This window comes from Lynx rufus, unplaced genomic scaffold (genome assembly GCF_022079265.1).
Source record: "Lynx rufus isolate CCGP_SWC_20201006 ecotype Redwood Valley unplaced genomic scaffold, mLynRuf1.p SCAF_7, whole genome shotgun sequence".
Lineage (NCBI taxonomy): Eukaryota > Metazoa > Chordata > Mammalia > Carnivora > Felidae > Lynx > Lynx rufus.
Window position 1 is genome coordinate 99,757,259 of NW_025814889.1, and position 72,089 is coordinate 99,829,347.

The following is a 72,089-nucleotide window of genomic DNA, read 5'->3' on the forward strand; positions in this document are numbered from 1 at the left end:
GGGGGAATAGGTTTATTGTCTATCATCCAGTCTTAGCCTCCCTGTTCTTTTGTAAACCAAGGAGGGCACTTCTTAGCCAAGAGCCATTTTGCCTTTAGAAAAACAAAACCACATCAACTATTTCTAAAATTAAATGCCAAAAATCAATGTAAAAGGTGATCCCAACTCTAAGTCCTAGATTTTCTTGTTTAGGAAAAAAATTTACTAAATGCTTATTACATACGTATCTATATGTAGATAGACACCGAGCACTCCAAGCACAAACACGTTATTAGTGCTCACCACAATCTTCACAAATCAAAACAATGAAGCTGGCTGAACAGTGATAGATGAACCTCAAAGCCTGTATTTAACCATTCTACTACCCAACTTAAAACTATTTTATTCCTACATTTATTTAAAAATGAGTCACTAGGGGCGCCTGGGTGGCGCAGTCGGTTAAGCGTCCGACTTCAGCCAGGTCACGATCTTGCGGTCGGTGAGTTCGAGCCCCGCGTCAGGCTCTGGGCTGATGGCTCGGAGCCTGGAGCCTGTTTCCGATTCTGTGTCTCCCTCTCTCTCTGCACCTCCCCCGTTCATGCTCTGTCTCTCTCTGTCCCAAAAATAAATAAACGTTGAAAAAAAAAATTTTTTTAAAAATGAGTCACTAGATTAGGGGCTTATAAGGCTTTACTCTAAAGTTAGATCTTTTCCATTTTTATCCATAGTTTCTTATTCCTACAAAGCAACCTCACCTACAATTCTCATTCCTAGGTCCACCTATTTGATGATGGTAGTTACAAATATGGGCTGGAGAAAGGGTAGGAAAAAATACTGTGTTGGAATACCTTACAAGTATTCAGTGTGCATTCAGTTTTTAAATCTGTTTTCACTGGCCAAAACAAATTTTACTGCACAGTAACATTTCCTGATTTTGATTACTTGTACTGTGATTCTGCAAGAATGTCTTCATACTGAGAAGATAACAGCATTTGGAGGATGTAAAGGACAGGATGTCTACAAACTCTGTCAAATAGTTTAGGAAAAAATGTGTATACATGTGCGTAAGAATATGGAGCTATGCAGCAAAATCAATAAATGGTGATGTAAGAATACACAAGAATTCTTTCAACTATATTTTCAGAGAGTTGCACGACCTATCATGTCTTAGTTTAAACACTACCTTAATGGAAAGGTCATCCTCACTTGGAAGTACTCAACAAGTGGTTTTTAGTGTTTTTAAATCGCTTAAAAGGACTTCTATGGCCCAGTCTTCCATGGCTTGGACCCTTCTATCTCCATCCATTCTTTCAACACCTTGAATGTGCCCTATATTATCCTATTTCAGGACCTTCAGTGTATTTCCTCCAGTACCTTCCCCTGAACTGCTCTGCTCAAAGGCTCCTTGTCTCACTACACAAATGAAATCCCAGCTAAAAGCTGTCACGTTAAGTTTTGAGTCTTCTGGTAGAAACTCTACCACTCCATGAAAAATGTGTAAGAGCCACAATTGCTTAACTTCATTATGAATACCAATACCATTAAACTCTTGATATGAGGTCTGTCAACTTCTGGCACTTCCATTTTTGGTCATTTATCTCCATTTCCTTCTTCTTGGCTTAAGTTTAAAATACACGAAGAACTAAAAACTACTTTTAACAAACATCTTCTCCTGAATTTCAAAATAATAAAACAAGCAGTTAAGAAATCTACAAAAGCTACAAATTCTCAATTTCCAAAATGAAAATTAAGCAACTGGATTAATGACTTATTTCCTGCTGGCAATTTATTATTTCTAAATTGTTATGCTCCATTTCTCATCTATTTTACACTTAGTCAATACCTTAATTTTTTAACGGAAAAACCTAAAAGTACAGAATGTCAAATGGAAGAAACACAAGATACAAAGTGTATTGTATTTTTTTAAATATAATTAATACATCAATTAAAAATTTCTCATGGATAAACACTCATCCTTAAAGTAATTTCACACTCCAAAGATGTTTCCATTTCTCACAAGTCACATAAGTGATCCCTAAATTAGCCCAAGAACTTGGCTTTTCCCAAGTTATATTCTGATACCTGGATTTTTAAACCAGTATACAAAATCACCACTATACATCTATAAGTTAGTTAATTTCACCATTATCATTTACATTTACTTTTCAGCTATGAGACTTAGTGCTTTAAGTAGTAAATTACCTAAATTATGAACACATATTTTCAAAACAAAATCCAGTTCACAATTACGAAGTGTGTGTGTGTGTGTGTGTATATATACATACACACACACACACACACACACACATACAGTGCAGAAGATTAAAACAACTAAAGTAGCTTATGATTTCTCTTTCCTAAGGTTCCTATTAAGAACATATGCTTCTTCTAACCTATCCACTTACTCTATACATTTAAAATTAACATTTGGCTTGACTTAGTCAAAAATATAGACTAAAATTTTTATAAGACTAACCCATAAAAATGGACTCAAATTCTAAACCAAGCCCTGAAATCAAGCATTCAAAGGATATCTGAATATTAGTTTAATATTTCTGCATTGTATAAGGTTTTTAAACAATAATTCAAAGTTTTATTTTTATTTTTAATAATGGAAATGGCCTACAACTCAGATAAACCCACCAATTCATACTGTCTGACAAGCAGCAGCAATAAGAACAGTTAATTCAATTATCATAGGGGCCTTATCATATACCAATCAGTATCATTAACCTATTCACAGAATAATGAAAATGTTTCTATCAAAGCTAGTATCTCCCCCCTTTCAGGTTATTAAATGAGCTAAAAAGGAAATAGAGGTAGAATCCCATTTTTCTTAAGTATTACTCTGTAAGCCAGTTCCACACTATTAAGAAATACTAATAACTGCTTCAGTGAACTAGAGAAAAGAATTCTGAAAAATTACATAAATTTAACTTTCAGACATCCGTGTTAAACTAAAAAACTAAGTGATTTATGAAACTGTTTACTTACCATATTTTGAATGACCATAAAATGACAAAAAATTTTTTCTAAGTATTATATATATATAAGATTTTGCCATTTCTAGACAGGAAAAATAGAACTTCTTGGTAATCAGTGCCTGAGCCAGGGGAAACTATAAACTGAAACTGTAAGGACAAAATTCAAAGTGTCTCAAAAATGTCTGTAGTTAACTAAGGGTAAAAATCTTTCTAGTCGTCCAATAACAAACTCCATTTAGCAAGGCTTGGGAGGTTGCTCTTGAAATAAACAAATTCACAGGTCATCCTGGCCTAAGCACAGAATAGCATACTCTAAACATCTCTACTCTCTGCTCTTCCAAAAAAAGTATATATAAATATATTCATATTTTTAAAAACCACCCAAAATATCACCAGTACATTTTATAAAATTAAATGCAAATTTTATTAAGGATTTCAAATTACATATTTCAAATTTCTAGAATGGAATAGAACCATTTTGGAACTGGAGAGATGGCATAGATGAACACTGATACCCCTTGCAATGCCAACTTTAATGAGAAAACAATTCCTCTGCAAACCACATCCCCTTTATATAACAAGATGAAATCATATCTGCCCCTTCACTTTGGCAATAGCTATTACCTAAAGGAGTGAAAGAAAAAAAAAAAATAGTGGTTTTGCTACTTAAGTTCATTAAAAATGGGATTCTATCTTTAGATTAAAATTGGCTGAGTTCAGAAAAGGCTGTGATCAGATGAGCTATGGGTACAAAAAAAAATTCAGCAAGGAATGTCTAATTAAAGCAACCAAAAGCATTTTGAAAATAAAGAGGAAAAACACAGGATGTTTTCATGGCATTTTTTTCTCCTACAAACTATTGCAACTGGTTAAGGATTTCCAGTAGTTAATTAAATTCTCAGGAGAGGAATGAATAGTATTATACAAATAACAAAATGTATTCACATTCCAAGATCTTAATACTAGATTTTCAAAAAGGAAGCTCTGTCACCTCTAAAAACAAACTCAATATAGTTTTATTAAGAGCAGGAACTCTAGGCCATCCTCTAGTCATAATCCATTTAATCCACCCTCACTGTCAAAGCTTTTAGGCTTGTCACAAAAAATTAACAGTAATTAGCCTGAGGTATTTTAAATGTGGCTCTGTAAGTCTCAAATTTAATGGCATTTTCCTCCCTAAAAATGGTCTTCTTTCTACTTCAGTCCCATGATCTCTGTAGTATTTCACTACAATATGGTCATAAACTAAAATACCTAAAAGCAATCGTTGGACCTTTTGAAAGAGTTGTTCATCCATCCACTTATATTAAGACAGGAGCCACACAAAGATCTATAAGAGTGTTTGTTGCCTGACCAGATCCAGAATAGAGGTACTTAAACCTTTGTTTTCCAGTTGAATTATCAAACCCTGGTATGAATAAAACGTGAATATTATACTTGTGGTACAAATAGGTTCATATTTTTGAGCTTTTAATGAGATTGAGAAACATTTCATAAAACTTAACTTAATATGCCTTAACATATCTGTGAGGTAGTTAGGTAAACAGTACTACCCATTTTAATACACAGTAAACAGAAGCATGGGTAAATGACATACTCATACTTTAAGCAGTAAGAATTGGAATTAACTATAGAGGCGTGGGGCCTTCTCTCTAGTTCTAACCAAATGAAATAAAATTTTAATCTTTTAATCTTTTTTTTAAAAAAAAACATTACATCATTTAAGATTTTCTCTTTCTTTTCTATCCTCTCATATTAGCAGATGTAGTACCTCTCCCAAAGTTGACACTCTCTTCTTCCATAATATGGTAAGCTGGGTACAATGCTTATTAATTCAAGCTAGGCCTCTGTTTCTACCTGAATTAGTACAAAATTAAGACATTATCTTGTGAGAACTAAAATTATATGACATTTTTATTTTAGGCTGCAAAAACAAAAACAAGCAAACAAACAAATAACAACAAAAAAACTTGAAATAGGCTTGTCAAATGATGTAAATTCATCCTTTCCAGGGAAGCGGAAGGTAGACCCTACCATAAAGAAAAGATGCTGAGTTAATGGAGGTTAAATTTAAAAGTACAGTTAAAATAATGAGGCTTAACTTTTGAAAATAGGTTTTATTCACCTCCCTATAGTAACCAATAACCACACTATGAGTTAGGTTTCTTTACTGTGGTTTCCTTACTAGGTATCTCTAGCTATGTCACCTAGAATACAAAATCCATTAATAATCTAAGTTATCAGTTGTGGTCTTACTGGAAATTCTTAACCATATTTGTCTTGACAAGTTCTGTTTTTTGTTTTTTAAATGATGAATTGTCTTAGTCTAAGTCACTGCATTTCTGCAACAAAGTAATGAAAGGCACAGCTAGTGCAAGCAAACTTAAACCCAATTCAATTACCAGCTGAAAAAATATTTTGGTTCTTCAGGGAAAAAAAATAAGCGAATCAAAAAAACTGTTCTTTTAACAGGGCTGTTCACTTTCATAGCTATAATCTAAATTCTTTGTTACATGATAAAAATTACTCCAGAAGAACCAAACCATGTAGTGATGAATGAACATGCATGAAAGAATTTATGCAATCGATAGAGCTGGCAGAAAAACTACAGTTAAAATGCTAAGTAGAACAAATTGGTCTTTAAAATTATCAGTTCCTTTCCTTTAAAAAAAAGTACTGAGTCTACCAAGAAAATACAAAAACATAAGGCTGTAAGAAAATAATAGTTGTGTTTAGGCTATTACAGTGCAGGTTATCCTCAAGGCCACATACATCCTGCTTCACTGCTGCTTGCACTCTGCTGGGTTTTGATCCTTCTGTTAAAGGAAAACAACAAGTCAATCTATCTTTTTCTACCTGCTTCAGTTAATTTTCAACAGTAATTAAACTATCTTAATTATATTATCTCACTGTGCTACCAAAATTTGTGCCAAATTAAAGAAATAGTATATAGCAATGATGGAAAGTTATTTATTCAAATATCAGCAAGTCACACAAATGCTAAAATAAAGCCCAAATTTTACATTGTAGAATGAATTCCATAAAATAAAACACACTAAGCCATAACCTTAAAAAATAAAATAACCAAGCAATTTGTTAGTCACATTATCAGTATTTTCCTTCTTATGATCAATTATTGTTAAATCCTAATTCCATTAATATTAACTTTCAAGAGTAATTCATACCTGTTAGAATATTTAAGATTATTTTTAACTACCCCGTCTCTTACCTGCTCACTAAAATATCTTCTGGATATTTTACAGAATTTAGCAAATGAATGAATACATTTAACAGAAACCTTAAGTTTCAAATGAATCCTGATAAGGTACTTTGTATTTTGGGGGAGACAATGGGCTTTACTAGCCCTGATATGACAAATTCTCAATAACAGATTGGGACTCTCAGAAAAAAGGTGGTTGGGAGAATCTAACACAGTATTGCTTCCCTATTCCCAAGCACTTTTGCATTCAGGTTACTTAAAAACTGACCTTTGTTTATAACCTATCCTTTGGAGGAAAAACAACCTAAGAACACTAATAAGTAATTTTAAATGCTTTAAAATTGTGAAGAAGAAAAAAAAAAAAAAGCCCAACATAAAGTGCATTAGAAGTAGAATCTTAGGGTTTATTTAGCCTGAAACTATGAAAAATACAAAGTCAGAACCAAAAATAAAAGTTTCTTAAGAAAGGTACACTGGCATATCATGTACTATTGAAATACCAGTGAAGATTAAAAAAAAAAATGTTATGTATGTATGTATGTATATATATATCTCCAGTCAATAAGACTTACAAAATAAACTTTATATTAAGAAACATCAACTCTCATGTAACTTGCCTTAAATTTAATAGAAAGCAGCACTAATTTTGCTCACCTTTGAGTCATAGTCTGGATCATTTTCCTCATCTCCTTCTTCTTCCCCTTCCTATATTAAAGTTCAAAATGCATCCATGAAGTAGGTACACAGTAGGAAGAAATGGCTCATAATGTATGGAGAAATTTTAATACAAGTTACTCTATAGGTCAAAAGATTTTCATGATTACAGAGTTTGGTGACAATGCAATTTAATTTGAAAGCTTCTAATATGAAAAATTTCCCAACACAACTTGAGACATCCAGAGAGCTTTTATTGAAAAGATTTACTGCAGCCAACGTTGAAAAAGTTTACTGCAGCTTTTGACTTCTTCAAAGAGCTGATAACCCTGCAGCAGAACAGAATTATTTGAAATAAAAAAAATGTTCTGAGTTTTGCAATTTATTTATTGAAACCTTATACATACATTGTTTGGCTGTAGAATTCTAAAACCGTATTTTTTTCCAAAAAGTTTTTATCCCGTATCACAGAATAATGATTATAGCAAAGGAATACATAAGTCACTCAATTCGCTTCTCAATGTGTTAAACAGAATTATTTGCTCATTTGGTAAACATTACCTCATCCGCTTCTTCACCTTCTTCATCATACTAAAAAGGGAAAAAAGGATGAAGTGTGAATGTAGCTAACAAACATTTGAGAGTAGCATTACTTACAGCCATCACTGTCTCCACTAAGATCTAAAAAGAGGAAAATACTTTCCCTAAGGTGACTAATTACAAATTACATAGCTGTAGGAATCAGTTCAGTGCCATTATCTAAATCTGACGATCTAAAAAATTAAAGAACACAGTACAATCGTGGGTGTGGTCAGACAACTATTACTATAAATATTACCTGCCTGTACTTATGTGAACACATTGCACAAAAAGGACCTAAAGCCTACTGGAATGATTGTCATTTAGCAATAAAGATATCCAAAATATTTGAGGGGAGCCTAATTTTACCTTAATTGTTGTTTAATACTCCTTTGGATAAAAATTCTATGTTTCCTAATATTTTTATGTTAAGTAATAAAAAACATCTTAGGCATGTTTTTTGTTTGGTCAAAGACAAGGGCATTATAGACCTCCAACAATGACTAAACACAATAAAGTTTTACTAATTCGGAGAAGTCTAAGATCCTAGGAGGACATATTTAAAGCAATTCAGGAAAGTTATCTAGAGGACATCAGTAATTAGCCTTTGAATTATTCTGTCTTTTAAAAAATCACAACTATTCATTAAACCTCTCATCAATTGTGACAATCACACCCTCACCAAATTATTTCACTGCAGGATTCAGATTCACTCACATCATCATCATCGTCTTCAATAGCTTCTCCAGTAAAGTATAACACTGATCTTGGGATTATACGCTCACGTAAAAAGTGACCAATTTCAAAGTCTGCAGCAAGGATAGCTTCAGCATCATCATCCTTTAAAAACAAAACAAAAAACAAGCACAAAATTTAATAACTGCTATTTAATTAGGCACATGCAAGACTCTTGAGTTTAAATCCTACGAAGCAACACTCAACTTCACTTTTCGTCATTTTAAAATTAGCTTCTGTGTGTGATTCAGTAGTCATCTACATATACCTTAGGTCTACAGATTTTTTTTTTTTCAACGTTTTTTTTTTTTTGGGACACAGAGAGACAGAGCATGAACGGGGGAGGGGCAGAGAGAGAGGGAGACACAGAATCGGAAACAGGCTCCAGGCTCTGAGCCATCAGCCCAGAGCCTGACGCGGGGCTCGAACTCACAGACCGCGAGATCGTGACCTGGCTGAAGTCGGACGCCCAACCGACTGCGCCACCCAGGCGCCCCAGGTCTACAGATTTTTAATAAAAAAAAAGGTAAGCAATGCAGTGTACATACTCAGAGAAATTTGGGAAGTAAAAATTAGAATTGGTTATTGTTTAGTTTTTTTCTGGCTTAAAATTAAAATATAAAAGCAACTTTGTTATGGGACTGTAATTTTCCTTTTAAAATATTAATTACTGAAAACACCCAAAGGAATAATACTAAGATACTAAGAATCTAAGGATTTATAACATTAGGTGTATGACACATAATGAAACAACATGGAGAATCACTACACACTTCCTAAAAGTAGTACCCTAACAGGTATATAATGCCAAATGAGAAAGAATCCTACTTAATAAATACAAAGTCAATCCAGGATTTCTATTTAATGACAAAGCACAACACAAAACTGGTACTGACATTCTTCAAAATTAAAATAATTCCATTCAAGTTCTACGATACCAAACAATGAGTAAACATTCCATGAATGTTAATTTTGATTCATCAACATAATCCACTATAATGAACATCCAAAAACACACAAAAGGGCCAGTGGACTTTGAAGTAAAGACTTCTAATCACAGGTGGTAGTCTATCTGTAACTACTCAAGATTGTTTTGTTACCATCAATATTTGGAAATAGAAATTAAAAAAAAAAAATCACTTGAACACAAACTCCAACCCATTTGCTGACATGAAAATAGCATGAAACTATCTCAATGCTCACAGGTAGGTCTTTCAACCTAAAATTCGGGTGCTGCTTTATAGCCCCCTTTTTTGTCCTATAAAAGGTATTTTGAGCCAAGCCACTTACTACTCTTTTCAGGCAGAAATACTTGCTTTTTACACATCTGGTCCAAACCTTGGCTAAAACCATTCTAATTCGAAAGTATTCAAAATAAAACACACTTTCTAATTCCTTATGTATAAAACTATTTAAACTGAGTTAATTTAAGTTCAAAGATCTGGCCAACAGAAGAGCAAATTCACAACATACTTAGCCTACCCTGCCTGTATAGACCTCTCAGAGGTTGTTCCTCTTTCTAGGCCATACACAGGCACAATCACAGCTCTTGGCATATGGTCACATAATACATGGTCACAGTAAGAAACCATATTTCCACTGGAATAACACAGAAAGAGTTCTGACCAGAATGGTTAGGAGTTTAGTAAAACAGTACAAATGGTTTAATACCTTCTAGTTTCAATAAGAAAACTACAATCTTAACAACTTGAATCCCCTACACAATATTTGCAAGTCTCAAAAGAAAAGAAAGCCTTTAGCCTTTCCATTTTTCAGTGGAAGCACTATAAGCATTTTGAATGAAATAATTTCAGATGCATAATGGTCTTTTCCATGCACTGCAAGCCTCAGAACAAAATTCAAGCAGCAACTATCCAACTCCCCACGTTTGAGAACCAATTCTCTAATTTCATATGTAATTAACAATTCAATAAATAAATAACAATTTAACTTACCAGGTCTCCACTCTCGGGAACTGCAAAATTGAGAAAAGAAATTCAAGTGAGTAAGAAATTAAAGAAAGCTTGTAATAAAACCACCATCAATACCCAAACTAAAACACTGTTTACCTTCAGGAGGGGCAAAAAAATTAAAGAAAGAGTCGTTGGAAACTGTTTTGGTCACAGTACGAACTGTCCCACGTCCCTTGTGTTTCTGCTTCTTCTTAATGGTTTTCAAAGTGACATTCTTTCCTTTTTTCCAATCTATCTGGCACCTTGCAAAACAAAGGAGAAAAAAAAAATCTATCACAATTAACATATTACATTTAATTGATAGAAGAGCTATGATTTATCTAATTAAATATTATATTTAATTACAAATTTTAGAGGGGAAAAATTGGCTCAAATGTTTTTAGTAGCATATAAAGAGAAAATTTTATTTCAACAAATTTTTTCAATAAGATATTGACAATTAGCACAAATTCACAGTACAATAAATTTAAACATGCACTCCTTTGGACAACTATCTGCAATACCGAAAGCCAAGGAGAATTCTAGGAAAATAGGTAAGCTCTTCCCAGAAAACATTTTACTGAAATGTTTAGTGATAAACTATGTATGTCTCTATGTATCACACACACACTAGGAAATACCAAGCATCACAAATTCTAAGTAAAATAAAGAGATAAATTCTGTGAAAGTAGTAAAATTAAACTCACCCTGTACAACCCATAATTTCTGGTCCATCAAAAGAAAAGGGATCAGAGTCATCTGGTTCTGACCTCATCCTGTATGTCTTTGTCAACACTTCATTTGTGAAATATTCATTGGGTTCAAAGTGAAATTCTAAGACAAAACTCTTAAAAAAAAATAAAAAAATAAAAACTAATGAAATTCCTACATCGTAAATATCAGTGCTTTAGTAAATAAAACTTAATCTGTTGATTTGTATAAACATATAAACTTCTAGGTGATAATACTTTTCCCACTCTGGGAAAGGGTCAGATAAACCCCAAATTCTGTTTAAAAAGCAAAACAAGGTACAAAATAAAACTGGATAAAACCTAGTTCAGCTTATAACTTCTATTTAGTAACATGTTTACAAAACAGGTTAAAACAGCTGAATAAACTGACCAAATACTCCCTCCTTCCATCCCCACGAAGAGGACTTTAAATCTTACTCTAACCTGAATTTGACAGATGAAAAAGCCCAACTGTACCACACACAATAAAATAATCTATAGCCTGTAGTAGCTCTGCCCATACTTCACATAATCCTGTTGGTTTTGGGGGAAGTGAGGGCCCCCTTCTGTTTTATGTAATTCTCAGACACATGCCATTTATCTTCATTCATTTATTATTTGAGACAGACACAGAGAGAGAGAGAAACCGTGCACATGAGACCAAGTGGAAAAGAGAAGCAGAGGGCGGGGGAGGGAGAGAGAGAAAGAGAGAAAGAGAGACAGAAGAGAAGGAGAATGGGGTAGAGGGGGAGATAGAAATAATCCCAAACAGGATCCATGCTCAGCTCAGAGCCCAACGTGGTGCTCAATCCTACAACCCTGGGATCATGACCTGAGCCAAAATCAAGAGTCAGATGCTCAACTAACTGAACCACCCAGATGTCCCCAGACACATGCCTTTTAATGTGAAGTATTTTTTTAAATTCTGTTACCTTGCTATTATTTTTTACCTACTTTTAATCTAGTATCAAAGATTTACGAGATTTCAACAATAGTTTTGTGATCAGAGGGAGGAAAAGAAATAAACGCTGCATTTCAATTATCAACATCCAAACATTTATTTCCTACCAACAATTAAGAGTACCAAGTATAAGTTTTAACTTCTTTCTCACCCCCATCTCTAAGCTTTGAGTACCACCTCTTTTCAGAAACTTCCGTATATCTACCTATAAACATCTAATGTTACAAGACTGAAACTATTTCAAAGTTCTTTTACCATGGGCTGGCCAGCATCTGAGAACTTCACTTTAATATCTTTTAAGTGCTTCAGAATAGGTTCATCATGTTCCTGCAAATTAGGAAAATATTAAAATGAATATCTAACATGGCATTTTAGGATTAGTGTTGTTACTGGACAAAAACACTTAGCTAACTAAGACATTTATAGGGAGGTTTTACATAACAGTTGTGAACCATTAAGACCTACTCTCCAGATTATGGCTTATACTAAAGCTAGTTTACTTACAAGCTCTACTTATTTCTACTGCCATTGGTAGAAAAAAAGTGACTCGACAGAAAACTACATCATCATCATCATCATCATCGTCATCATCATCATCATCAGACTGAATGGGCTAAAGAATACAAAACCAAGTCTTAGGCATGTTTGCTTTAAAAACGCTTCCTTTTCCAGCAGCTTCTTTTTCCTTTCATTCTGCTGGGTCCTTTTCTACTTCGCCAAAGTAGAAATGAAGTAGTCATTGTTCCAAGATTTCTTTTTCTTGACATTAACTTCCAACAATCACACTACATGGCAACAAATACTATACCACGCAGGTGGTAGTGGCTCAAGAAATGCTTCTGATTAAGACAGGAAAAGTTTCCCAGAGAAGGAGACATTTAGGTTGGTTTCCCAGAAAAAGTGACAACTGTAAGAGTTAAAGATCTCTATGCTATTCTTTTAAAATGCAAGTGTTCCTTGGAATATTTGTTTCAGGCTGAGAAAGTCATTTTGGGTAAGACAAATGGAATTTTAAGTCTCCTCCTTCCTATCTCCAATACCAAGCACCTAAACACAGAAGGCACAAGACTGTAACAAAACATTGCTCAATGATAAACAATTGTCAAAGGGACCATTTCATTATCTAATTTTTGAAAATGAATTAAAATTTATTTGATTACATTCATCAAAGACACATTTCCCTTCTACAGATAACACAGGTTTCAGAAGACCACAACCATTCCATAAAGGTCAATAACGGAGAGACTAGTGTCATCACAGCCATTTACACTTCAAAAGTAAACTGGTGTTATCATAAATAAAATTACCTGAACCATATCACTGAGCAAGTCAACATTCTTAAAAACAGTCAACCAGAATTCAGGAATTCCCTTGGGGTCTTCTTTTTCTTCATCTTTTTTCTCATCTTCAACCTTGGCTTTTTCTTTCAGCTCCTCCTTGATAAATGACAGCATACATTACTGAATACCTAGATCAGACCTCTGATAAAATATTACCCATCCCCTTAACTTACATCCAGTGGTGAAGTACAGAAACCAAAATATCTTCAATCACCAATTGTAACTTTCAATCAAATTATAAGTTCTGGTCCAATTGTATAAACACTGCTGTTTATTTACCATACCAAACCTTACTTCTATAAATATTGCTAATTACCATACTCCTCCAAAAAAGAGAACCACTAGGAGAGAACCTTATTATAAACCATAGGGAAATAGTTTTAGAGAAAAAAATTTTAAAGCTTCAGGGGATAAATAAATAAATAAATACCTTACCCAATGCCTCACCCCTTGGTGTTCTTGACCAAAACACTATATATGCTTTATCAACCAACATTAAAACAGCAATGTTGGAGAAACAGGGTCATGTAACAGAACACTGCATTTGTGTCACAACCCTGCCATTTATTAGCTGTAGGCAGGTCACTTAGAAGCTTCCATTTCAGGGGTGCCTGGGAGGTTCCTCTTGATTTCAGCTCAGGTCATGATCTCGCGGTCATCGGATAAGCCCTGTGTGGAGCCTGCTTGGGAATTCTCTCTCTCTCCCCCCACCTTCCCCTCCCCACACATGCGTGCACACGCTCTCTCTCAAAATAAACATATAAACTTAAAAAAAAAAAAAAAAAAGCCTCCATTTCATCACTTGAAAAGAACAATCCTTTGCATGTCATCATGAAGTTCAAAGGAAAATTTTATATGGATCTATAAAACTTAAATACTATAAAAACGTAAGGGAAAAATGAATTTTGTATCCAGATGAATTTGGGTACAGATGGTGCCAGGTCTAACAGTGGCTCATCTGCACTCACTATCCATCTTACAATAAAATATTTTCAAGGGATAAAAACACAAAGTTGGTACCAACCGAAATTTCATCCTCCTCATCTGGTTTCCATTCACATTCCTCTTCTGTAGGTTCATAAATTGCATTAATGATCTCAAATCGCTAAAATGATTTAAAAAGAAAAGCTTACATAAAAACACTGATATCCAAGGCAGAAACTAGCTGTTTCTTGTTAAAGACGCTTATAGTTTTAATGAATGCATACCACAACCTGAATTGCTATAACTGATTTCCCAAATACCTCTTAATAACCATCTGGCTGAGAGGCCTAAAGACTTAACCACCTGCAAGTTTGTTTACATTTCCAGAGCTTTATTATAATGTCATATTTCAGATAAATAATAGAAAGCATTACCTTATCAAATAGAGGCTGATAGAGAACAGCATACTTTCTTTCAAGATCATGAACTTCCTCATAGAATTTGGCTTCTATCTGTGCACATTTAACTTGAAGGTTTTTGAGAGCATTCACTCGTCTCTTAACTACCCTAGGCAAGCTGAAAGGTTGGAATGCACCAGTTACACAGCATCATAGTAAAATACAAGTCATACTTCTATCATATTGAAAATAAAGCATAAAAGTCAGTGAATGATAGTTTCCTATTTGAAGCAAAAGGTATACTCAAAGTAACTAAAATAAATACATGGACTTCTTGACTGAAATATTTCAAAAACGAACATTTAAATAGATACAGTAAGTTGATAAGAGAATGTAAATCGTATCAACCCTAAATCTTTCATTATAATCAAGTTCAGCAGTAGACTTGTCAATGCTGGCATCTACGCTGTAAAACAGACTATTTTTTAAGTTCAAAAGTCATGGGCTGATCATCTTAACTCTGAGAATAATGACGGTAACCTTGATTTTAAAAAGAAAAAAAAAAGTATGTGTATCTCACCCATACCAGCTATTTTTAGGGAAAAGGAGAACATATGTATATTAGAAAAAAGGATGGTATCCTACACTATTATTTCCTATTTTAGTCTCTGTATTTAATTTGGAATTTGAAATTTTATTAAAAATATGACTGTTATGTTCCATGAAGGGACTTTTAGTAAGATATAATTCATATATCATACAATTTACTATGGGGTGGGTATAAGCCTCCCGAAGTATGATTAAACTTAGGAATCCCCTACCACTCAAAACATTTCACTCAAAATTTATCTAACTTCAGGGAATCTGTACAAAAGATCCAGAATCCAGATTAGAATTTCCTGCCATAGGCAGATTGTTGTAACTCAAACAATTCTCTTACTTAACCACTATTTTAGTTATGATAATCAAAAGTAGAAAACAAATTATCTACAGATACCATTTTTTTATTTCTTACAATTAAAAGTAAAAAGCTTAATGTTTAGTCAAGGTAGTGAAACAGCATGGTGTGCTGCCCACCCCCACAGCCTATCTTAAAGAAATAAGAAATTAAAAAAAAAATTCAACCCTAGAAACTTTAGAACTAAGAAGGAAACAACTATTTCAGGCACTTGCATGCACACACAGCATGGGCAACTTCTGAGACTAACAACTGCACAGGGTGAACTGCAACCTAGAAAAAGGAGGAAATGGCCAGAATGGGTAGCAGTGAGGACAGGCTAGAAGAAAGCTTTTTAAATTCTGCACTTTCCTTACATCAGTCAGTGCCTGTCCCCTTCACCCTTCACAGAGCCCAGTGCCAACATTTTTAGGAGCTGATAAAAGCTGGACTGGCTGAAAGCTTACAAGCAGCACTCATTCCTCCACCCCTCCACTCCAGGTACTCTTCCCAAAGCAGCCAAAAACAATTGCCTAGAATTGACAGCCAACTTTTGAGTCTAAGTTAACTGGAGCTCTCCTTAGGTTCATCCCATCCCCTCACCTCAAACTCCATGGGACTATCACAAACCAAAGCTTGATCTTTAATAATGATTACCGAGGAGTAACTGTTATCAGCCAACGAGCCTAAGCTCTAAGTCCGAATAACTACACACTTGAGGAGTACAATCTCTAACGAAAGAATGAAATATTTATCATCTGAAGCCGTATTATTAGACAGAACAATGTAAATGTATTTAAGGAAATGACGGAAGAAACAAGACCAAGAAATCTAAAAGTGGAAATATTAAGTATGAAAAATATAGTAGCTAAATTATATAACCAACAAATAGGATAAACTGGATAGGTTCAAGTGAAAGAAGTCCATTAAAGTTGAAAAGGTCTCCAGAAGGCAGCAGGAAAGACATATAGTTATGATTTGGACGACAAAAGTAACAACAGCTAAAAGACAGAAGGGAGGTGGATAGCTCAAGAAATGAATAATAAATTTCTCAGAGTCAAAGTAATATGAACTCCTCACTCTCACCCCTAAACAGGTTAATGAAATTTATGAATATCAAAGACCAAAGAAAATTCTAAATGTATTCAATGAAAAAGCAAATAACATATGAAGAAAAAGGAATCAGACCGACATCAGGCTTCAAAAGAAAACACCATATACAAGAAATGCATTTTTAAGATATTTAAGAATTCTGAACTTACAATTTTATAAACCAAACTATTATTCAGATATAAAACAAAATAAAAACTTTTTATGAGGCTTATCAGGCTTCAGGAAATATGCCACAGATACTCGTTACATTCATTAAAAAGTAATTTTTGAAAAAGTTAAAAAAAAAACTCGGGAACACTATATAAGATATGGGCAGCCAAATATCTTGGTAAATTTTACTGATGTTTTGATGAACAAAAAGAGGACTAGAAGATGTATATTTATAAACAATACAGACATTGGTAAATTTAAGAAATCAATAGGGGTATTAGGTTTTGAGCCTCTTTACCATAATAACAAAAAGTAGAATGCAGTAACTTTGAAGCCAGCAGAAGACAACCAGAATTATTTAATGGAAAGCAGAAAAGGAGGCAAAAAGAAAGTACGATAAATTATAAAATAATAGCAATTAAGTCCAAAAACAATACCACCTTCAAGAAATGCAAAGAGTTTGAAACCACTAATAATGAAGCGAGCAAACTTTCTTACTAGAGATAAGATACAAGGATGGAAAAAGACATGCCAGGCAAAGGAAGGAAGGAAGGAAGAAAGAGAAAGAAAGCAAGCTGGAATAGCTATCTTAATATCAGACAAAACTGAATTCATAACAACAACAACAACAAAAATAACACAAAATACAAAAGAGGACATTTTAGTCTTGTAAACTAGAACATAAGGACAAGATGTATACGTCACAAACATATAGCTAATAATACAGCTTCAAAATATACTAATCCACAACCAATAGAGATTAAATAGAAAATTTTAACACATCCTTCCCAGAAACTGTTAGTTCAGGCAGATAATCAATAAGCAGAAATAGAGAACTTGAACAACACAATTAATAAATTTGCACTAATTCCAGCATATAGATCTTCACTCTACATTCATAGAACATTTATTAAAACAAAGTATTAAGACCATAAAAGATAGATTTAAAAAAAAAATCAATTCAAGCATTCAATTCAAGAAACTGGAAAGAGGAAAAGAACAAATTCAAATAAGAAGAGTTCTCAAACCCCTAAGGCCAAAGTCCATTTTTAGAAGAGTTCTACCAACTGTTCAACGAACAGTTAATTCCTATCTTATTCAAATTGCTTTGAAAACAGGGAAAAAAGTAAAAGCAGCTGTGTCTATTTCATTAAGCAATCGAAATCTTCACTCTAAAACCAGGGCTTGGAATTACCATCCCATTGAAAGTTTCTGTATTGTACATACATACATATGTACATACACACACAAGTTCAATTCACTAATGAATAACGACCTTACATAAAATTATTAAACTAAACTCAACAGTGTAGGTTTATTCCAAGAAAGTAAGGTAAGTTCAGTATCTGAAATATATTTCCAAACTGTATTTAATATGACTTAATAGATTCAAAGAAAAAGTCAAAAGACCATCTGAATACAGAAAAAAAGGTCACAAAAAATCTTACGTAGACACCAAATGTAATGGAGAGATTTTATATCCATTCCAGACTGGAAATAAGACAAAGATGCTCATGTTTAATGCTAACATTTAACACAGTACTGCAAGTCCTGGCCAATACTGTAATGAAAGAAAAATAAACGTGGTGTGACATAACACAAAAGATTAGAGCGAAAATTGCCATTACTTGCAGACAAGATCTTTTGCCTATGGGAGGAGAACAAAGAACAAAGAACAAATTACTACCAAAGTGTAGCAAGATTTCTGGATACAAGATCAACAGCAAATAAATAAATAAAAATAAATCAATAGCACTCTTCTTGACATCAACAGCTAACATGGAGATACAATAAAAGATACTATATTCACAAAAGCAACACAACTAAAGCACACAGGAATTAACCAAGAATAGACTTTGAAAAAAAAATTTAGAGTAAGAGAATATGATCTCAATAAATACAAAGATGTGGATGAGACAACGTAACATTAAAAGGATAATTCCCTACCATGTTAATATGTACACTCAATGTAACTCTTATCAAAAATTTTAGTGTGTTGAGAGGGGCTGTTTTCTGTTGTTTTATGAAAATCCCTAGAAACTTACTAGCAACCATATGTGGGATGAAGGTCTACATACCGTTAAGCCAATCTTAAGAGTGTGTTCCATAGGGAATGAGGGGGAGGGGAAAGGGTGGAAGAAGATACTACAGGGAGAAAGGTTAAATCGTCACCCTGCTAGATATTAAAACATACTAAAAAGCCATATTAATTAAAACTGGTATTAATTAAAACAGAAGAGTGCTGTTCAAAGATAAACACAGATGTTTATAAGAAACTCGTATGTAATAAAGGTGGTATCACAAATAAATGGGCGAAAAATCAACTGTTCATGGTGAAGTGTGATAAAAACAAGCTCATCAAAACAAAACAAAAAAACAAAAAAACCTGAATGCCTAGCTAAATACAAAGGTGAACTCTAGAGGGATTATTGAAGACCTAAAGATGAAAGGCAAAACTAGTCAATAGGAACTACAGAAGGAACTAGGAAGGACTTGCTAAAACTTGAAAAGAATGAGCCACAGGTCAAAACCTTAAAATATAAAAATTAAGGATTTCTGTTTAATGGAGAATGCTAAGGATAAAGTTAATAGAAATGACACGAAAGATTTACAAGTCTAAAACTGATGACAGATTAACACCTAGAATACACAGAAACTCCTGGAAAAGACAGTAAACCCCAATAGGAAAATGGACAGAGGGAACAACAAATGAGCAACCTAAAAAGCTCACAATCATGAAAAAAAGCTCAAAACTCAGTAGACAACAGAAAATACAAACAAAACAAAATATGCCCGTACCTCTTCGATTGGTAAAAAACAAAACACCCATAAAGGTGAATGATACCAACTGCTGGCAGGGACACAAGGATAGAGCAACCTTCAATGCACTGGCTCTAGAAAGCAAGCTAGAAGTATTTAAAGTTTGCATACCTCATATAACAATCCCTATGAGGTAAGTACATAACCCAAAATAATTCTTACACAGTTCTTTAGGAGGGCATGCACAAAGATGACCATTACAATGGAATTTGTGTTGATGGAGCTTGGAGGCAATCTAGATATCCATCAAAGAATAAGCGTATAATAGAACATGGTGGACACAAATCACCGCAAGTGACAACATTTAGAAGCTAGAAACTACTGACTAGAGATTACATACAGAAAGCAATGTGGATGGATCCTAAAACCATAAAGCCAAGTATAAAAAAACAATTATAAGCAAAATAAGATATATGTGCTATTGTTAATGATTTATAGGACCAGTGAAATAAATAAGAAATCATTATTTCTTATAATCCTGTGCACTTCTAGCAAACCTCCAAACAAATCTCAGAAATGGTTAAGATCAGTGTATTTCCTGTGGAGAAGAGTCAAACTTTGAAAAGACCAACTCTAAATTGGTGGTACTCGGCAAAATTTTAAACTCCCAATAATCCTATAATAGATACTAACAGACATTAGCTTTCCACTATTACTAATGTAAGTCCTAGATGGTCTTAAAAATAGGTACACTTGCAATGTTGATTATAGAAGGATAAATAAGGACTATGGAAAAGAAGAACTTGTACCTTTCAATGTATCCTGTTGGTGTTTCTACCAGACCATCAAGTCTTTCTTGAAGGGCTGCAAGAATCTGAGGATTTTGCATCATCTGAACAGTCAGCTGACGCGCTTAAAAAAAAAAAAAAAAAAAAAAAAAAAAAGGGCATCGAAAGAAGGATTTTATGAAAATGTATTATGCTATTTTAATAGGACAATCCAATCATGAAGTTTTCCTGACTAGCCCATAAATCATTGGTCTGAACAGAGATGGGCAGCAAGCAGAGGAAAATCCACTCTAGGAAAAGTTCAGATTCCTAATGATCTAATACATCACCATCTCTCAAGGCCATTGCTACAACTCCTGTGAATAATATCCTTTCTCTTCCTACTACATTGTGTTTCACACACCTTCCGTTTTTGAGAAGCTCAAAGCTTCATCCGGATGCCTATCTATGACTGTAGATAATGCTTTGAAGCAGACAACACAATTAGAAAATTGCAAATACAGTTTCAATCCTGGGACAAAGACTGTGGAGCGAGTAACCTAAATGTTTTGTTTGATGCTTAATAGTATAGTGTGCTTGTGTATGTCTGAATAGAGAATGTTAACAGTTGAAACAATCAAGGTTGTTACTAAAGCCAAACAAAACATGATTCATTCATGGTGTCTAAAATCATACTTAAACCAAAATACCAGATTTAGGTGAAACAAGTTATTTTGCTATATCCTCTCTTCTTCATAAACAGACATTACACAAAATTGATATTAGCCTTCCCAGTTGTGTTTTTAAAGGTCAATTCCTAATACTAATTTGATTATTGGATGATGTCCAGTTGTGATAACCAACATGCCTTTAGAAATGTCAATACGGGCCACTAAGGATACAGACCTATATATCTTTCGAGAAAATGTTGTAAGATGAAAGCTGAAACTAACGTGCAGTGGTCTTTTCACAATTAACCTCCATCTGGCTTAACAATGAAAAGTTGAGTCATCTGGTACTTCAATATTCTTGGCCCATACCCACAGGGCATAACCTGCAGGCATAACCTCCACTACCATTGCTACTCCTCTTCCTTCTAGAATTACTTGCTCAAGAAAACTGTGATTGATTTTTGTTTACATTTAATACTTATCTCTTTTTTGGTTGTTTGGTTGAAATGGGTTTAAAAAAGACTGACATACAACTATAGGTTTTCTACTATTAAATACTGAACATTTTCAAATCACTCTAAGCTAGTGTTGTTTTTTTAGAAGTACCACCAAAAACAACCTGTAACATTTCTAAATTCAGACAAAACTCCTGGGCAGCTGTCTGACACAGTTAGGCCATGTCACTGCAGCAGCAAGAGGGTACACAGTGACTTCTGATGGGTCACTAACTGTATCTATACCTTCCCCTCCCTTACTACCATTCCATCTCAACCCCTCTCTTCCCCTCCTTTCTTCCCCACCTGAATATACACATACAAACTGTTATTGAACTAGAGGTATGGGCTATGTGGGTAAGGCAAACAAGGATCCAAAAGGGAACAGTATTTGTTAGTACCCTCTAGAAGACATGTGCCAGCAATCACTGGCTCCTGAAGTAATTTAAAATAATACCTTTGATTTTTGTTTCTTCACCAGTTTCTTCTTCTTCTACTTCTTCAACATCATCCAAATCTTGATCAAGTTCAGACTGTTCTTTGCTACAATATCATAGTATCACACCAAGGTTCAAATGTACCAATTACCAAAAAATAAATAAAAAATTATAGAAAAACTTCAATTTATTTTCTAGGTTAATATGCCTCTTTCAAAAATATGAAATAGGAAATTCAAAAGGTAATTCAGTTCTCTAACTTCATATGTAAACAAGCACAAACTGGAAGTACATAAAATTTCATTTAAAAGCACATGGTCAAATATAAAGTTTGTATTGCACACTTTTTTTTAAGATTTTACTTTTAAGTAATCTCTACACCCATCCTGGGGTTCGAACTCACAACCTGAGATCAAAAGTTGCATGCTCTACCAACTGGGCCAGTGAGGCACCCCTCTATTTCAAGCTTTAAAAATGTGGTTTAGTAGGTTTTGGTACAGGCAATGAGAGGTCAGGAAGTATGTGCTCTCTACCCAATATCCACTGATATCACTCTGAATAACAGCACCCTGATTTTATAGGACACGGCAATACACCAAGCTTTAAAATCCTACATTTCTCAGCCTACCTCTTAGCTAGGTGGGTTATGTGGCTCTGTTTGGGCAATGAGTTAAAAAGTCGTATAGAACTTTAAGTAAGCCTCCTACATAGGATGGTAGACAGCTGGGAGGCCTCATCTTGCTGCCTCCCTAGAATAGGGATGTGATGACTAGAGTTCCAAAGCCATGTTGGACCATGAGGCATCCTAGAGACAGAATAAAAGTCAACAGAATGAGGGAATTTAGAAGAATAAGGAACTGGATCCTTGACGGCTATGGAGCAATCACATCAGCCTGTACTCATGATCTTTGGACTTTCCTCCTTTTTCTTTACTTCACAGTAGAGATGGGCAAAAAGTTAAAGAGAAGACCCGAGTCTACTGCATGCTTGGAGCAAAGCCAGGAGGATAGCACCATTGAAAGAAAAGGAAAAAGTAGGAAGATAAAATTCTCCCCATTTCATCTTAAAAACCTAGTTTTTGAACATGCAATTTCAACAGGAATTAAAAAGGGAAATAAGGATATCTAAGTTAATGTATAGGTCTTCATATAATTCCTTGTGTGATTTTACATTTTAATATCTGGTTTAGAGATTTAGTTACTTTCATGTTTAGAAAGAGCATTTGGAAAATTAATTTTCATATAGAGACAAATATAGAAAAGGTCAACTGTGTTCTGCCAGCAAGATTTATGTTCCTGTAACTAAGGAAAAAATTCCAGCCTTCTCATCAAATATACAGATTATTCTGAAATTATCTTTTATTATAAACTTAAACATACTCAGACTTAAGATCACTAAAGACCACAAAACTATTCCTCCAGTGTGATTTTATTAATTTACTGAACATCTACATTTTAAGGCTTTAAAACAGGGGTCCACAAACATGGGTCAAATACAGCCCATTATTTTTGTAAATAAAACGTTACCAGAACACAACCACATTAATTCGTTTACGCATGGTCTATGGCTGCTTTCACGCTACAACAGCAGAGTTGAGTAACTACAACTAGACCATATGGCCCAAGGGGCCTAAATATTTATAAATTAGGTCCTTTGCAGAGAAAGTTTGCTGACGCCTGCTTTAATTCTCCTTTCCTCCCATCCTCCTAGAGCTCACAAGCATCCAAAATTAAATAAGGGGATGGTGGGGTATCAAGCTGTCACAACCAATTTCTTTTTTTTTTTTAAGTTTAAAACAGAATGAGGGTTGCAAGGTTAAGATGGCAGACTGCACATACTCCTCTGATCTTAATCCTCCCCAAATCCCTACTACAATTATGATAAAGGGGTTTAAAAAAAAAAAAAAAAAAAAAAAACATTGAAGGACAAGGAGACAAGAGCAGCAACTTCACTGAGAAATGAAATCCTTAAGTTAGCAATAGGAAAAGCTGAAAACCAGCCCAAACACAGAATCTTAAAAAGGACACTTCTAGAACTAGAGCTGGGAGACTGACAGTGGAGAAAATAGGGAGAACTAAACAAAAACAGGTAAGTAGTTAAATCCCCAGATCCTCCCCTTCTATCTAGCAGAAGCATGGCAGTTTCTTCTCTGGAAAGGGTTAAACTGAGAGCTCAGCGTCCAAAACCACAGGTACAGCTAAGAGTATCTCAGATATAGGACTGTATCACTCTAGAATGCTGAATGTAGCAACCCTTCCCTAGCAACCTTTCCCTAATTTGGGTTCCACAACACTGAAAGCCAGATCTTTACCCAGACACTCTTCACTGGGGTATCTGACCAGCCCAGAAATAAAAACAAAACAAACAAACAAAAAAACCCACATCATTCTGATAATGCGGATTCTTACAACAAACGCCTACCCTGATAATCTTACATTACAATCTAAATTAAAAGCCTCCCCCACTCCAAGAGTCAAATTTTCCAAACAACTTTTTTTTAAACCTCCCTCAGTTGCATGTTCTCCCCACCCCAATCTTAGCAGACAATCAAGTATTACCTCCTATTTGAGAAAGGCTCTAACATGGAGACAAAAACAAATAGGGGAAAGAAAAATTTAAGAGTAAACATACTATAAAGAGGAAAAACATCCAGAGAAAAGATATGACAATCCAGAAAAAAGATATTACAATCAATGAAATAGGAACAAGATGCTATAAAAACAGGAACAGAGAGCAGAGACACTCCTGAAAACTAAAATAACAGAAATTTAGAAACTCAATTCAAGAGTTGAAAGATAAAGTTTCTTCAGCTTTGCCCAGAAAGAAGAGCAAAGAGATAAAGATGGAAAATAAGACAAAAGATAATTAGAAGAAGCAGTTCAACAATACAACATAATAGAAGCTCCAGAAAGAGAAAACAGAAACAAGACAACAAAGTAAGTCGAGAATATTCCCCAGAACTGAAAGCCATCAAGTTGCCAGACTGAAAGGGTCCACCAGTGAATGCCTAACACGAGAAATTAAAAAAATAGATATATCAATGTGAAAATTTCAGAACTCTGAAGCCAACGTAGCTTCCAGAAATAAATATATATGTATATATTTAAGACAAAAAGTGTCACATTACAATGATCAAGAATTGACTTTGAACTTCAACACAGCAATACTGGAAGCAAAGTAACAATGGAGCAATGCCTTCAAATTTCTGAAGAAACAGGATTCTCGAATCAGAATTCTATACTCAAACTATCAAAGGTAAGGATAAAATAGTTATTTTCAGTCATGTCAGATCTCAAAATAATTTACTTCCTTTGTACTTGTCCAAGAAAGTACTAAAGAACCAAAAGAAAACAACATGGGATACAGCAAACAGCAAACCTGAGAGAAGGAACCAAAGGAAAGGAACAAAACCCCAGGAAGATAATAAAATAGATCCACAATGACAACTGTATAACCAAGGTTAAGCAATTCAAATTGGAGCAGGGCAATACAGGAGGGCAATCACTTTGAAAGCCATTATCACTAAAATACCTGCTGCCATTCTTTTTATGTGTGGAAGGACTGGCCAGATTCTTAAATGTACTTGAATCTGATGCCCTTGTGCTAAATTTTCTGCCTTCCTACCTCCATGATCTGCTGCCTGCACCTTGTGGATATATCGTCACAGCATATGTCCTCCATCCAGAAGTGTACAGTTTTAATCCATTGCTAAGTTATGGGAAATCATAAGCAACAAATAGTGCAGTTCACCCATTCTCCCTTACCATATTTCTTACCAAGATACCCATCCACACTAGAACCCTGACAGAAGCCAACTTCATTAAACCTGTTTCTAGAGTGCACGGCCTTGCCCAATGAAGTCTTGAGGAAACCTGAAGCCAGAGCATGACCCAGATAATCTTTTTGCTTTTTGTTTTCCTACCTTGGAAACTTCAACTAGTAGTAGTAATATTGCTTTTCTCTTGCAGCTAAGTTTGTGACTGCTTTTCAGATTTTCAAAATTAAACACTGATTAAGAATGTGTAGGTGTTAAAAATTAAACTGGTTAAGAATGCATAGGTGTTAAAAATCTAAAGAAAAACAAAGAAATGAATTAGACAAAAGCCAAGACAGTATTTACATGTCTGGAAAGGTGGGAGGATGCAATTGAGAAGATAGATACTGGGTTTCTTCTAATAGTAATGTTGTACTTTTAAAAACTTGAATGTAAATATCTTATTATTCTTAAACTCTATGCATACATTTTATAAACTTTTTATCTTATATGTATGATACATTACACTGTAAAGTAAAATCTCTGGGAAATACATGCATGGTAAAAATGAATTTCATAAGTATTTCTGATTCATTATTGTGCTCAGCGCTTTCCTAAGAATAACACTAGCAAATGGTTTACTGTATTTATGACAATGATTATATATACTCTATTTTGTCTTAGATATGCCATACCCCACTTTTATAATAGCAGATATTACCATACATTTGCATAATGTTATTAATACTGCTGTTAACCATACCACAGTACAAAGTGAAGCCTATCTCTGGAAAAGGAGAAAAAAAACAACAACAAAAAACCAATTATCTGGCACTTACTTGTCAATGTCTGCCATGTTGTAAGAACTCCAAGTATCTATGGAGAGAAAGGTCAATGTTAACAACAATACCAACAACAAAATATATATATGTATATATATACATATGCCAAAATCTGCCACCTATTGTACTCCTTATGCCCTCCTGGAGATCTCTTTTAAAAGTTTAATAATTCTTGGCGCCTGGATGGCGCAGTCGGTTAAGCGTCCGACTTCAGCCAGGTCACGATCTCGCGGTCCGTGAGTTCGAGCCCCGCGTCAGGCTCTGGGCTGATTGCTCAGAGCCTGGAGCCTATTTCCGATTCTGTGTCTCCCTCTCTCTCTGCCCCTCCCCAATTCATGCTCTGTCTCTCTCTGTCCCAAAAATAAATAAAAAAAAAATAAAAATAAAAAAAAATAAAAGTTTAATAATTCTTGTATCAAATGTCAGCCCTTTAAACAACTTAATGGCAGTTGTAAAGTCCTGAGTCCCAACCTATATCAAGTAAACCTTCCCCATCCCTTCAAATGCACCTCATGTCTTATCACCGATAACCACCATACCCCCAAGGCTATCCTGGATATACTGGCATATTGTCAACAAACTCTTGGTTACCTAATGTCAACACTGTTAGAACTAATCAGGGCATATCCTAAATTCTTTCTTACTATAGATAAGTACTGTATTAACTTAGAGAATATGGGTTTTAGACAAATAAAACTTAAGGTAAAATGTATTATATTCAGGCAGAAAAATGGCTGAATGCCAGAGGTAATGCACAAATTACAAAAAAATAATCTAAACCAAGCTTAGGATCCCACATTAAAATCAAGTTTTTAATCTTTTAAAAATCAAACCACAGACTTTAACTCTCAAAATGCTACAAGACGTGATTCCTCATATCAGCATGTTTTATATGCTTATTACTTACAGAGTTAAGAAGAGTTATTGATTTTAGCAGTCAAGTGTTAATATCTGGAGTAATATTACTGATCTAATATTCAGAGTTTAAACAAATTATGAAGAAAATATTTCTTCCTAATAATGTATCCTACTCTATTTTTTGTTTTAAATAATTTCTACTAGCATTAATATATTTCTCTAGTGATGCTGGGTAATTAGCCAACATTAACAAAATACTTAGCAAACAATAATGAAGAAATACTAATTCAAAAAGAAAAATATAGAATATTAGTCAAAGAAATACAAGTGGGATTCTAGTTTGTCTATCAAATCAAGGATTTTCTTTTAATGCAGGGAAAATGGTGGCGAATATATGCATTTTTTTAATGTTTATTTTTGAGAGAGCAAACGAGCAAGCGAGCGAGACACCAGGCTCAAACTCATGAACTACAAGTTCATGACCTGAACTGGAGGCTTAACCAACTGAGCCACTCAGGAGCCCCGTGAATATGCATTCTTAAATGTGGCTAGTGTTACCATGAACTATTTTCTTTCTGGAGAGTAATCTGGCCATAGGAATATAAAAAACCTTAAAATATTCATCTCCAGCCTTAATTTGAGACCCTAACATGAAAAAAAAACTTATGAACCTAAGGGCCTGTGCTTTTGATGCTGGCCTAGAAGGTTCTTCCACAACTTCGGTTAACACATCTTTTGGCTCTTAGCTCAAAGTTTTATGCTTCAGAGAGACTTCTCCAACCTGTACATTCTGGCTAAATAACTTCTTGGTTGTACAGACTCCTATAAAGCTCTATTTCTTTCGATCATAAAATGCCTTGGAGCGCCTGGGTGGCATCCAACTTTGGCTCAGGTTATGATCTCACGGTTTGTGAGTTCGAGCCCCGTGTCTGTGCTGACAGCTCAGAGCCTGGAGCCTGCTTCAGATTCTATGTCTCCCTTCTCTCTGCCCCTCCCATGCTCATGCTCTGTCTCCCTCAGTTTCTCAATAATAAACATTAAAAAATAATTTTTTTAAAATAAGATGTCTCAAGTTTGTAATTACAGATTAGTGTTATTATTTGACTAACGTCTATCTCTCCCAACTAACCAGTGCACAAGATTCGCATTTAAGGGATTATATGTGCTTTTGCCAATCACTGCATCCTTCAAGACAGCAAGCACATACAGCTTACAGGCACAGCAGCTGCAATCACTTACCTCATCAAAAATAAACTTAGTATTAGCATGGAATGTGCATACAATGAAACGCTCTGCAGCCAAACTGAAGCAGATATGAGCTGATATGGAAAGAGCATAGGGTGTATGGCAAAATCCAACCTGGACAGGAATATATATATGTGTGTGTGTCCGCACATGTATTTATATGAATATGCATACTCTTGCACATAGTTTATGAATAAAACATTTCTGTAAAGATCTACCAGAAACCTAAGAGTAGCTACCTATTAAGACCAGGAGAAAATAAGAACTTATGTTTCATTCTCCATTACTTGCTTTTCCCATATACAAATACATTTTGCTAAAATTTTTGAACTTGCTGGGTTGAATATATAGCCTAATAAATCCAGCAATTATCAAGAATATGAAACTCCTCAAAACTTCTAAATTCAAATTTGTGTAACATTTTAACATGTACTCAGAAGAATGGCTACACTGCTTTGTGGAGTCACATTTAGAATTGTAACTCTTAAAATGAAATTCTTTTGATTCTTTATTAAAGATGATTCAAGACAGAACAGGATGGCATTTACTTCTTCGGAGAGGCCTTCTCCAATCTGCCCACTCTAGCTAAATTAGATTTCTTGGTTGTACACATTCTTGTTTTTTAAAGCAGGCCTAATTTTGTACTCAGACCATTTGGGTTGACACCAGCTTCGTGAAAATCTAGCTCAGGCAAACAACTTCTGGTCTTATTCACCATCTCCAAAAAAACAGGAAAAAAAAATTGTTCCTTCACTGAACTGCTCTTATCAAGATGCAAATTCATAAATGACTTGTGTTTGGTATCCACTAAACACTCAATAAACACAAGCTACTTTTGAATTCTGTCCAGTTTTAATTATCTTAGCACAGGGTCAGTATTCTGCAAAATTAACTGCGGAGATGATTGTTAAAATGTACAGACTGACCAGTGAATGCACCGTGGTAATGTAAGATGTTAACATTAAGAAAAACTGGGTAAGGGGCATATAGGAACTCTCGGGAGTATCTCTACAACTTTTTTGTAAATCTAAAATTACAAATAAGTTCATTTAAAAGAAAAAAGATTGATTCCCATGCCCAGATTCTGAACCAACAGGTCTGAGACCGTGGACCCAAAAATCTGCATTATAAACAAGAAACCCAGCTTCTGAGGCAGGTGGTTCTCAGATAATCAGATCACATTGAAGAACACAGGTTTCAGTCAATACCTACATTAGTTTTTTCACTGCACTCAATATTAAATAATCAATGAGAATTTTATTTATCAGACATAAAATTGCTCTCTAACAGATCTGAAGAATTTCCATTTCTAGTAGTGACAAGCTATATTTTGCAGACCAAGTCTACCAATAAAAAATAATTGAAAGTACAGAATAAGTATCTATTGAAATCTTAAAATCAAGGAAAATTCCAGTAAGACAGCAAGGAATTACTAACCCCAAACTAAATGCAAAATGATAATCAGAAAAAGACCCTGAGAACAAATGCCAATCTCAAATTTGAATTTCAGTTTTAACTACTGACAGGTGAAATCAAAAGCCCTAGACCTATTCAAGATGGGAAGAAACCTTTATAGTAACCCTCCATATCAAGCAGATGCCCAAAAGTGCTGCATTATCAGGGATAATAAACCAGTTCTCTTGGACAAAAGCCCAGATTCACTTTATCAGTTTGGTCCCAAAAACTCAAGCCCTGAGCCTAAAGCGGTCTCTGCCTGATAGTGTTCCTAAGCACCCACATATCCAAATGTTAAGTGAAAGGCACCTTCATCCTAGACCTCAAATAATTCATACAAGTTTTCAAGAGCAGTAAGGGCAAGAGAAAAGAATACAACAGAAATCTGTCCTTATAAAGACCTAAATGTTGTCAAAAGGACTGTAAACAAACTTATAACCATCATAGACAAATAACTAGGCTCAGTATCTGCAAAGAATGGCCATCTATTAAACATGATATGGCAAATTTGGCAAAGAACTAAATAGAACTTCTAGAAATAGAAATAATGGAAATCAAACTAAACGGACAGATTTATCATCACTTATCATCAGAGAAATACAAATCAAAACCACAATGAGATACCACCTCACACCTGTCGGAATGGCTAAAATTAACAACTCAGGAAATAATTGCTGGTGATGATGAGGAAAGGGAAACCCTCTTGCACTGTTAGTGGGAATGCAAACTGGCACAGCCACTTTGGAAACCAGTATGGAGGATCCTCAAAAAGTTAAAAAATAGAACTACCCTACGACCTAGCAACTGCACTACTAGGTATTTATCCAAAGGATAAATACGGATTTGAAGGGGTACATGCACCCCAGTGTTTACAGCAGCACTATCAACAGCCAAATTATGGAAAGAGCCCATATGTCCATCGACTGATGAATGGATAAAGAAGGTGTGTGTACACACACACACACACACACACACACACACACACACACACAAAATGGAATATTACTCAGCCATCAAAAAGAATGAAATCTTGCAATTTGCAATGTGGATGGAGCTAGAGTGTACTATGCTAAGGAAAATAAATCAATCAGAGAAAAATACTATATGATTTCATTCATATGTGGAATTTAACAAATAAGAAGTATAAACATAGGGGAAGGGAAGGAAAAATAAAACAACATAAAAACAGAGAGGGAGGCAAACCATAAGAGACTCTTAACTATAGGGAACAAACTGAGGATTGCTGGAGGGAGAGTGAACTAAATGGGTGATGGACATTAAGGAGGGTACTTGTGAGGAGCACTGTGTGTTACATATAACTGATGAATCACTAAATTCTTCCCCTGAATACTACTACACTACACTATATGTTAACTTGAATTTAAATAAAATCTTGGGGAAAAAAATGGGGGGGAGGGGGAACAGGTTTATCAGTAGACAAAACCAAGCTAGAAAGATAATTGAGGGAAGCAAGCTTAGAAGAAATCTTCCAAAATATGGCAGACACTAAAGGATACAAAATACTGATGTTAAATGATATTTGAGAATACAATAAAGTCTAACAAATATTTAATACAAGCTCTAGGAGTAGAGAAGAGAATGCAGAAAATATTTGAAAAAATTAATAGGCAAGAATTTTCCAGAACTGATCAAAGACAGCCCTACAAATCCCAATCAGGATACATAAAAAAGAAACCCACACTTAGATATGTGAAAATGCAAGACATTAAAGACAAAGGAGTCTTTTAGTCACCACAAATGCACAAAGAGAAAACATTCAGATTAATTTTAAACCCACAAAAAGACAGCTGTCTTCTCTTCAATAGACACCAAAAGACAACAGAATCCTCAATTTGCTGAAAACAGCCAAGGATCTTAGAATATTATACCCAACTAAAACATCCTCTAAGAATGAAAGTGAAACATACTTTCTGGAAAAAACACCTCTAGCACTTTCACTAAGAACACTCTGTTAAGTATATTCTTCAGGCAGAAGGCAAGTGATCCCAAACAGATGTAATTTGCAAGAAGAAATAAGGAGTAAAAAGGATGATTGCATTTATCTAAATAAACATTTTCAAATACCACCACTGCCTAGTGTGTTAAAAATGAAAACCATCACAACACTAAGTTGGGGTGGGGAGAGGGTGGGGGTAATGGATTAAAGTATTCTTACGTCCCTCAGCAGGCATGTTATAATTTCCGGGATGACTTACAAAAAATTAGAAACCAAACATGCAATTTCCAAAGTAGAAGAAAAATAATTTAAATTTATAAGTGTATTTTTATACCAACCTAAAAGAAAAAAAAAGATAGTCTGGACAAACGGAAAGCACATAAAAAATATTTAAACCTAAACATCATAATAATGTTCAATGTAAATCAACTAAAACTCCCATTAAAAATTGTCAGGGAGGATTTAAGAAAATCCAACTACATCCCATTTATAAGAAACACATCTATAACATAGGATATAGAGCTGCCAAGTAAAATATAATCCTAACCAAAAGGAAGCTGGTATCACTGCATTAACATCAAGAAAAATAAACTTCAAGGAATAGCATTACTAGAAATGAAAAGGTCACTCTAACAAAAGATTGAATGAATTCACTACCCAATATATGTAGTATTTGGAAGATCTCAATTGAAAGACATAGCTCATGATATCGTGACTGAAGGCAAATCTTAACCTGAGAACTTGTACACAAAGAAAATCTTCCACTGAACAAAGAGGGAAAACAAGTGAGTGAATTAGACCACTAACTGATCATTTTGTGGTCTTGTAGTAGCTAGACGTCCAGAGACGTGTTATCAAATAACTTCTCACCATTCCAGAAAACTGGATTCTGAATTAAGTCCTCTTTACTTTCAGTAAGAGAGCTAACCTTTATGAAGCCTACTCTGTAAGGGATTATTACAGGCTCCCCTTTACCTGCAGGTAGAATACTAAGCAACTTGCTCAGCAACAAATGTGACTCCCGAAACCCGTGCCCAGTCCACTATTCCAAAAACCAAAGTGCCTGCTCTATCAAAGCCTACGTTACATAGATTATACAGTAATATACTAGTTGTTGTTCCTTTACAGAAAATGACTACTTCATGTGGAAACAGCCAATCACTAAAGATTACAAATGTCTGAAAGCAAGAGTTGAAGGGAACTGGTAATATCCCAAAGATAAGATTTCCCTTTACCTGAGACCTCACATCTCCCTCCAAATACACTTTAAACAAATCTATATTTAAGACACTGTTGTCCTATTAATACTATTTTTAGTGGTCCAGAGGCTCAATAACTTTATTTGACTCCAACACAATCTTATAGTTTGAGTACCATATTCTTTAGGCTCAGTTTTTCAATTCTGGGACGTCAACAGCCGACTTAGAACGGACTTGTCTTTGAGACCCAAGCAAAAAGAACTTCTATTTGAGAACACCGCATACCTTCTGTCCAAGGGAGCTCATTATCTAGAGTATCATCTGATCCAACAGCAGAGAAACATACCTGGGCTGGACTAAAAACTTGCTAAAAATTCACCCAGCATTAATAAAACCAATTTATTTACATGGTGGGGGGAAATACACACACACACACACACACACACACACACACACACACACACGGCAGACAAAAAGCTTAGGAGCCATCACTTTACTATATGAAAACAAATTTCATGTTGGATGACTCCATGACCATAAATACTGTAGCTTTTCTACTGGAGCAGAGTGGAACTTCAGCAAGTGTGCTTTATGAATTCCAAGCTGATATATAGCTAACAGTTTAAATCAAGGGAACCCACTTTAAAAACCAATACAAAAGCCTCATAAGTCATCACTGCTCGGTTATGTAACCTTGGATAAGATCTTTGACTGCTCTGTACTTCAGTTTCCACATTAAAATGTTGATACTACCTACCTCTAGGATCATTAAATTAGTTAATAATACACAGAGTAATTTGTGCTGTTACATTATTTATCCCTGTTGTGTTCTTCTGTACCCTCTTTACCTTAGAAAATTAAACGTAATAGGTAATTAAATGTAATTAATAAGCTCTTCAAAATTACAGCCCCCTTCCCCAATAAAAGTCAAAATGTACAAATTTCTGAACAAGTAAAAATGTATCAAAGTGTGTAGCAGTAAAAGTGCAGTGTTGGTAACCAAAAGTACAGAGACCACTTTCTATGGCAAGTGCAATAATGTGATCTAGTGGTCTCATATCAATGTACTAAATAACTTACAAGGATGGGCAAAAGCAACAACGTTCACCTTCTAACCCCTACTCTGCCCAAGGAGAACTTCTTATTCAGATGAAATTAGTATGAAATGGCGCTTAATATTACTATTAAACAGGTCTTCCATAAAAAGAATGTTATAAATACCATCCCCCACTTTTTCTTTGTAGCCTTCATCACAATTCAACACTGTATATCTATGATTCTTTTTCTCATGTGTTATTATGCCCACATAGATGCTAAAATATTTACTCTAGGAATCAAATAAAAACAATTACAGCTTTGATCAGACTTGAGAATCTGAATAGACTGATCATCAGTTTTCAAAACTGATCAGGATTCATCCTAATCTTCTTTTCATTAACATTTCAAATTTATAACCAAAAAATGAGCAAAGTCTTAGTTCATTTTGACTTCTTCATACCTTAAAGTCAAATAGATTTTGCCTCTTTTAGCCCCTTTTCCTACAAAAGATCTGTTTTTTACATTTTTTTAATGTTTATTTTTTTTGGGGGGGGGGACAGCGTGCGAGCAGGGGAGGCGCAGAGAGATGGAGACACAGAATCCGAAGCAGGCTCCAGGCTCTGAGCTGTCAGTACAGAGCCCGACGCAGGGCTTGAACTCATGAACCACGAGATCATGAGACCTGAGCCAAAGTCAGACAATTAACCGACTGAGCCACCCAGGTGCCCCCCAAAGGGCTGTTTTTAATGTAATGTGGGGAGTTGAGAATCCAATCAGTTACCTGGACACAATAATGAGTAATAGCATTTTGGATTAAGTTAATTCTGGACAAGTGTTGGGTTTGAGTTGTTTTTTTTAATCTCTAGAGAACAAGAACAGTCATGTGCCACATTTAGCATTAGCTTAATATTGTCAATAAGTCCAATATCAAAAATAAGTATTTTGCGGGAGGGTGGGTGATGGGTATTGAGGAGGGCACCTTTTGGGATGAGCACTGGGTGTTGTATGGAAACCAATTTGACAATAAATTTCATATATTAAAAAAAATAAGTATTTTGCAACAGATAAAATTACATATTTTTCAAACTGATACGAATTTAAAATTACATTTATCAAATTAACACAATGTTGACCTGATATGATAATCCATAAAGTCAAGCTTTCATAACAAATGTTTAGTTCCATCTATCCTCCAAAGGACCAGTCGTACTAGAAGTAAATTGCCCATTTTAATTTTGACCATTAATTTGAACTCTTAATTTTAAAAAAATTGTTATTTTATGAATTTGAACAACTTCAAACAAGCATGAGACTTAGTCCCAGATGGTAACTGGAAAGCTTATTTACCTCCCAATAGTTTGAAACAAGTTACTCTATAGGTAAGGTTTCCCCCCTTATCCAAAAGTACAATGTTACTACTTCCTAAGTAAAATAAGAACAAGAGTGTTAATGTAACCTGACAAGAGAACAGGACTTAAATATTAATCTTAAAAGGTATTTTGATGCTAGTTTCAAAAAACAGCAAATTTTGTTTTGTAGCTCTTCTGAAACCAGGCAAAGTGTTACGAGCTTTTAAAGTGCAGTCATTACAGAACTAGTTACTAATCATTTATCAGGCAGTGATGATCTAAACTAGGGGCTTCTTGAGCCGGATTCATTCTTTATGTACTCTGAAAGCCTAGACCTCCCAGACAGACCGCATTCCCCGCCTCCTTTCACTGCCTCCATTTATGGGAAGTAGAGGCATAGACAAGACAGCAAGCTACTAACTTGGCCCATTTAAGTTTACATTAATGCCTCCTTTCCACCCCATACTTCCTCCACCTCCCCATACACCTTAAAAACAACACAGCTAGATAAGTAACCTATTTTGGGAACTTCAATAAAGGAACTAATTTGTAAGAATGCAAAAGCAGTCCTAACAGAATTAAGAAGAGTGCAGGCCAAATCGTTTATTTCCATCTTAGAACCGTTTACAGGATTAGATTAATTAGGATAAATTTTCCCCTAATATGAAACCGTGGTCAAGACACCCGTCCAAATTCTAAGTGTACTGGAGGTACACACACACACAAAATTTTTGATGATAACAGCTACCATGAACCCCATACAGGCGTTAATTCTTTAAGATCCTAGCAGTGGAGGCCCTACTTCATCATCCATCACCTACCACACCAATAAAAAGATAAAGACCAAAGATCAGCAGGTAGAAGTCTGAAAGCCAAGGGCTGCCGGACTTATTTACTCACTATTAGTTCCCACATCCCACCACCTCCAGACAGCTCTCCGGAAAGTAAGGACAAGCCACCCGGGGGTCTCCAATCGAGCCCAGGCGGCGGCCACGTGTCGAGGGAAGCCGCCCGGGGTTTCCCCTCCCAGCACTGTCGCCGCCTCCAGTGGGCGGAGAGCCCAGCAGCCTCGCAGCCTCCCCGCCCCCTCCGGGCCTCGTCCCTTCACATCCCCTCCCTCCCATCGGAATTCGCAGCCTCCGCCGTTCTTTCCATCCCCCAGCGGCCTCCCTCCGGGGATTATTTTTGAGGAAGCGGGGGAGTCGAGGAGGCGGTGGGCTCAGCACTCGAACCCGGCCGGCACGCCGGACGTCGCCCGGCCCCCAGCGGCACGGCCGCCGCTCAGAGCGCCTGAGCGAGACCGCGGCCTCGCTCCCGTCCGCGCGGAGAAGCCGGTGGGGCTCAGGGGGCCGCGGCGCAGCCCAGCACGGCCCTCGGGCTTCCCAGGCCGCACCGACCCCCGCGCCTCCCCGGCCGCCCCCGAGCGTAGCGCCGGCCGCTCCGGAGGCCCTCGCGGGCTACGGGCTACCAAACTCTGCGGACCGCTCGGGCTCCGGCCTCACGGGACGACCCGGGAGGCCCCAGAGGCCAGCGGCCCCCCGCGGTCGGCTCCGCGTCCCTCCCCTCCGCGCAGGCCGCCGGACCACTTCTGCGCCCCCCCTTTCCCTTTCAGGCCCCCATCCGTTACCGGTGGTTAGCACGGGGAGCCAGGCGGCCGGAGCTGCGCAGGCAGTGACTCAGGGCGGCGGCGGGAGGAGCAGGAGGCGGCGCCGCGAGCAGATGGCGCTAAAAAAGACCCGAGAGCCCGCCGCTCGCGCTCATATACAATTAGCGTCAGCACGTAGGGCCCGCTCCGCCGCCCCCCCAGGCCTCGCCGTCTCTTAGCAACGCGGGCGGGGGGCGGGCCCAGGGCGGGTTGCCTAGCAACAGAGCTGTCCTTCTTCCCCGACGACCTCCGCACCCTCCGCGGCTCGCTCGGGGTCCCCGGCTGCCCGCCTCCGCCCCCTGCCGCGCGCCGCGCCATCTCTTTTCTCCCCGCCGCGCTGGGAAAGAACCCGCAACGCCTTCGGCTGCTGGGAAGGGCCGTGACCCGCACGCTAGCCCCTGGCGCACCTCGCTTTCCTCGGCCCGTTGCAGGGCCAGCTGCCGCCCGCCCGCCCCTGGCCCGGCCTGATTCTCGCATCTCCCCGGTCCCCGGCAACCATTTTCTCTCCCCGCTCTTTTTTTTTTTTTTCTCCTCTAAGAACAAGAGTTCTTTCCTCCTGACCACCTTGGCGGCGTCTTCTGCCCGTTTTGCTTCTCCTAAATCGGCGGATCTCAGTGGCTTCCGAGGCTGCCTCCTCATCCCTACCCCTCCATCCTTTTCCCTAACGTGCGGCACGTTAGGTAGCTCGTTCTTGTGACGGATGAAAATGGCATTATTTGTTTACTGTCCGTGTCCGTATGCTTTATAATGAGGACACTGTTGTTTCATCTTGCTGAAAAAAGTAAATTTGATGTAAATCCTCAGGCCTGTGAAACATCATGGCTGTTTTTCAATTGGTGCTGGATTGACTAACGTTAATTCTTAAACCAGTGGTTCTCAAAAGTGTGCTCCCCAGACCCTTTCGAGGGGGGAAGTCAAAAGTATTTCCATAATCGAAAACGTTATTTTCCTTTTGCGTTCTCATTCTCTCATAAGTGTCCAGTGGAGTTTTCCAGAAAGTACATGACATGTGACATGGAAACATTGAAAAAGGAAGCAGATAATAAAATCCAGTCACCTGCAGTTAAATCAGACATTAAGGAGGTTTGCAAAAAACCGAAAACAATGCCCCTCCATTTTTTTGTTTTGTAACGTAGTTACTTTATATATAAAATGTTCTTTCATGTTAATATTTAACTGGTTTATTGTTTTTAGATGAAATAATGAATACTTTTAAAGTTTCTTAATTTCTGATATGATAAATATCAGTATCTAGGATGCACAGAATAGTTATTTGGGGTCCCCAGGTTTTAGCCTATAAAGGGGTCATGAGATCAAAAAGTTTGGGAACCTCTAAATGCTTCATTCCTTTACATTTCAAACTGCCTGGAGTCATCTATTGTAATGTTTACGTTTAGCAACTGTGTCTATTCCATTTTAGAGGGTACAGTTTTTCTTCTTGGCATCCCCAGCCTCATTAAAATTACTTGCCTTTCTCACTCTGTGCTACACATGCCTCGGTTTACCCTTTCATTTTGGTTCTTCATATGCGATCCTTTTTGTTTTTTCTCGATCTTCTTTCTTCATAAAGATCCTATTCAACAATGATGTAAGGTTAACAAGTATTATAATAATATCAGTAATGACTCCTCATGAAGAATCCACAATACATAAACTAGGTAGACCAGGGCCCAACATGTACATATACTTGGCTCTAATTTCAATGGAAGCCTCAAGAGCATTGCATTCCAATCGAAGCTATGCACGATGCAAGGTAATTAGCTTATTGAAAATGAACTAGATAACTTTCACCTCCGTTCCTTAAATCTTTGTGGTGGTAGAACTTCTGAGAGCAAATTGAGAAGTTAGCTGGTTTTCCATCCTGCTTCAGGAAGCCCCACCAATTTCTGTCACTGGTCTAAGGCTCCTAATTTCTGATGCTTCACTTCTCACCCCACTTTATATTCTTTCCCCTTTTCTCCAGCCACCCCCTCCAGCTCTTCCTCCAGCTTTTTCCTTCCCTTCTTCCAGTGTATCTTAGCCTAAGAAATGAAACACTATTATATTGCTAATAACGCATGCCTTTTAACATGATCTTTTGAACCCTAGTTTGTAAATCTAAAACTCTACCATTTAAGTCAAGTGAAGGACAATCATTTATACATTCATTCAACAAATATGTTAGAAACAACTTGAGACTGGAAATACAGCATTGCAGAAGAAAGACAAGGTTCTTGGTTTTACTGAACTTATGTTCTAGTGAGGTAGGGCAAGTAACAGACAAGAAATGAAATAATTTTAGATATAAGTAAGTAAAAGAGCTATGAAGAAAATAAAATGAGACAAAGGGGTAGAAGGTGACTGACTTGTAGATACCGTTGAACTTTTCACATTGACTCCTCTTAGACTCCCAAAACACGTAATGCATTTAACTCATCTAATTTAATTACAATAAATGGTGGCCCTGGTCACTGATCTTGAACCACGCTAAATCTTTCATTTAAAGTTCCTTGTTATGGGGTGCCTGGGTGGCTCAGTTGGTTGAGCATCTGACTTTGGATTGGGTCATGGTCTTGCAGTCTGTGAGTTCGAGCCCCACTTTGGGCTCTGTGCTGACAGCTCAGAACCTGGAGCTTGCTTCAGGTTGTGTGCTCCCTCTCTCTCTGCCCCTCCCCCACTCATCCTCTGTCTCTCTCTGTCAAAAATAAATAAACATTTAAAAAAATAATAAAGTTCCTTTTTACTGTATTCCCCATTATTTTCATTTGGTAGAGTTTTGCATCATTGTAGCCCAGTGGTTTAGAAGAAGTGCGGCTTTGGAGTCAAATAGCCCAATTTTCATCTCGATTTTGTTGTGAAAGTTTAAACAACATGTAAGTTGCTTAACATGATATTTGACAGAGTTAACACCCAATAAAAGTTAACCATCATAAACTTCTTACTGAGCTTTCATTTTGTTTTTATTTTATTTAAAGGTTGAGAGAACTCCCCTAAAGCTCCCTCTAATAATATCTGACACTATTTCTGTGAAATATTTTATCAAAAGCTATCTTATCACAAATCTTAAAACATGTTTTCCTGAACTGAAATAATCCACACGAATTGCCACAAAAGTACTATACTCCACATTTTTAAATATTGGATACAGACACTATAGAAATCAACCTGAAAAACCAATGACAGAGATAATTTCTTAAATGTGTTTATGTCTGTATTTCAACCCCTAAATAATGGAAAAGTGCACAAGCTTGAAAGACAGGCATAGGTTCAACCCAACGTTCTGTGACTTTGCAAAAGTATTTACACTCTTTGACCCCTAGGCTTCTCCGTCTGTAAAATGCATTAATAATTCTATTTTTTAAAGTTTATTTATTTTTGAGAGAGAGAGAGAACAAGCAGAGGAAGGGCAGAGACAGAGGCAGAGAATCCCAAACAGGCTCTGTACCTCCAGTGCAGAGCCCGATGCAGGGCTAGAACTCACAAACTGTGAGATCATGACCTGAGCTGAAATCAATAGTCAGATGCTTAGCCGACTAAGCCATCCAGACACCCTATAAAGTGCAATAATAATTCTAATAAAATCAGGGGCATCTGGGTGGCTCAGTCAGTTAAGCGTCTAACGTTGGCTCAGGTCATGATCTCACGGTCCATGATTTCAAGCCCCACATCAGGCTCTGTGCTGCCAGCTCAGAGCCTGGAGCCTGCTTCAGATTCTGTGTGTCTCTCTCTTTCTGCACCTCCCTTGCTCATGCTTTGTCTTTCTCTCTCTCTGTCTCAAAAATAAGTATTTACAAATAATAATAATAATTCTAACAAAATCAGCCTCTTCATTAGCATGAGATAGAGAAATATATGTAAGTCCCCAGAGCAACAACTTGTACTTTAAGTACTCAATGAACATTTATTGTCACCAATTAATCAGTATGTAAAGTGTCTAATGGCACCAATAATAATTAGCATGTAAAAACTGCACAATATATATATAAATAACTTATTTTAGTTTTGAATCTGGGTCGTTTTTCTTTTTCATTTTTCCCCCCAAAATTATTCTATAAATACAACATAAAATCGATCAAAATTCCAGTGGAGAATTTTGGACAAATTGTCTTAAATTTTTCTATCTCCTTCCAAAAAAAGATGAATAAATTTTCATTTGAAAATATATTTTGCTATCACTTCTAATTGAAGATTGTATAAAAATGACTGTAAATTCACATGCAATTGTACAAAATAACACAGAAAGATTTATGTAAATGTCATCCCGTTTACCACAATGGTAACAATAATTCACAATCTTACTCAGATTTCCCCAGTTTCACCTGGATCCACTTGTGTGTGTTTCTGCCCTTAGCTCTATACAATGTTACAGTGTGTAAGGATGTGTATCTATTATCACAGGCAAAATACAGAATAGCTCAGTCACCACAAACATGGATCTCTTATGTTGCCCTTTGATGATAGTTTTTTTCCTAATTTACGTGACAAATATGGTTCTACCTTCCCAGATTTTACTTTTTTCCCCCACCTGCTTCACAAATAGACAAATTAGGCAGAAAATAGGCCATTCCTTTGTGTGGGTCTTCAATAGTTTTTACCTTAACTATTTGCAATAGCTTTCCAATTGGACTCCCTAATACTGATCTCTCATTCTTCTCTGATTCACATTGCCCGAGTTATGGTTCCAAATACAAGTCCAATCTAATCTACTTTGTCATAAACCCTGCAATGGCTCTTTGATGTCTACATGACAAAATAATGCCAACAAAGCCCATCTTAATCTGAATCCATCCTATTTTTCTAGCCATACCTCCCGCTACCCACTGTCATGAACCCCATACATTATGACTTTGAATTACTCACAAGACCCTCAACATGCCAAGTGTTTTTATACCTTCTGCTCTTCTCTTCGACTTTTCTTTCAAAATCAAGCCCAAGTGTTTATCTTGGGGAACCTTCCCTAACTCACCAAGGCAGATTCTTGTTTGTTTTCAGACAGCTTTTTTGTATGTATGTTCCCATGTTACCTTCTTCCCCAACACACACTATACTAGATAATTAGTTTCTATAGGGCAGTGTCCTTGTTTGTGTATAATGACTAGAAGGACAAAGGCCTTCAATAAATATTTGTTTGATAGAATGAAGTGAAAGAAAGGAAAGAAGCAAAGAAGAAAGCACGTGAAGGAGGGAGAAAGGAAAGAAAAAAGTCATTGAAATCAAACTGGAAATCATAATACTTTATTAAGTGATCTTTTTTTGAAGAAAATTGTATCAATTCTACATTTATGATAGGGTCCATGTAAGACAATTTGAATCTAGTCTATGCAAGAAGATTTTTGGATACGGTTTAGGTGTTGCGTGGATATTTGTTGAGATACTATTTTTCCTTATCTATAAAACAACTTGTTAGTAAAAATAGGAAATATTGAAATTTTTGAGATCATAATGAATAAAGAAAATAAATTATATGGTATTGTTTGGAGATAATGGTGGTGTCCATTATTGGGAGACTAGTGAAATGTGGTGGATGCATATCATAGAGTATTAGGCAGCAAAATGTCAAATGTAATATGGCAACAGGGATAGATCTGTGAAATGCAGTGCTTGCGGAATAAAACTACAATTAGGTACTATTACACACCTCTTAGAATTGCTCAAATTAAAACAAATGGTACAAAATGCCAGTAAAGATGTGGAATAATAAAAACTCTCAGTCATTGCTGGTATGCATACAAAATGGTACAGGCAAGGTACCAGCATGGCTCAGTCAGTTAAATGTCTAGATTCAGCTCAGGTCATGATCTCACAGCTCATGGGTTCCAGTCCCGTTTTGGGCTCTGTGCTGACAGCTCAGAACCTTCGGACTCTGTGTCTCCCTTTCTCTCTGCTCCTCTCCTGCTCATGTTCTGTCTCTCTCTCTCTCTCAAAAATAAATAAACATTAAAAAGAAATGGTACAGTCATCTTGGAAGACAGGTTGGAAATCCCGTATAAAGTTAGATATACACTTACCATTTGATCCAGCAATTTCACTCCTGGGTATTTACCCAAGTGAATTGAAAACTTACGTACACACACACACACACACGCACACACATGGAGGTGAATATTTGCAGCAACTTTATTCCTAACTGCCAAAAACTGGAAGCAATGAAGGTATTTTCCACAGATGAACAAATAAACAAACAATGTACAATGGAATACTACTCAGAAATAAGAAGGAACAAGCTAGTAATTTACTCGACAACATGGATGAATCTCAAATACATTTCTGCTGAGTGAAAGAAGCCATATTTAAAAGGTTATATAGGATATGATTCCATTTATATGACACACGGGAGAGGTGACATTACAGGGATAGAAAACATATAAGTGGTTGCCGGGGGTTGAGGAGGCGTGAAGAATTGATTCCGAAGGTGCTACGCAGGAGGAGATTTTTTAAAGGGAATGGAACTGCTCGGTCCTCTTTTAGTCGTGAATACTTACAGGCTTTACACATTTCTCAAAATCTATTCACTGGGTTCAAATTTTTAAAGATCAACCAAGATGTTGAGGGTGAGGGATCCTAGGACGGTATTCAGACTGACTAAACTAACTGTATTACAAATACATAATAAAGTACCATTAACAGTACAGGTAAAAAAGGAGCTGACTTTGAGAAAACAGAAGTTTGACTAAATAAGGCTAAATAAAGGCAAAAATAGCTGTACATAAACACTGTATTCTGTTTGGTGAATTTGTTTCTTAGAGAGGTAATTAGTAGAAATTCCAAAACTAATTTATCTGTATATGAGGTGTTTGTATTCATTCACCAGGGGTGCGGTAACCAAGTACAAAACCCGGCGCCAAAGCAACGGAAATTTTACTGTCTTACAGTTTTGGAGACTAGACGTCTGAAACCAAGGGTTTGACAGAGTTGGTCCCTTCTGAGTGCCGTGAGGGAAGGATCTGATCTGTTCCAGGCCTTTCTCTTTGGCTCATAGATGGCCTTTTTCTACCAGGAGCTCCACATTGTGTTCCCTCTATGCATATGTTTGGGACCAAATTCCCCCTTTTTTATAAGGACACCAGTCATATTGGATTAGGGCTCTTCCTAATGACCTCATTTTACCTTGCCTTCTCTTACCTCTATAAAGATTACCTCCCAGTATGAGGTACTGGGGGCTAGGACTTCAACATATAAACTTTAGGAGGACACAACTCAACTTGTACTTATTAGGGTCAAACAAATATGTAAATAATCGTAGATGAGGGGAGTTAGGTCTGTCATTATCAGAGAAAAAGATCATAAATAAGCAAGTACAGAAGGCTAATATGAGCCCTGTGGTGGTGGACTAGGGCCAGAGATATCAGTATGACTTCATGTTTATAGACAGATACATACATACATGCATAGACAGACAAAAAGATGTGTACATAGTAGGTTTAGTATATATGCATGTATTTCCTAGCTCTGTCCATTTAGAGGGCCTAGAAGCATTCTAGTAGCAATAAACATGCCCATCACCCAGATTTTGATTTCTAAATACCATTTTTTCCAAGAGAAGGAGATATAGCTGATTCTAGGACTAGGGAGGGAAAATACAAGATAAGTCTGGAACATCCTTACACCATTATAAGTTTGAATAAACATAAAATAGAAGTGATGGGGGCATATCAGAAGGACACAGGAGTCAATCTGAAAGAGTTCCCAATGGCCCAAGCTGGAACAATTCAGGACCAAATTAATGATAGTATTGGATTATAACTCAAAGAATAAAATAAACATCCATGAGTCCATAATGATACAGAAACTATTGAATGAAAAGTAAATAGTGGAGAAGGGACAAATCTTCCTTACAGAAGAATTCCAAAGAATCTATGTAGATACTTCCCACTCCAGGAGGTGAAGATTAATTCTCTCCCCCTTGGTTATGGATTGGATTTAATGACTCACTTCCAAAGAAGAATAAAGAAAGGGAAAAATTTTAACTTTATAGTAGAGAAACATGACAAATATCACCTTAACTAAAACGATCAAGGTTAACATCATCAGTTATAAGTTGTGTTAATATCAAGAACTCCCTGATGGGATGAAGCAGGAATTAGTATTAAACACATTGTAGTGGGTGGGGTGCGGGAGGGGTAGAAGGGAATGAGAATGAAGTATAGAAGTAAAAGGGGACCAATTTCTTGATCTAGAAAGGTCGTATCAGGGATTTAGGAGGAGTTGCAAGATAAGTTTAAAAAAGAAGAAAAGAAGAAGTGGAATGTGGTTATGCATCTTTTGCCAATACTGGACATTCAGCATCTTTCATTTCTCAATATTCTATCTCTGCAAAATCAGATTGTGATTCATATTTTGAAAAGTTAGTTCTTAAAGCTAGAAGAAGCAACGAGCAGTGAAATTAGATTTGTCGTCAGTTGTAGCAGAGTAAATTTGAGCAATTACAGGATACTAGAGATAAAGTATTGAAATAAATTTAAAGTCAACAGTAACAATAATAGTAATCACTAATATTTATTAAATACCTTCTTTGTGTCACACACTGTCCTATAACGTTTTACAAATACTAGCTCACTTAATCCTCACAACAACCCTATGAGTTACTACTATAATTATCCCCACATTGTAGGTGAGGAAATTGAGGTCCAGAGAGATCTGGGTCCTGTCCCTAGCCCACACAGCCCATCAGTGGCAGAGTCTGGATTTACATTTGTGGAACCTGGCACCAGAGCTGAGCCTGTAATGATCTCTTTTCTAGTTAAACGAATAAGATGTCCCAGAATTCAAGGAATTCACTCCAAGAGAAACAGACATGTAAACAAGCAGTTACAACTCAATGTAAGTGCTAATAATGGAGAAGTAGGTATTAGAAAAGACGTCACAGAAGTGACACTGAAACCAAATCTTGAAGAGGAAGTAAGGATTTGCTGTGTGATAAGAGCAGGACAGCATTTCTGGCAAGAGAAAAACCATATCGAAAAAGTTTTGGTCTAGTTGTTCAAGGTCATGTGAGAAATACAGTGGGGCATACAAAACCACTCAATGACTTCCACCTTTGAGCATGGGTTTCATATACAGAAAAATTCTAGCCAAATCTTGTCATGTGTTGGTACCAAGTATTTGTCAGTTCAGTTTGGGTGTATCACTCTCACATATGTGAGGCGTCAAACCAAACCTCTATTATTCCAGAAACGTGACATCTTAGTAATGAAGAAGGCACATTTACATAGTTTCACATGATCAAGGTTGTATTCTTTTTTTTTTTTTAATGTTTATTTATCTATTTGAAGAGGGAAAGAGAAAGAGCATGAGCAGGGTAGGAACAGAGAGAAAGGGAGAGAGAGAGAGAGAGAATCCCAAGTGTGTTCCATGCCAGCACAGAGCCCAACATGGGGCTCAAACCTATGGACTGTGAGATCACGACCTGAGCCAAAAACAAGAGTCAGATGCTCAACTGATTGAGCCACCCAGGCACCCCAAGATTGTATTCTTTATTGGTCATGAGCCAGATTAAATCTATTTTCCAAAATCTTATCAAACAATCTCTTTTAAAAACAATTTCAAAAAGGGGCGCCTGGGTGACTCAGTCCATTGAGCATCCGACTTTGGCTCAGATCATGATCTCACGGTTCTTGGGTTCAAGCCCCACATCGGGCTTTGTGTTGACAGCTCAGAGCCTGGAGCCTGCTTCAGAGTCTGTGTCTCCTTCTCTCTCTGCCCCTCCCCTGCTCGTGCTCTGTCTCACTCTTTCTCTCAAAAATAAATAAATGTAAAAAAAAAAAATTTCAAAATGTAAATCTCAAAAATAAATAAATGTAAAAAAAAAAATTTCAAAAAAATATGTCACAAAAATCCAAGAGAGAGTAACAAACAGTAGGGGCTGAGGCAGCAAGCACTATGACTTAGTATGTGTTGGGCATTGTTCTCAGTTGCCTCCATGTTTCAGCTCATTTACCTCTCACCAGCACCCTGTGAAGTAGCTACTTATTATCACTATTCTATAGATGAGGTCACTGGGATACAGAGAGGTTAAGTAACTTACACAATGTTGCAATTAGTTTAGTAACTGGTGGAGCCAGCATTCAATAAACTCAGGTAATCCCAGCCTGAACAGAAAAGAGTGATGCTATTTCTGTAATTCATTTCTCGATTCAACAAATGGTCTCCAACCCCGCTGCCAGGCCAGGAATGGATTGTGTGAAGTCAGCCAGGTGTAGGACAGCAAGGAGTGGTGGGGACTGTGGACAACAGGAGACCATAGGCTTCGTTTAAAGCAGGCAGCTACTCCTCAGCTCCAGCCAGTTGTTGTCATGTGACTTCGGTATTATCAGATTTTCCAGTTTTCTAAGAGAAACTGACTTTGCATGAAATCTTCCAATTTGGGTGGAAGACGGCATGAAGTGAGTTCAGTTCTGGACGTGCTGTCTTTGAGATGGTTGTGAGATGACCCCAGCAGCCAGAGCCCTGAATGTGCAGTTCAGGAGAACAATTTCGGGGGCAAGTATGGATCTAGAAATCTTCAACACAAAGTTCAGATGAGGATGGCCGCGGAAAAGGTAGGAAGAAAACAAGGGAGCCAGGAACTCCAGCATTTAAAAAAGTTGGCAGAAGATGAGGCAGAGGAGACTAGTATCTGAGATGCCAAAGGAAGAAGGTGAATCAGGCAATATCTCCCAGTCTAATCTTGTTAAGGGTCCGTGTACTGATTTCCCTGGGGGGAGGGATCCCAGACACCGGTCAGAAGAGATATGATTACCAAGGTCAAAGCATAACTTTTAAAAACTCTAATTTAAAAGGCAGAAGTATTTTGCTTCCATGCTCTCCAATTTCTGTGATATTTTATTAGAGCAATCATTACAGTTCTGTGTCTTCAGGGGTTCTTTCCTTTATCTGGTTTGCTCTTAAGACATTCGGAGACTTCTGAAATGCTTACCAAATTTCACCGGAAACACCAATAACATAAAACTGTGATTTTTGTGGGAAAGCGACACCCATTTAGATTTAACAATTACATAAAAGCATTTTTCACACCTACAAGTTAAAACTTGGTTCACACGTCACGAATTATTTATAACTTTGCTCAGGCATGATTTTACAGTGAATTTAGGACCGCTTTGTCTATGAACAAGGAAAGTAAAGGAACCTATCGACCTGTTGGGTTTCCAGGGAGCCAATAAATAAAACCTATTTTCCCTGCCTGAGTTAGAACCAACTGAAAGAGAAATGGAGAAGGCAAGCAAGTGGAGATGAAGATAGTTCCCTTCTTACGAGAAGGTAGGCTGGAGAACATAGTTTTCTATCTACAGTGGACAGGCTTTGCTCACACTTCACCTGTGACTACCACAGGCCTCACTGGCCTTGAAGGCCCTCTGTACCCTTAGCGAGGCAGAACTCAGACCTGGACAGACAAGGTCTGAAAAACAGGGAGCCCGGGAGGAGACTGGGCTCTGCTTGCCCAGTTCTTCCTCCCAAACTCCTCAGTCAGATACATCACTCCTTCTGCCCTGGGATAAACAACCCAAAGGAAAGAGTAAAGCAGGTTTTCTTGGTGGAGTTTCTTCCACACTGGAGCCTGAGGCCAGAGAAATGGAGGCCCTTGTAATACTCCTTACTGCCTTATGTCCTTTCAAGTTCAGCCTACAAGGCATCTCCTATTCTCACATAGCTAGCAAATGACTAAACCTGAACTCAGACCCAGATCATATGATTTCAGAACAGTGACCTTCATATACCCTTGGGAGACTATGTCCCCAGGGTCTGTGGTTAAATATTATTCCATTTAATAATCCCATTTAAATTCATTGGATGGGCAGTTAGGAAAGAGGCAATAATGAAATAGCCAAAAAAGGCAGCGTATGGGGATCCAGGAGACCTGGAGTATGATTGCAACAAAGTTACCAACTGGTTGCTTGGCCATGGTCAAGTCACTAAGTTCTTTATAGCCTAGATTTTTCATCTGTAAAACCAGTTCGGCAAGTCCTGCCTTTCTACCAACGTAGAGGAGCAAATAAGATATTTCATAAGAGTCCTTTGAACAGCATCATGCTATATTAAAAGATATAGTAGTTGCTTCGGATAAAGTTACTATTTCAATAATATTAAGTAAAATAGGAAACCAGACTCTTTTTCTGAATGTTTACATTTAAAAAGCAAATGCTAGGGGCACCTGGGTGGCTCAGTTGGTTAAGCATCTGACTCTTGATTTTAGCTCAGGTCATGATCTCAAGGTTGTGGAAGCAAGCCCGGCCTCCGGATTCTCTGTCTCCCTCTCTCTCTTTCCCTCTTTCCGCCAATAAATAAATAACCTTTAAAAAATAAATAAATAAATCATAAAAAAATGAAAAGCAGATGCTATAGAGTCAGGCAGCAGTAGATTTAAATGCCAGAGTCCTCCATATGCTATCTGAGTAACCTGGAGAACTAATTTAATCTTTCTGAATCTTGAAGGGGATCAGAATATATTACCCCATCATATTCCACTTTGGCATAAGGATTGTTTTGAACCAAAGACAACTGAAAGCCAACAGATATCAGAAGAACTATCTGCCTTTCCCTTGTTCCCTCATACACCAGGACATAACTTTCCCTTTGAGGAAGGTCCCCCTCCTGTACCAAGGAAAGAAGAGTGACTCCTACCATCAAAGATATCAGAGATGGGGAGTCAATACCAAGATGAGCTTGCATAAACAGACTTTCCTAAAATAGCCTCTATCTCCATTATTTCCCCCATATATTCCCTGGTCACTTCCCCGCAGTTTATCATCCCTTGAAGTCCAAATTCTCTTTCCTTAGTTAAGAAGAGTATAAAAGTTCCTGAGTATAACTGTTTGAGTTTTGCTTGTTTTCTGTAAGCTCCTGTGCATGTAGCATTAATAAAAATTGTCTGCCTTTTCACCTGTTAATCTGTCTTTTGTTAGTTTAATTCACAGGCCATCATGCACTGAATCTACGAGAGCAGAGGAAAAGTTTTTCATCCCCAACAAAAGTTTTTCCTCTTCTTCTGGATATGTGAATGCTTATATCTTTTTTACCTAATAGGGTTTTGTGCAGATTATATAAAGGGCCTGTCACACAATTTTCTCAATAAGTGTTAGTTTTCTTCCTTTTTCTTGTTCTACTCTGAGATTGACCTTATCTACGACAGAATTTGCCTTTTTATCGAGTGAATTTTATGTGTATAAACCATTTAACTGAACCATTAAAAAGGTAGTTTTTTGAGTAGCCCCTTTTTTTTATTGTTGGACTGATGACTAAATAAACATGATTCCATGACTCAGCCTTGTCGAAGAAATTAGCAACCATCCTTGAAACCCCTTAGTAGCTGTCCTTAGTACCTGAATTTTAAAACACTAGTTATTTTTAATTTTTTTTACTGTTTGTTTATTTTTGAGAGAGAGAAAGACAGAGCATGAGTGGGGAGCGGCAGAAAGAAGAGGGAGACACAGAATCTGAAGCAGGCTGCAAGCTCTGAGGTGTCAGCACAGAGCCCATGTGGGGGTTGAACCCAAGAACCATGAGATCATGACCTGAGCCAAAGTCAGATGCTTAACTGAGTACCCAGTCACCCCTAAAACACTAGCTCTTACCAAAATAATTTATCTACGTATTAAGAAGTCTGCTTCTGTTACTTTCTCGCATCAGCACATAAATATATGTTCATCATTAATTTAGTCACTCAATTAGCAAAGTTCTGTTAAGCAATTGCTGGATCTAGATGCCGAATTTTGTAATGTTGGGAACATGATTTTGTGATCTAGTTGGAATAGTTCAGGATATATCCCAAATAAACATAATAAAAGGAAGAATGTACTATAACAAGGAACAATAACCCCTGAAAGTTATATAACCTCATGCCTTAATTTTCTAATCAGTAGAACAGGAATAACAATTTTGATCCCACAGGACTGTTAAAATCATTATATAAGTTGAAATTAGAAGAGTGATCCCCACATTCACAGCCCAGTCAGCCTGGGAAGGAGAATATCCCTTGGTGGAGACTATTATTTACCCACTAAAATCCATTCTTCTTTCCTTCCGAGGTAGATGGCTGCCTTCCTAGACTAAATTCCTTAGCCTTCTGCACCTTGAGGTGTGACTGTGTTACTAAGTTCTTGCCAGTAGCACATAAGCAAGACTAACGTGCTGCCACTGGGCTGTGAATGATATGCCTTCTCCGGGTTTGCATGGTGCTTCCGGTTAGAGAGCCTGGTTCGGCGGCTAAGGGTCTTCAAGAATGTAGCTGAGGACGTGCCCCAGGGGGCGATGGAAAAACCTAACAGCCACCTTGCTGACTTGGACCACCCGCTTCATAAGGGTCACGTGACAAAGAAATAAACTCGTTCTCCAAGCTGCTGCGGCGTGGGGTCTCTATCACCGCAGTTTGGCATCATCTGAACCAGTACAACCTGGTCTAAGGTTACAGCTGAGCCCCTAGAAATTCTCAGATGTGTTTTTGTATAACTAAGAGTACGGCCATAAGAAGTAAATGGCTCAGTATTGAATCTGCTTGTTATTTCTGGCAGGCCTAAGCAGATAAAATGGGAAGCTGAGAGGTAAAGGGATGCCCTAAAGAAATTAGTACAACTCTTTAAGCTATCATGAAGCATTCATTCCAAAGTAAGGAAGGCAGCATTGCAAATTATGGGACAATTAAGAAAAAAATGTTTCTATTCCTCCGTACGAATTTATCGGATGTTACAGTCTGGTAACTAATTTGCTAATATATTCCCTTCCTGTATTTGTGTGTATATACGGGGGCAGGGCAGCAGTATTTGTGATTTGCGTGTGTTTGTGCATGCACATGTATATGAGAGAGACAGAAACACAAACACAGAGGCACAGAGACACAGTAAGACCAAGACAGAAAGAGAGACAGAAAAAAAAGATAGAAAAAGAGAGGAGAGACAGAGAGACAGAGGGACTCCGGATCCAATAGTTACTTTCTAGATCATTGGACAAAAAAGTGAAGAGGAGGATCTAGAACTCATTCCAGTGGGAAACCTCACAAGGTATCAGATTTGAAGCGTACACACATATTCTGGCTGTCCCACAGAACTTGGATTGCTGGGTGATGCTCTGGGGATACCACTGAAGGCTGTTTGCATCCCTCTGAAATTTAGGTGTTGAAACCTAACCCCTACTGTGATGATGTTTGGAGGTGGGGCTTTTGGGAGGTGATTAGGTCATGAGGGTGGAGCTCTCAAGAAGGAGATTAATGCCCTTAGAAAAGAGACCTCAGAGAGATCCCTCACCCCCTCTGCCCTGTTAGAACACAGAAGCAAAATGGCAGTCTATCAATCAGGAAGCTAGTCCTCATCAGGCATTAAATCTGTTGGCACCTTGTCTTGGACTTCTCAGTCTCCAGAACTGTGAGACATGACTGTTTGCTACTTAGGTCCCATGGCATATGATATTTTTGTCATAGCAGCCTAAACAGACTAAGACAGACACCAACCTCACCCTACAGACATACAACAGTTCTGTGGGACTTGCAGTGAGCAAATTTACCACTGACAGCCGGAGGCAATGCCTGAATGCTACTCTATAGTAAATAACTCAAATGACTCAGGAGAAGGATTAAAGGATAACCCTGGGGCAGGCTGTGTGGATAAAGAATGAGTATGCAGTGGGGCACCTGGGGGGGGGGGACCCAGTCAGTTGAACCGTCGAGCTTGGACTCTTGATCTTGGCTCAGGTCATGATCTCCTGGTTCATGGGATCAAGCCCTGAGTCAGGCTCTGCACCGACAGCACAGAACCTGCTTGGGATTCTCTCTCTCCCTTTCTCTCTACCCTTCCTGCTCATTCTCTCTCTCCCTCTCTCTCTCAAAATAAATAAATAAACATTAAAAGGAATGTGTATGCAGATAGATAAAGCTCAGAAGAGGGAAATCGGATGAGAAATTAGAGATACGTGTAGAGTCTAGAACTGCCCCATCCAATGCAGTAGCTACTATTTACATGTTACTGAGCACCAAAATTTGGCTAGTCCGAATTAAGATGTGCTGTAAATGTGAAAATACACATCAGATTCCAAAGACAACACGAAGAAAGAATTGAAGATATGTTATTAATATTTTTCATGCTAATTATCTGTTGAAATGATAATGTTTTGGCTATATCGGGTTGAATAAAATACATTATTAAAATTAATTTCTCCTGTTTCTTTTTACTTCTTTAAATGTGACTATTAGAAACTTTAAAATCCCATTTGTGGTTTGCATTGCATTTCTATTGGACAGTATTGCACTAGACTGGGGGTCAGCAAATGTTAGCTCACAGGCCAAACCCAGCCCAAAGCCTGTTTTTGTCAATAAAGTTTTATTGGAACACAGCCAAGTCTATTTGTTTGCATATCATTTATGGCTGTTTTCTTTGAAATAGCAGAGTTGAATTGTTGTAAAAGAAACAAACTATTCAAAGCCTAAACTACTTACTATCCGGCCATTTACAGAAAAAGTTCTCCAGCCTCTGGTCTAGACCACAGGAAAAGTTATATTTAGCATACAGTTTAAAATTATTTTCTCTCGGGGCACCTGGGTGGCTCAGTCGGTTGGGTGTCTGACTTTTGATTTTGGTTCAGGTCATGATCCCACAGTTTGTGGGTTTGAGCCCCACATCGGGCTCTGAGCTGACAATGTGGAGACTGCTTGGGATTCTCTCTCTCCACTCTCTCCGCACCTACCCCACTTGCTCTCTCTCTCAAAATAAATGAATAAACTTTTAAAAATGTATTTAAAATTTTTTAAAATTATTTTTTCTTAGGGGGTGACTGGGAGGCTCAGTCAGTTAAGCATCAGCTCAGGTCTTGATCTCACAGCTCGTGTGCTCCAGCCCCTCATCGGGCTTTGTGCTGGCACTGCAGAGCCTTCTTGAGATTCTGTCTCCCTCTCTCTCTCTCTCTCTGCCCCCCTGCTCACTCACTCTCTCTCTCTCAAAATAAATAAGTAAACTTAAAAAAATATTCTGACTCCTATAATTTTAGTAACTCCAAGTTTAAGTAAAACCTGAAGAAACTATATAGGCTGCAATGAGATGTAGGGAAAAATAAAGTGAAGACAATAGAAAATGTGATTTCCACCCCCTATTCATCCTTCTGCAGGCATGTGCACAGAGACAGCTGTACCCTATCAAGGAATGTTAGGTAGAGATCAAGATCAAAGTGTGTGTGTGTGTGTGTGTGTGTGCTCTGTTTGAACTGAAAACGATAGGGAGTGACCCCACAGTAACAAAGAGTTCAAAAGAAAACCCCAAAAGCAAACTTTCTATTCTTTGTAACAGAGGGCCCAGCGTGGCTCGTCATCAGGGGTGGGGTGACAGATGAACATTGCACACAGGACAGAAGGGTATGCCAAAGGCAACACCTGTGTAAAGGGTGGAGAGATGTGGGTTTGTAACCCTGGTTCTGCCACTTACTAGCAGTTGTGCTCAAGGGCTGTGAAGATAAATTGAAATCTTGCCTAAGTGGCGTGCATAGTGCTTGGCACGTATCAAGCATTTAGAAGTTTACTACTGTTTTCTTTTATGAACAAAATGCAGGTCAATTTAGAGAGAAAGTAGAAATAGTCCTACTTTTAAAAAGTGACGGGTGGGGGGCGCCTGGGTGGCTCAGTCGGTTACGCGTCCGACTTCAGCCCAGGTCATGATCTCGCCGTCTGTGAGTTCGAGCCCTGCGTCGGGCTCTGTGCTGACAGCTCATAGCCTGGAGCCTGCTTCGGATTCTGTGTCTCCCTCTCTTTCTGCCCCTCCCCTACTCATGCTCTGTGTCTCTCTGTCTCAGAAATAAATAAACATTAAAAAAAAATTTAAAAAAAAGAAAGAAACTATCACCACAATCATTAAAAAAAAAAAAAAAGTGACGGGGCGCCTGGGTGGCTCAGTCGGTTCAGCATCGGACTTAGGTCATGATCTCGAGGTCTGTGGGTTGCAGCCCCTCCTCTGGCTCTGTGCTGGCTGCTCAGAGCCTGGAGCCTGCTTCAGATTCTGTGCCCCCCTCCCTCTCTCTCTCTCTCTGCCCCTCCCCTGCTCACGCCCTCCTGTCTCTCTCTAAAATAAATAAACATAAATTTTTTTTTAAATGGTAAGAGTTTTAAAGAAAACTAGAAACGCAATAAGGAGAAAATACAGTTTGGTGTTTGTTCCTAAGTTCCATCTGACTTAATAAATTAAATGAGGCTGTTTAATAATAAACACTTTCTTTGCTAATGGCTGATGCTTTTGATCCTGTTTTCCGGTCCTCTTGCCTGCAACGAACACATGGGTCTGCAGAAAGGACAGTCTGATGGGGACTAGCCCTACATGAAAATGAAATGCTGCTTTAGTTTTGCCAGAAGATTTCCACCTGTGAAATTCTCTCTCTCTTTCACCAGCCTGCTGTGAGAGGCTATTTCATTTCTGCTGAGCCTGAAATCTACCACCATTCCCCTTCTCTAGAATTATTCCAAGAGTTGAACCATATAATTGACTCCAGAAGGTCACAACTACAGTACTTCCAAGGAGAAGAAAAAGAGGTGGCCCAGATATTTATTTTGTTGTGTATGTTTTGGGTTTTGGGGGAGGTTGTTTTCCTGCTATTGGAACTTGATTTGTTTCCTGTTTCTAGTTAAATGGTTTGGAACCCTCTTCCCTGAGGCTGAGGCTATTGCTATGCCTGTGTATGTGGGGCGTGTGTGTGTGTGTGTGTGTGTGTGTGTATCCATCACTGTTAGAACCATGCAGGCACAGTTTGTGTCAATCTTCTCAGCAGGCATACAATGCAGTCTTCTGTCCTGAGTGATAAAGGGGTGCTCAGCTTTGACATTCTGTTTTTCTGTCCCGGTTCATGAAAAATATTAGCCCCCAAATCCATCAGTTTCCTTATGTTTATGAATTCTGAATCCCACCTCTCAGGAGCCAATGAGAAAAGCTCTCCTAGAATCTTGTGAGATTCAGAACTGCAAAATTAATACCCAAAGTAAAGCTCTGCATTTCACAGCAGTATTCACATGGCTCCTTATCTGATAATACTCTTTCCACCCAAAGTTCCCCATCCTGTGTCCCTTTCTTGAGTTCTCCAAAAAGAAGGTTAAATGAAAGGAGACTCTGTCTAGGTTTTGGATAAACTCCTGAACTCTGAGCATTTTCTGCTATTATGCTCAGGTTTTTCGGAGAAGATGCTCTTTTTGTGATACCTCAGTACATTGGCTGCAGCTGGCCACCTTTTCAGGGTGGACATGAGGGATAATCCTGGCCATCCAATCTCTTTGATTTCTTGAAAAACAGACACCATTGAAAAAGCTTTTATTTTATTTATTTATTTTTTTAATTTTTTATTTTTAAGGTTTATTTATTTTTGAGACAGAGAGAGACACAGCATGAACGGGGGAGGATCAGAGAGAGAGGGAGACACAGAATCTGAAACAGGCTCCGGGCTCTGAGCTATCAGCACAGAGCCTGACGTGGGGCTCGAACTCACAGACTGCGAGATCACGACCTGAGCCAAAGTCGGCCGCTTAACCGACTGAGCCACCCAGGCGCCCCTGAAAAGAGTTTTTAAACCTGGTTATAAATAATTAGCAATTGAAATGATTAAAACCCTTTTCTCAATCTCTTTTTTGAAAACACTGAATTATATAATAATGGCAAACAATTATTGAGCTTACTATGTGCCAGGCATTGTTCCAAACTGCCTCCCACATGCCTACAAGCTGGCCGCTATTATTATCCCTCTTGCCTTACAGATGAAGAAACTGAGACCTAAAGAGGTTAAGTTGCTTGCTCAAGGTCACACAGCTACTAAGTGTCAGAATCTAGCTCTAGAATCTAAAGAGGCTGAGCATGGGGCTTGAATATGTATTATTCCCTTACCAGCCAAATTATTTGGGAAAACTCAATGAATCACTCTTAGCTTCACATCTACATTTTGAAAATAACACCTTTCTCACATAACTGTCATGTAGATTAAAAAAAAAAAACTTATTCTTCATAGAGACACCAGTAACATAGCATTATTTTTGGAATGAGAAACTATCCTCCACTGTCAGGACAGAATTATTTGTAGCATGACACCTGCAAGGGGTGTTACAAAAGTATCCATTGCTATTGACAGCTGCACAAATGACTTCTTTCAATTCTACCACCTTAGAATTATCTTGGTATTTTGTAAAGTTCTAGGCACCATCCCAAATTGACAGCCAGTACTTTTAATCATTCTAGGGCAGTATTGTCCAATAAAACTTCCTGTAATGATGGAAATGGTCTGTACCTGCACTGTTCAACATGGCAGCCAGTAGCCACAGGGTAGCTCTTGAGCATGGGAAATATGGCAGTGTGATTGAGGAACTGACACTGTCATTTTATTTAATTTTAACTCATTTTAATTGCTTTTAATTTAGATAGTCACCTGTGGCTGGTGGTTACTGAATTAGAAGGCTAGAGTGCTAGATGATGTCATCAATCACTTTCTTTGGAGGAAAAACCCTAGCAAAGTCTCTAGGCATCAGAATTTTTTATTTTCTGTCCTAAATGCAGGTTAGGAAATAAAATTATGTGACTATTTACCCTAATGAGTGATACAGACATAGCCTGGATCTAAATCGTAGATCGATCAGTGTTTTGAACTCCATCAGCTTTCTTCCATAATCTGCTTGCAAGTCTAAGAAACATTTATGCCTGTATTATCACTATAATGCTTTATTCCATCTTACTGGACATAAAGGTAGGAATGAAAACTATATCATAGAGCCATTTCATTTTGATGATTAATAGGTGATTAGAATAAATGCTTTCCTGCTATAGAAAACAGGAAGCTGAGTGCTCTCCTCCATGTCATTGGTAATACTTTGTTTCTGGTAGCTAAAGCCATTCTAAGAAATGATCACACCTACTGGGCAGTTGATGTCAAAGGCCTTGGTGGTTTTTAACCAGGAACTCAAAGGGCTATACTGGTAGGCGGTTGCATTATATATATATATATATATATATATACATATACATAAATTATATATAGATCTAAATTCATTCAGTGGCTTTGGGAGGTGCAGCTTTTACCCGACTGATTTGGCAGTCCAGGATGACATGTATTCTCCTGCTCTTTTTTTTTTAAATGTTTATTTCTTTATTTTTGAGAGAGGTGGGGAGGGCCAGAGAAAGAGGGATACAGAGAATCCCAAGCAGTCTCCGCACTGACAGCCGTGAATCTGACACTGGCTGAACCCATGGACCACAAGATCATGACCTGTACCGAAGTTGGACGCTTAACTGACTGAGCCACCCAGGCGCCCCTCCTGCTCTTTTTATGTGGCATAAAAAGCGGGAACCTCAATCAAGTACTTACTGATGTTTTTGATAAGAGTTTGGTAATGTCCACAAACATTCTTGCTATCTGCACTTCTCATCAGTTCAGTAAAAATGCTGTCTGGGTCAGAATAGGAGTTGGGATCTTTTTCTTTCTTGACAGAACAAATTTGCTCCCTGCAATGTGGTATCTAAAATATGACTGTCCCTTGGGGCGCCTGGGTGGCTCAGTCAGTTGAACTTCCAACTTCAGTTCAGGTCAAGATCTTGGGGTTTGTGAGTTCGAGCCCTGCATCAGGCTCAATGCTGTCAGCCTGTCCGTGTAGAGACTGCTTCGGATCCTCTCTCCACCCCCCGCCCCCACTGCCCTCCCCCCCCCCCACTCTCTCTCTCAAAAAATAAATAAAAACCATAAAAAATTTAAAATATGACTGTCCCTTTAACCATCAACATAAAATTTCTTCATTTCCCACACTTACTAGAAGAATTCAGTCAAGAATTGTTTGAGATTTGTCACTTCATAATGCTTACTTAAGCCTCTGAGATTGGGAGAAATTGTTTTATCATTATGGTCACAATTTGTTCTTTTAGATTCCCCTAGTTTTGCTTCAATATTGTTAGCTAATAATACTTGCCATCATTTACTGAGCATTTGCTCTTTGTCAGGATTACATAAGTTATCTCATTTAATTCCCACAACAAACTTGTGAACAGGGAATAGTGTCACATCTTACAGATACAGAAACCATGGTTCAGAGGAAGTGAGCAAATTGCCCAGATCACACAGCTCGTGTATAGGATACAGCCAGCAGGCAAACCCAGATCTTTCTATCTCCAAAATTTGAACAATTAAACACCAAACTGTATTTTGTCTTTGTTAACTGATATCAATGTACCTGGCCCATGCAATCTGTTATGTACAAAAAACATTCTCATCAATTAAATGTAATATAAGCTTTCAGGAAGTTTCCATGAGATCATCCATTCAAATAGTATTTGGTTGTTCTGCAAAACACAGATGTGGTCATTTCTGTTACTTGGTGTCTTTGAGTTCAACTCAAGGAACATTGTTTCTTCATGTGCACACTATTTTTAGTTAGGACAAAAGCCCAATGTGTTTCACTTGGGCCTTAACTACCAATAAACTTTGCCAAATTCATTGCTCAGCTATCACAGTGAACTTATCTCAGGTGCCTAGTGATATCATTTGTTTACTCAGTATATAATTATTGTATTAATGAGAACTGTTAAGTGTCAGGGGCTATAATCATAGTGGGGATGCAAAATACGGTGGTGATGTTGAGTTCCTCAGGCAGCCCACAGTTGAATAGGGAAGAAAGAACATAAACATAAACAACAACACAAATAAATAATTATAATTGTGACAAGAGCCGCCAAAGATAAATGAATGGTGGCATAACCCGGCCAGGCAATAGGTCTGATTTAATGGGCTACTTAATAAGAGGGACCTCTAAAAGTAAACTTTGTGATCGTTAGTCAGTAACTCTATTATGCACTATTTCACTGTATATAATTTAATAATCGATACATTAGATAACCCACAAAAATAAAATGCATAAACATCTTTTTGCTTGTCTAGAAATTATTCTTGCATGTACTTTTCTTTCAGTAGAACTCCACTTTTAAAATTGGAAGAATTAAAAATTCTTCTGGAAAGTATACAAAGCAATTTGCAATAATAAAAATGGAAATCGAGTTGCAATGATGTCATTGCTTTTGGCATCTGTGTTATTAATTTGGAGAAGACAAAGATTAATAGGGTCTCAGCCTTCTGCTCAGAAGTTAAGAATGACAAAGACCATGCCTTTGTGAAATAATTAATTTTTACTTCAGATAGTTATATCCAAAAGATGACTAAGAAAAACCAACATCTTCTTCCATTGAAGGCTTTTTTTTAGTCCACTATCATCATGAAGAACTGAGATAAAAAATATCATGGGTAAATAGTCCTAGAAATCAATTTTAGACTTTTCTTTTCTACCTAGGGCTTGCGTGAATAAGGGTAAATGTAAATTAATCTTCACATGGATCAGCCAATGATCAGCAGATATGACTGTTACTGCATAACCACAGTAATAGGACACGTGGACCCAAAGAAGACTCTCATGCTTTCCATATCACTGCCTTTGATGCTCCTGCCTTGATATGTTCTGTGGAATGTAAGAGATAGCACTGCTATCAATGATAGCCAATTATGGAAAGAGCCCAAGTGTCCATCGACTGATGAATGGATAAAGAAGTTGTGGTATACAATGGAATACTACTCAGCAATCAAAAAGAATGGAAATCTTGCCATTTGCAACAACGTGAATGGAACTAGAGCGTATTATGCTAAGCAAAACAAGTCAGAGAAAGACAAATATCATATGATTTTGCTCATGTGGAATTTAAGAAACACAAAGGATGAACATAGGGGAAGGGAAGAAAAATAAGATAAAAACAGAGAGGAAGGCAAACCATAAGGGAAACCATATAGAGAACAAACCGAGGGTTGCTGGAGGGATGGTGAGTGGTAGGATGGGCTAAAAGGGTGATGGGCACTAAGGAGGGCAGTTGTTGGGATGAGCACTGGGTGTTCTATGTTAAGTGATGAAAATAGAGGATTTCGGAGCATGGGGCAGATTGGGCTGTAGAACTGGCCAGGGCAAGAGACAGAGCAAAGAACATGGGACAACACGTGTGCCCTGATAATGTGGAAAGAGGTACTCAGAGAGTCAACAAGGGGTACAGAAGGAAGATGGATGACAACATAAACCAAAACATGTTTGTGTCATTGAGTTACTTTATGTAAAGCAGTTAGAGTAGTGCCTAGCCCCAAATAATATAAGAATAATAAGTATTTACTAGTTATTGTTGTTAGGGTTTGTCAGTTCCCACAACAGAGAGATAAAGTCCCATTCTGTCTCCTTCTCCTCCCTCCTCCTATATTATCATGTTTCCTGTTCCCAGAGCTCAGAGATATGACTTGTAAAATTCCTAATACGGTTTAGTTCCATATTAGGTGAAAAGACTTTAGAGAGCTAGCCCTGAAACCTAGACAGTATTGATTCTATTATGTCGATTGAAAGAGCATTTAGAGCAGAGCAGGCTGTCAACTAATGTTTAAGCAAGAAAATGTTTACTCGATGGGGTTCAGAACATGCTACCCCAAAATATGGTGTCTTGACATATTGAATATTTTAAGTTGAAGGAATTTGAGAGACAGCAAGTACAGGAAAGACTCTCTGACCTTCCCCTGGAACAAGTCATTAGACCTTCCTGTGAGAGGTGCCCTTCCTATGTTCAGACGGAAGGAGCATCCCTATCTCTCTAAGACCTAAGACAGACTGGCAGACAGACAGACAGACAGACCCAGAGAGGTATCTGAATGAGCAGGCCTTGCTAAGTTCCGCCAGGTTATTAGCTTATACCTTTAGTTCAGGCCTTTTTGTGTGTTCACATTTTCCTATGACCTTCCACTCTTCATCAACCCTAGTATAAAAATACTCAGATTTAACTGTTTCCTCACGTCTTCATTTCATTACTAAGGCCACCATAACAATAATATAAAACTTATATTAAATGAACTTGCATGCTTTTGTTCTTGTTAATTTATCTTTTGTCAGTCTGATTTACAGGGCCCGAACAAAAGAGCCTAGCAGAGTAAAGAGAAATTTTTTTCCTCCCTGGTAGTTTTCCAAACAACCAACATGTATACTTTGGGAATTGTTGAGGGCTCCCAATGTGTTAGAGGTATTTTTATTTACCTCTTTAGGATGAACAAGAAGAGTTTGTGAGCAACTGGCAACTGTATTGAAGTTTGTGGTTTTATTTGAATTAACAATATTTTCTATTGAAAGTGAAAGAATTAAACATCCTCATCTTGGACAAGCTGGAGAAGGATGCCCCTTTTCTAAAAATAGAATTAGAAAGACTATTACAGAGACGTTTGGGGGCCTGGGGCAGAACCTGGACAAAGAGACCTGAATGAGTTAAATTGCTCAGTGGAGGAAAATGAAAAGTGACCATAGGTTTTATTGTTGCTGTTCCTGTGACGGAGGGAGCAGAGAAGAGAAGGGTGCAAAGAGGAGAGAGGGTGTGCCGAGTAACAGGGCTGGAACCCAAATTGTAAATAGACCTAACCTGCTTTTTCATGACCCACCTGCCTTGGGGTAGACAAGAGTCAATATTATTACAACCTGTGGTGATTAATGGATTGGGAGCTGTGCTTGGGGTAGGCATCCAGAAGCCAACAGATGCGTAGGGATCTCATAAGTGCAACATGATCTTGGCTTCATAATCAGTCCCTGAGTCAAGTCTATAGACATGTGGCAAAGGTTGAGCATCAGAACCAGAGGTATAGTTAGTTTCATCTAAGAAGAGTGTCAGGACTTAGGAAACATTCAGGAAATTCAGTAAATAATCACTGGTTAAACTGGAAGAGAGCTCTATGTTGGGAATGTTAACCAGTGAATGCTCTTATAATCTAAATTTAAGTGAGATAAATGTGTTTACAAGGACACTAGAAACGAAAGTATGAAAACAACTGTTAAGAAAAAGATCTGTCCAGGGGTGCCTGGGTGGCTCAATTAGTTAAGCGTCCAACCTCAGTTCAGGTCGTGATCTCATGTTTTGTGAGTTTAAGTCAGGCTCAGTGCTGACAGCTCAGAGCCTGGAGCCTGCTTCGGATTCTGTCTCCCGCTCTCTGACCCTCCCCCACTCATGCTCCATCTCTCTGTCTCAAAAATAAATGAACATTAAAAAATTTTAAAAAAAGATCTATCCTTTTCAACTCCCAAGATGGCTAAAAGTTACTTTGTTAGTAGGAGTTCGAGTTCTCAGAATGAAAGGCCCTTGAACAATATTTTCCAGCTGTTATTTCCAAAGCACAGTCTGAATAGTTGCTGCTTTTCTCATAAAGTGACTAAATAGCTCTTTATATCATACCTATGGTGCCGTCCACAATAAAGTTCCTTTTGCCATTTGGGCGCTGTCCACCAAAAAGACTTCTCAACAGTTTTCTCTTCTGCCTTCTCCAGAGATGACTCTATCCAACCATTTTCATTTCACTTGTCCTACACTTGCTCATAGTCTGACTTCGTTCATGTCATGAATCATAAAGTGTCCTTGTTTTTCTCATTAGCAGTCTCCCCTCTCTACCACATCCCAATCTGGTCAAAAAAGAAAAAAAACTCTCAAAAATTTTAAATTCTGCAAAGAGCAACCAAATAGGTCAGAAAACATCCAGGCAGGGACACCTGAGTGGCTCAGTCAGTTAAGCGTCCGACTTCAGCTCAGGTCATGATCTCATAGTTTACGGGTTCAAGCCCCACATCCGGCTCTGTGCTGACAGCTCAGAGCCTGGAGCCCGCTTCGTATTCTGTGTCTCCCTCTCTCTGTGCTCCTCCCCTGTTCACACTCTGTCTCTCAAAAATAAATAAACATTAAAAAATTTTAAAAAGAAAAGAAAAGAAAACATCCACGGAGATTTAGTTGTGCAAAATAGACTATTTTCTTTTGTTTACATGATTTATGTGTTGACATCACCTTGAGCAATAATAATTGTAAAATGTACTGCTTACAAAGGGTGTTTAATGTTTTCCTTTCTTCTAGTCTCCTGAAGAATTCCTTCCTTATCCCTAGCCCAACATTTTGAGACCTATTCCTCCCAGAATTAAGTCTTGCTCTCTTTGCTTTCTGGTTCTCTTTTCACTTGCAAAGTATCTTTTTATTTAACCCTAACAAGATTCCACGTAAGAAAAAGAAAGAAAGAAAGAAAGAAAGAAAGAAAGAAAGAAAGAAAGAAAGAAGAAAGAAAGAAAGAAAGAAAGAAAGAGAAAGAAAGAAACCTCAAAGAAGAAACTTGGAAATTTGGCCATCCTGAAAGGTAGATTCCATGGGGATACAATCTAAGAACTCTAAAAAAAAAACCCACACATTTATTCATTTTTGAGAGACAGAGAAAGACAGAGGGAGAGCAAGGCAGGGGAAGAAAGGGAACACGGAATTTGAAGCAGGCTCCAGGATCTTAGCTGTCAACCCAGAGCCTGACACGGGGCTTGAACTTGGAAACCGTGAGATCGTGACCTGAGCAGAAGTCGGATGCTTAACTGACTGAGTCATCCACCCAGGTGTCCCTTTAAGAACTCTTTAATAAGGGCACATGTACACAGAACAGGAATTAGAAACCTGCAAATCCCAATAGAACAAGCTGTATCCAGCAAACAAAATGTCATCACCCAAAGAAGTTTTTAGTCAGAGAGAATCAACGTTTGTGACAATTTATGTTCCAAAGAAAATGCATTGCAGCGACAAAGAATTTTTCCTCCCAGATTCTGAATGGAACCAGAGAGAGATGATGACTGTCTATAAAATAAAAGCCCAAGGCACCACTAACCCATTTGTGTTGGTGGCCATAACTACCAGTTTGGTTCATGACACAATCGATTCAGCTGTGGCAATTGCCTTCAACACTAACGAGAGCATAAATGAATAGATCAATCATGCCCCAGTCCAATTTGCTAGCCACAGGACTCTAAAAATAAATAAATGTCACCGTAGAGAACTTTAGAAGAGAAATGTTATTTACTAAAAAGGATACATTAGTCCTTTGTGTTTTTCCAAAGTCATTACTGAATGACTAGGGCAATTCATATGCCTCAGAACGGCACTGTTTACTTGTATTTCGATCCCTCAGCAGTATTTGGATTTTAGTACTTTTTTCTTAGAAGGGAGGGATAGGAAACAGCCTGTTTCAGAGTTTCCCGAATGTTCATGCTTAATGGTTGCACACAAGAGGATGAGTATTATATTCCTGGAGGTGAGGCAAGGAGGACCTTTTAGGCCAATCGTGGAGACATATGTCCTCCAAATGATTTGCTAAGTAGCCTTCAGTTCTGAGAAAGGATTGGGGCAGGGTGGGAAATAAGCTTTGACTAAGACCTATTGTACCAGATATAGAAAGAAAGGCCTTTTAAAAATCATGATGAGTTGGAAACAGCCTTAGGATGGGCTGAAGGACACATATTTTGCCTGTGAATTTTTTTAAGTTAAAAAAACCCCTTTTTTATATTTATTTTTGAGAGAGAGAGACAGAGAGAGAGAGAGAGCATGAGCAGGGAGGGACAGAAAGAGAGGGAAGCACAGAATCTGAAGCAGGCCCCAGGCTCAGAGCTGTCAGTATGGAGCCCGATGTGGGGCTCGAACCCACGAACTGTAAAAATCATGACCTGAGCTGAAGTCAGATGCCCAATTGACTGAGCCACCCAGGCACCCCAATGTTTTTTATTTTATTTTATTTTTTAAGAGAGAAAGAACACGCACATGCACACGAACAGGAAAGGAGCAGAGAGAGGAACGAAGGATCTGAAATGGGCTCTGCACTGACTGCTGTGAGCCTGATGCAGGGCTCTAACTTACCAACTGTGAAGTCATGCCCTGAGCCCAAGTTGGCCACTCAACCAGCCGAGCCACCCAGACACCTCTGCCTGTGGAGATTTTTATGGTTACCTTCTGTTTATGCTCATTGATACCAGATTGCCATTCACAGTAGTAATATGCTTTCCTTTTTAAATAAATGTTTTACATTTAAAAAGCAAATTGATTTAAGGTAAAAATGCTTATTAGTATGACATTCAGAGGTACCCAAGTTTCTAAAACTGATGTGTGAATGGCTGACGTTTAGGAGCTGTTAGCTTACAGAAGAGCCCCTCCAGTACTGCCCTGGTAAACTTGAGCAGTTTACTTACTTTCTCTGAACCTCATGATGTTCAACAATAAAAGGCTTGGATGAGAAACACAAACGTCTCAGGGCAATTTGTGAAGAATAAATAATAGGTGCTCACTTAATAATCTCTTTCCTTCCCTTAGTTACTACGTGGAAAAGTAGCTAACTCTCCTTTAGGGAACTCCCCTGCCTAGCCTCTAGATGATGAAGTGTAGTCAGGAATTGTTCAAAGTACTAGTTAATTTTGCATGCAAACCAACAGAGGCTGTATTTGCAGCCCAACATATTACATTTGTAAAGAAGGCAGAAAAATTAAGTATAACATAGCACTGTCTTGTCATAAGCAGTATATTCTGAGGTACTATGCTATAGTGTGACTGGTCTGCAGGCCAGTTCTGGGTATTCCTGAGGAAAACCCAGGACAACAGGATACACACACACACACACACACACACACGCACACACACACACACACACACACATGTATATCTTATTACCTTGGGTTGTGTACGCGTGTTTGTGTGTGTATTTTGGGAGGAAGCAGAAAGCTCTTTAAAAACATAATTTTTGAGGGTGTGCCTGGGTGGCTTAGTGGATTAAGCGACCAACTCTTGATTTCAGGTCATGATCTTGAAGTTTGTGAGTTCAAGCCCCACGTCAGGCTCTGTGCTGGCAGCGCAGAGCCTGCTTGGGATATTCTCTCTCTCTCTCTCTCTCTCTCTCTCTCTCTCTCTCTCTCTCTCCCCTCTGCCCCCCTCCTGTCTCTCTCTCTCTCTCAAAATAAACTTAAAAAATTAATAAAATATTAAATACATATATAATTTTTGAGATAGAAGGAGAATTCTTGTGTCATCATTTTTCTCCCTCCCTTCCTCCCATTTTTTTCTACTTATAAAAGCACACCAAAATTTATGCTGAATATTCTCTTCTATGTAGCTCATAGAACCAGACCTCACCAGCTTGACTACAAAACTCAGTCACCCTTGCTTTTACTGCTCATACAGCAGCCTCCGTCCTTCTCCAATCACCTGTCCTCCCTTCCCCCACCCCTGCCCACCAGACTCAGATAGAAACCAGTCCTTCTCAAAGTATCCCACAGATATTTCTGGGAGTCTCCAAGGGCCCTGCTGGTTGTGGTCACAGCACAGTCACCTACCCTGTCTGCCCCTCCTCCACCTCCCACCTGATGGCACTCACAAAAGCATCACCATGGGCCCTCCTGATGGTGTTAGTAAGAACGCCAAGGTCAGTATCAGGTATAGTCTTCACCAACCGTCTGGACACCCAAGGAGGAATAAAGCTAAGGGCTGGGCTGCATGTGGTCTCCAGTGCTCATCCAGGCACCTGACCTTCAGATCTTGCTCAGAATTTCATCAAGTGTCATGAAAACACTACCATTAATTTTTGGTTGTCTCTTCTTTTATCCCAAGGGTTCAGACCCAAACACAGACAGACATTACCATATCTCTTTTCATTGTCTTCCTGGTCCCTCATCTAAAAATATGGGAGCCTGTGTGACTCAGTTGGTTAAGCATCCAACTTCGGCTCAGGTCATGATCTCACAGTTCCTGGGTTCCAGCCCTGCATGGGGCTCTATGCTGATGGCTCAGAGCCTGACGCCTGCTTTGGGTTCTGTGTCTCCCTCTCTGTTTGCCCCTGCCCTGCTTATGCCCTGTCTCTCTCCATCTCTCAAAAATGAATAAAAATGTTAAAAACATTTTTTAATTAAAAATAAAGACAAATAAGTAATTTCTTACTTGACACATCTCCAAAGGCAAGGGAATTAAAAGCAAAAATGAGCTATTGGGACCTCATGAAGATGAAAAGCTTCTGCACTGAAAAGGAAACAATCAACAAAACTAAAAGGCAACCAACGGAATGGGAAAAGATATTTGCAAATGACATATCAGACAAAGGGCTAGTATCCAAAGTCTATAAAGAGCTCACCAAACTCCACACCCAAAAACCAAATAATCCAGTGAAGAAATGGGCAGAAAACATGAATAGACACTTCTCTAAAGAACACATACAGATGGCCAACAGGCACATGAAAAGATGCTCAACATCACTCCTCATCAGGGAAATACAAATCAAAACCACACTGAGATATCACCTTACGCCAGTTAGAGTGGCTAAAATGAACAAATCAGGAGACTAGATGCTGGAGAGGGTGTGGAGAAATGGAAACCCTCTTGCACTGTTGGTGGGAATGCAAACTGGTGCAACCACTCTGGAAAACAGTGTGGAGGTTCCTCAAAAAATTAAAAATAGACCTACCCTATGACCCAGCAATAGCACTGCTAGGAATTTACCCAAGGGGTACAGGAGTGCTGATGCATAGGGGCACTTGTACCCCAATGTTTATAGTAGCACTTTCAACAATAGCCAAATTATGGAAAGAGCCTAAATGTCCATCAACTGACGAGTGGATAAAGAAATTGTGGTTTATATACACAATGGAACACTATGTGGCAATGAGAAAGAATGAAACATGGCCTTTTGTAGCAGTGTGGATGGAACTGGAGAGTGTTATTCTAAGTGAAATAAGTCATACAGAGAAAGACACATACCATATGTTTTCACTCTTATGTGGATTCCTGAGAAGTTTAACAGAAGACCATAGGGGAGGGGAAGGGAAAAAAAAGTTAGAGAGTGAGGGAGCTAAACCATAAGAGACTCTTAAAAACTGAGAATAAACTGAGGGTTGATGGGGGGTGGGAGGGAGGGGAAAGCGGGTGATGGGCATTGAGGGCATTGAGGAAAGTGGGTGATGAGCACCTGTTGGGATGAGCACTGGGTGTTGTATGGAAACGAATCTGACAATAAATTTCATACTAAAACAATAAATAAAGACAAATAAACGCCCCTCTCCCTCCAAAAGAAACCTAACCTATCCAGATGCAACTCTTCCCCCAAAGATAACCTTTTCTTCTTTCTCACATGCAAATCTGTTTTTGTTTTTTGTTTTTGTTTTTTTTTTAAGTTCCTGGAAGTCCCATCCCCTCAGACTTCTCCCTTGGAGGCTGCAAAGTCTGTGCACCATGGAATAATTTACACTTTCATGGACTGCAAAAGATAAAATTGCTTGAATCAGTAGAATTATATTTCTGCCCTGTTCTCCCCTCCTTGATCGTATTTTTAAAGTAAAAATTTTGGCAAAGTTCATCCTCATTGTATTCATATCCATCAGCAGTTTATTTGTAATGATTGTGCATTTCTCTCAATCCTGAGTCTAGGAATGAAATAAGAATATATCACCAAAAATTATACTTCCTCTTCTATCTAGTTCCAAGGATCACTACTTCTACTTTAATACACGCATAACAAATCTAGATGACAACTCAGAAGACCATGATTTTAATCACACCTAATTTGGAATTAACCAAATGACCTTGACAAACCGTTATATTTTTTTAAGCGTTTCTAACATATTTTCATTACATGTATTTTTCCATAAAAATAATATCTACGGTGAGAGCATATACTGATATAACTTTTTTTGAGAACAATCTAGCAATACTATCTATGAAAATATTAATTGCAGTAACTTTAGAGTTGACATTTTTACCAATTTTTATTGTTATTTGTGTTTATTTTGTTTCTGTTTTTTTACATTGAGCAGGTAGTGTCCATATAACTAAAAATATTGCAAAAAGTTTACAAAATGCAGAAAGAAAAAAGAAATTTATCCAAAACCCCAGGTCAGGTCAGATTAAAGTCTTCTAAATCGCTGTCTACTATTTTCATGTGGAATTAATTGTGATCATAAAGTTACTTAACTTGTGTGGTTACATTTGCTATGGTGCTGACAACTCACCCTATCCATCCCTGCCTAAACTCAGTTTTACTTATGCTGGGAAGGGCTTCTGCAAATTTTCCCTCTTCATCTGTCACTCTGTGGCAATCCTTCCGTTAAGGCCCAAACCAAGTCCACGTCATCCATAAAACCAGCTTCCAGATCCTTCTTTCCCTTCAGTGACTACCTGGTCTACTCATCTGTCACTCAGATGATACCCACAGCTGTTGTAGACCATCCTTATACCTGCCTTTCTGGTCTCCTCCTGGATCTAAGAGCTTCTCTGGAGTCTAGGCTGTGCCCCACATTTTTTGCATTCTCCATAATGAGCACGGTGCAGCAGACATTCAAAACTTGCTTGAAGATATAATAAAGTGATCTTAATCCTATTTATATCCGTTTATTAATACTGCATGCAGCATCTTAGAGGACATGCTTATTATCAAAATATTTCCCGTACTGTGGATTTAAGATGACGACATGGAGTGATGGAACAATGCCTGGCCAGTGGCCACCTTTTCCCTCCCAGCATGGCGGACTTTTAGCTACTTGATATCCTATTACGAAGCAATTTCCTTTTTAGCATTCCTTTAGAGAGATTCATTTCCCTGAGCAATTAGCCATCTCTGAGGATAATTACCTTTTCCTCTCTTTAACAAAACTACAGTGACTGAAAGGCTGACATTGGAAAGTGGAGATAAATTTCTTTACAAAAATATTTGGATCTGGAGTCTATAAAAACTTCTATTTTTAATTTGTGAATATGTGTGTGTGTTTATGCATTAATCTGCCATCTGTGACTATTTTCCTTATAAGTGGTAAAAATTTCAAAAGACATTTTTACAAATGTAAATTATTTTCAACCATATAGTAATTATTATTATAAACAGACTACTCAAATGCCTCTTCACTTGATATTCTTAAATTGTATCTAATTGTCCTTTTCTTTGTAATATTTTCTATCAATTTTTTTAATCTTCTTTAAATTTTTTTAGATCTTCACTACATTTTTTCCAAAAGTAAGAAAATTTTTTCTCCTATACACTTTTCCAACAGCCTGCTGATGGCCAATTTGGATCTTCATCTATTTGTATGTATGTATGTATGTATCTATCTATCTATTCATACATTCATTTAAGAAATCTTTTCACCCAACATGGGGCTAGAATTCACAACTCTAAGATCAAGTGTATCATGCTTTTCCAATTGAGCCAGCCCCAGTGCCTGTGAATCTTCATTTATTTTTAAATAGTCATCTTTTTGGGGTGCCTGCGTGGCTCAGTTGGTTAAGCATCCGACGTCAGCTTAGGGCATGATCTCACGGTTTGTGAGTTCAAGCCCCGCGTCGGGCTCTATGCTGACAGCTCAAAGCCTGGAGCCTGCTGCAGATTCTGGGTCTCCCTCTCTCTCTGCCCCTCCCCTGTTCAAGGTCTCTCTCTCTCCTTCAAAAATAAATAAACATTAAAAAAATTTAAATAGACATCTTTTTGATTAAATAATCTTCATCTTTTAAGGGTGCCTGGGTAGCTCAGTCAGTTAAGCATCAGACTCTTGATATCAGCTCAGGTCATGATCTCTCAATCATGAGACTGAGCCCAGAGTGGGGCTGTGGGCTGAGCATAGAGCCTGCTTAGAATTCTCTTTCTCTCTGCCCCTCTACTCACTCACGTGCATGCATGTTCTCTCTCTCTTTCTCAAAATAAATAAATAAACATTTTTTAAAAATCTTCACCTTTTAAAAATTTCTTGTTCTAAGCACCTGGGTGGCTGAGACGGTTAAGGGCCAGACTTCAGCTCAGGTCATGATCTCACAGTTCATGGGTTTGAGCCCCGCATCTGGCTCTGTGCTGACAGCTCAGAGCCTGGAGCCTGCTTCAGATTCTGTGTCTCCCTCTCTTTCTGCCCTCCCCCCACTCGCACTCTGTCTCTCTCTCTCTCAAAAATAAACATTAAAAAAATAAAAAACATTTCTTGTTCTTGTAAAAATTAGATGATACATGTCCTCTTCAAAAAAATCAGAAAATTCGGATAAATTAAAAATTGCCCGAGTGGCTCAGTCAGTTGAGCATCCAACTCTTGATTTCTGCTCAGGTCGGGATCTCACGATTTGTGAGATCAAGCCCTGTGTTGGGCTCTGCACTGACAGCATGGAGCCTGCTTGGGATTCTCTCTCTACCTCTTTCTCTGAAGGAAAGAAAAAAATTTG

The 72,089-nt window shown here is 37.8% G+C and overlaps 2 protein-coding genes across 6 annotated transcripts; one reads left to right on the plus strand and one right to left on the minus strand.

The window, feature by feature from the left end:
• Positions 1–3,368: 3,368 nt before the first annotated feature.
• On the minus strand, positions 3,369–37,221 carry NAP1L1 (nucleosome assembly protein 1 like 1). 5 transcript variants are annotated; one of them, XM_047065351.1, is made up of 16 exons: positions 37,111–37,221; positions 26,380–26,416; positions 21,807–21,892; positions 20,227–20,329; positions 14,494–14,635; positions 14,160–14,240; positions 13,103–13,228; positions 12,051–12,122; positions 10,811–10,950; positions 10,221–10,366; positions 10,107–10,126; positions 8,134–8,256; positions 7,399–7,428; positions 6,838–6,888; positions 5,708–5,779; positions 3,369–4,993 (listed from the first exon to the last, which is right to left on the minus strand). In XM_047065351.1, exons 2-15 carry the CDS (start codon positions 26,394–26,396, stop codon positions 5,744–5,746), a joined length of 1,173 nt encoding a protein of 390 aa, XP_046921307.1. In that variant the 5' UTR covers positions 26,397–26,416; positions 37,111–37,221; the 3' UTR covers positions 3,369–4,993; positions 5,708–5,743. The 5 variants fall into 5 exon arrangements, with proteins under 5 accessions (XP_046921307.1, XP_046921306.1, XP_046921310.1 ...); XM_047065350.1 differs by having other exon boundaries at positions 13,103–13,231; positions 37,111–37,220; XM_047065354.1 differs by lacking the exon at positions 37,111–37,221 and adding an exon at positions 36,384–36,402 and having other exon boundaries at positions 13,103–13,231.
• Positions 29,386–37,120, plus strand: LOC124501967 (proline-rich protein 2-like). Its single transcript, XM_047066394.1, has 2 exons — positions 29,386–29,427; positions 36,413–37,120. The coding sequence occupies exons 1-2, from the start codon at positions 29,386–29,388 to the stop codon at positions 37,118–37,120; spliced, it is 750 nt and encodes a 249-aa protein (XP_046922350.1).
• Positions 37,222–72,089: the final 34,868 nt, after the last annotated feature.

What these genes read in the sequence shown, in the direction of transcription:
- NAP1L1 (XM_047065350.1), bottom strand. An exon ending in TTCCCGAGAGTGGAGACCTG is followed by an intron (nt 8,257 to 10,106) that starts GTAAGTTAAATT and finishes TTGTTTTTAAAG; the next exon opens with GATGATGATGCTGAAGCTAT. An exon ending in ATCCAGACTATGACTCAAAG is followed by an intron (nt 5,780 to 6,837) that starts GTGAGCAAAATT and finishes TTCCTTTAACAG; the next exon opens with AAGGATCAAAACCCAGCAGA.
- LOC124501967 (XM_047066394.1), top strand. Translation starts at nt 29,386, where the DNA reads ATGATTGTTAAAATGTACAGACTGACCAGTGAATGCACCGTG. An exon ending in TGACCAGTGAATGCACCGTG is followed by an intron (nt 29,428 to 36,412) that starts GTAATGTAAGAT and finishes CACCACCTCCAG; the next exon opens with ACAGCTCTCCGGAAAGTAAG.